The 52500-nt window shown below is 46.4% G+C and overlaps 1 protein-coding gene across 1 annotated transcript; it reads left to right on the forward strand.

The window, feature by feature from the left end:
• The first annotated feature begins 25032 nt into the window (after window positions 1-25032).
• Tfap2c (transcription factor AP-2 gamma) lies at window positions 25033-32979 on the forward strand. Its single transcript, XM_059258983.1, has 8 exons — window positions 25033-25106; window positions 25156-25336; window positions 25471-25950; window positions 26064-26115; window positions 27561-27777; window positions 28186-28304; window positions 30450-30594; window positions 31433-32979. Exons 1-8 carry the CDS (start codon window positions 25033-25035, stop codon window positions 31716-31718), a joined length of 1554 nt encoding a protein of 517 aa, XP_059114966.1. The 3' UTR covers window positions 31719-32979.
• The last annotated feature ends 19521 nt before the right edge of the window (window positions 32980-52500 follow it).

Here is a 52500-nt window from a genome sequence, read left to right on the forward strand (position 1 = left end):
CGTCTTTAATCTTAGCACTTGGGATGCAGAGGCAGGGGGATCTCTGTGAGTTCGAGGACAGCCTGGTTTATATATCCAGTTTCAGGCCAACCAGGGATGCATAGTGATATCTTGTCTCAAAAACAAAGAAACAAACAACTACAAAAAAAAAAAAAACCCTTTTACACACACACACACACACACACACACACACACACACACACACTAGCGGAATGTCTAAGAACACTCAGTAAATAATAATAATGTAAATCAGTGGGTTTACATTAAATGGCAAACAAAATCTTCCATATACAGTAACTCCAAGCAGAGGTGGTGTAAACACATAGGCTAAGGGACCCAGCGAGCTGGGCGTGTGACACGGGAGTACAGCGCTTCCTAGCAGGCCCGTGGCTCCGAGTTCCCTTCCCAGCACTGCAAAACAAACCAAAAAACTCTGAGACCATTTACCAAAACTCCCCCTCATTCATTTATTTAGGGAAAGGGTCTCGGTGTGCAGTCCAGGCTGACCTTAAGCTCGTGATCTTCCTGCCTCAGCCTCCTGAGTTTGGGGAATACAGTGGTCACCATACCCAATCAGTCCTCAGAACAACAGTTGTTCTTCTTGTTACTGGAAGGCCAGAGGAAAAAGAGGCCTGTCCCCTCCTGAAATGCCTCACAATCCGACTTCATGCTGGAAGAAAGCTGGAGAGAGGCAGGATTCTGTGTTCCTCCACTTGACATTTATACAGATTTGCACAGTATTTTCTAACTCAAATGCATGTGTGTGTTACTAGGTTATTAAAAAGAATAACACAGGGCATTAAGTCCCAAGGGTAACTGGCAGTTTTAAAGAGAAAAATGCAAGGCCCGTCCCCACCCATTGACCTACCCTCCGCTTTCCAGGTAGCCACCCATAAACTGCAGGCCCTTAGATGTGATTGCTCCCTGGCAAGTAAATATTTTTGTTTTTAGAAAATGTTAATAGCCCATGGTTTTTGCAGTAAAATTGGGTGTTTGTGCATTGGGTGTGGTCACAGGAAAGAGGAATTACCATCCACCCCTTCTGCCAAAAACAAAACAAAACAAAAACCCCAAAAGAACAAAACAGGGAAAACGAAGGGAAAAAGCGGTGGGACTTGCATCTAGACACACTCACAACTGACGGCTGGCTTCTTACACTAATGCTGTGAGAGGAGGCGGTTGCTGGTGTGCTCCTGGCACGCTTCCACTCTGCTTCAGCCCCTTTCTTGAAAACAGATGCACAGAGCTGGGGCTGTAGCTTGCCTGGTGGGGTGCAGGCGTGCAAGAAGGCCTGGGTTCCATCGCCAGCACCGAATAAAAACAGGCATGGTGACGCACACCTGTAATCCTAACACCGAGGAAGTGGCGCGAGAGGATCAGAACTTCAAGGTCATTCTTGGTTACATAGTGAACTTGAGGCCAGAGACCTAGGCTAAAGACCCTGTCTCAAAACAAAATTTTAAAAAAAGGAAGGAAGGAAGGAAGGAAGGAAGGGAAGGAGGGAGGGAGGAAAAGAGGAGAAAGAAAGAAAAAGAAAGAAAGAAAAAGAGAGAGAGGGAGAGAGGGAGGGAAGGAGGGAGGAAGAGAGGAAGAAAAGAAAAGAAAAGAAAAGAAAAGAAAAGAAAAGAAAAGAAAAGAAAAGAAAAGAAAAGAAAAGAAAGAAAAGGAAGCTGGGGTTGGAGAGACGGCTTGAGTGAATTCGGATCCCAGCACCTACATTGGGCTGCTCACAAAGTCTGTAACTCCAGCTCCAAGGCATCCGTACCCTCTTCCAGTTTTCATGAGCATCTGAGCATGCACATGTGGACACACACACACGTTAAAATAAATCTTAAAAAGAGAGAAAACCAGTGCACATCCTGGTCCCACTCTTCTTCCTACTGTCATCTGAAACTTCCGATTACGTCTAAAGTCGAGGGAATTACAAGCAGAAACAGTGCTCACTAGGGCTCCATTCCTGGACCTACCATGTCTGCCTTTTGTGCTACATCTCACATCTCAGCCTTTCAGCAGAGACACACAAATGTCAGTGGAACTCTTAACAGATAAATTCATGTGTTTGTTATTCTAAGCACCTAGCCCTGACATGATTATCACTCCCAGCAGAGGCTCAGATAGTCATAATTATTTATTTATCTCATCCATCCATCCATCCATCTATCCACCATCTATGTATCTTGTATCGACATATGTATGTATCATGTATCTGTCTACTACCTATCATCTATCTATCTATCTATCTATCTATCTATCTATCTATCTATCTATCTATCTGTCTGTCTATCTATCTATCTACCTGTCTGTGTGTGTGTGTGTGTCTTTAAGACAGAGTCTCATGTAGCCTAAGTTGGCCTTGAACTTACTATGTAGAGGAGAATGGCCTTCACTTGAGGTCCTGTGCCTTCCTGTTTTGAGTGCTGGTACCACAGACACCACAACACCTGATGACCTCTCCTCTCCTTTTCTTTTCTTTTTTTTTCTCTCCCTCCTTCTTGTTTTCCTTCTTCCCAGTGCTGGGGAGAGCATGCCTCTGTCGATTTTCCATTGTTAAATCAGGCCACAAGAAGAACCAAAAAGCCTGAAAACTAAGCAAATGTCATAAGGCATTTAAGCAACTCCCTTCTAGAGCTGTGTTAGAAGCAAGAACCATATGACTCCAAGCCACCCGTGACATTCCCAACCCAGGCCCAGCTCCAGGTCTTCTGAATTCAAAACCCCTGTCTATAGAGGTTTGGGGAAAGCAACAGCGGCCATGAAAGTGTGAGAATGAGTGCTGTCCCAACTGCTGCTGCCACAGAGGCCGGGACTCTGCCATCTCTGAAGGAGTCCTTTTCCTCTGACATTTTTTCCAGGAGTGTCACCTGGACAGCTGAGGACAGCTGGGGCCCTGCCTTTCCCTGGTTTTTATTCTAGTGGAAAGAGACAAAGGACAGTTGTGATGGCCGAATGGCAACCAGGTGAGGACTTCTGAAGCCTACTTAAGCCTCCTCAGCTCTCAGCAGCGTCCTCCGGCTCTCCTTTGCTGTCTTCTCTTCTCCAGGGGTCCATCACACATCTCCCTGCCAGGATGTGAGACCCATGACCTCCTCACACACCACACTTAGGGCATGCCCTGTCATGTAGACATGTTGGGTAGAAGCCACCCTTGTTGACCAATCCATCAAAACACCGAGCAGCAATCAGCTTGCGAATCAGCTCCTTTGTATTGTTTCAAGCTGTAGAAAAGTTTCCTATTAGGAAAGATCCTGCTGCAAACTATTCTGAAACTGGAAAAAAAACAACCTGCACTCTACCCCAGGTGCCCCTTAACCTCACCTGGGGCAGACAGCCTGGAGTTGTCACGCCCCCACCAGAAGCAGCCCTAGGGTGAGTCACTAAGGGGCCCTGTGCCCTTGTGGCCATCCTCCAGGTCATCTCTTTGGAGCTGTATCATTTTTTTAAGCCGAGGGCTCTAGGTCAAGGAGCTATTTGGCTATTTGGGGTTTTGTTTGTTTGTTTTTTAAACTGTCCTTTCTGGAACAACAGTGGCCAAATTTCCCTACCATTAGTACAAAGATCTTAGACCTCTCAGACTACACAGAATCAGCCACTGTAATTCCACTCGGAGTTAGAGAAACAGCCGAGGGAAGGATGGTGCCGGCCAAATAGATTCTAGAACTGTTGCGAAGGTGAACCCAGGGAGATGAAGCCAGCAGAGATGTCAATGGTTCCTTCCGGTACCCATGCGCAGAGCAAGGTCACATCTGGCACACACACTCAGGTGAAGGTTCCTTCCACCATAGAGCTCAATCCAGATCACAAATAAGGGAATCCAGAAAAACAGAGATGAAATGGGTGAGACTTTAAATAAATGCTACCTGACGCCATCGGCTACTGTCCATCTGTTTGAAAGTACTAACCTGGGGCTTCTTCCCCAGGCTCTAGCACATTCTACAACTCCGTGTACATTTAAGACCCAAAGCTAATAAAAAGCAAATTCCGTGAAAGTGCTTTGAAACAAGGCAGACAGAAAGATGGCCCATTGGAAGTGGGGGTAGTTATTGTGAACAAGTTCACTAAAGAAGAAATCGAGTGTCTAGGAAGACAGGAAGAGAGGGCCTCACTGTAGTATTCCCACCATCAGAACCTGCAGGTCCACAGCATGACGAACTTTGGCTACAGTTAAGTGGATGAAGGGAAAGAATGGTGCTTGATAGCAAAGTCACACACACAAAATAATAAAATCTGCAAAACTGTGAACAAAACCACAGGTGGTGGGGCACACCTTTAACTCCAGCCCTCAAAGGCAGAGGCAGGATCTCTGAGTTCGAGGCCAGCCTGGTCTACAGAGCAAATTCCAGGACAATTCAGGCTACACAGAGAAACCCTGTCTCGGAAACAAACAAACCAACCAACCAACAAAACAGACAACAAAAAGAAGAATTGGAATTGTGTCCAAAGACAAGACCAGAGCACACAAACATGTCAGCCGTGTCAAGATTCCTTCAGAGATGCTGAGGATTCCTGTTGGCCATGAGTGTACAGTGAACTTGGAGGTGGTGGGGTGTCCCAGTAAGTAGGTTAGAGTCATAAACTCTCTTCCCCTACAGAATGGGCCTGCCTGATTCTGCACGTTCTGTGCATTCTGGACGGTTAGATCTCTCACTTCGACATATTGTTTCCCAAGTCTTCAAGGCACCTGGGTCCTGAACAGCCTGCAGGTGGCTTCTGCTTAGGCCACAGGTGCTGTGTAGAGATGTCTCAGGCAGGCAGTACTAGTCACTCCTAGAGCAAGCGCTTTAGCACCTGGTGAGAGATTATCTCCAGCTGCCTGCCTAGCCGGGAGGGGCAAGGCTGCAAAGTTGTTTGCCTGGGGGACCCTCTTGTGTGTGGGGGAGTTGTTATCTTGATCTGCTAAAAGAGACCTTCCTGCCACTTAAGACACCAACCCCTTCCCTCTCCAGCCTTCCTTGGCCTTCAGAGAGGTAACTGGTGCAGGACATTGTGGCCTCTGGTCCTCCTCCCCAACCCCAGTGACTTGAAGGTTTTGTGGCTTTTGTCCCTCTGCTCCCGAACCAGACCTAGCACCCACCTGTGCTCATAGTATCTATTGTACAAAGAACTGCCTTAGCTGCTGCCATGCAGTTTAAGAAAGTTGCTTGTCCCTGGGTTTGAGCTCCAACACTTCATAAAATTGGGCATGGTGACCCAGGTATATAATCCTAGCATTTGAGAGGTGGAGGCTGGGGGATCAGAGTTTCAGGATCATCCTTGCTTACACAGCAAGCCTGAGGCTAGCCTGGGCAACTTGAGGCTGTGTCTTAGAAACAAACAAACAAACAAATAAACAAGCTGCCTGTTCACCAGCCTTCATTTTAGACTTCCTGGATAAACGACACCTGTGACATCTGTGATGTAGCGTATGCCCCACGGCCTTGGACTCTGCCCCCTTCCTCAGCCTCATCTGAGGAGCTAGCCTGGTCCTCAAGACCCTAGGGATTTCAGGACAGCCTTTTCTGTGAGGATGCCTTCCTCAGTCTCATGAGGTCGAGCTGTTTGATTCCGACTTGTAGCAGCCACCTCCCCTGTCGCTGTGGGGTTCCCTATGCCATCTCTGCCAAGGTTTGTCTCCTGCTGTCCAGAGTGAGGCCCCAGAAGTCAAGGATTTGGGTCTCTTTACTTGACAGCACAAGGCCTGAATGTTTTTAAAATGTGTATATAACAGACAAGGGCAGGGAGAAGGACCTTGATAGGCATGAGTGGCCGGATGAACAGATGACACATGTAACCTGGTGCCCAGTCCAGAGGGGACCAGCAGCCAGCTGTCATCAGATGCCCATGCTTCTAAACCACACAGGTGCAGGACCACTGTTCCTTTGTTAAGGACCAGTCCTTCCTCACAAAACAAGAGCGCCACATGTATTTCTTCTTTGTCCCCCACAACCGAACAGCTGACAGGAATTTTGATTCTTTATTCTATTTTAACTTTTATTTTTAGACAGGGTCTCATGTAGCCTAGGCTGGTCTCAAACACTCTAAGAAGCTGAGGGTGACCTTGAACTTTTGATCCTCCTGCCAACACCTCCTCCATCCTAGGATTTCAGGTGTGCACCACCGTACCTGAGCTTCTGCTGGGCTGGGGATCCAGCCTAGGACTTCCTGCATGCTAGGTAAACACTCTACCAACTGACCTACATCTCCAGTCCCAATTTTGGTTTTGAGGGGTGGAAACTGAGGCATGGATAGGTGGGAGAAGGTCTAGTGAGATGTGTAGGCAGAAGGAACCTTGAATCTGGTGCCCCAGAGCCCACCCCAGGTCTTTGTGGAGTCAGGTAGCATGGATGTGACTGCCTCCGTCTAGGGCATGCTTGGTATCTTGATGGATCTGATGTCAGTTAAGCCCAAGTTTCCACATCTGCAATGGAAGCATTCTCAGGACACCTCTCATAGGGCTGATGGGAAAAAATCCAGATGAGTTGATGTCCAGTATCTGGCAGGGGTATGCCCTGCATGGCTGAGTACCAACAGCGTTACCCTCCGTGAGTGTATTCTGTGCCAAGTGGGTACCAGAAGAGCAAGCCTTTTTTTACCCATGCTTATCTTTGATGAAAGCCCATGCTCAGCATCCTAGAAGTTTTCTTCTTTCTGTGGGAGGCAGGAGAGCAACAGTTATCTCCAAATTCCAGGTCCATGCTGTGAGACTGTGCTCTGAGGGCTGGGTGGACACTGTGTGCACGGACTCCTCTGTGAGTGACCCGGGAGAGGCCTGCGAGGCCACCTCCTAAGGGTGTTAGGAGGACTCAGAAGTCCTGGCCCCGAGAAGGTTTTTTCCTTATCACTGTCACTCCCCTACCTTGTCCTCTGCAGTCGGCTGCTTTTACCACTCAAGCTGCAAGTTCACCTGCGCCATCAGCTCCAGTTTTTAGAGAGGAGAGAACAGATCCTCCCTCCCTGGATGGTGCAGCTTTACAGTCACAAAGCTAAAGAGCACCTCATCAGGGCAGTGCTGGCTACACCCTTAATCCCGGCCCTCGGGAGGCAGGGGCAGGCAGACTCACTAAGTTCGAGGCCAGCCTGGTCTACAGAGTGAGTTCCAGGACAGCCAGGACTACACAGAAACCTTGTCTTGAAAAACAAACAAAAAAGTTACTGAGCACCTCAAAAAGTTTTTGTTCGTATGAGCATCAAAGACTGACTGCCTCAGAAGCTGGGCACAGGGCTGGGAGCACAACTCAGTGAGGCTGGGAGCACGGGTGAGGCCCTGAGCCCAAAACAACATTCATTTATTATGCTAGTCCAGTAATACCAGCCCTCGGGAGGTAAAGGCAGAAGGATCAGGAATTCAAGACCAGTCTCTTAGCTGCATAGCAAGTTCAAGACCAGGCTGGGTTATACACACTAAACCCTTGTCTATATAGCTAAACTCTTTCTCCAAAAATGAATGAGAAGGGGCTGGAGTGATGGCTCAGCAGTTAGGAGCACTGACTGCTCTTCCAGGGGACCCAGGCTCAATTCCCAGCACCCACATGGCAGCTCACAACTGTCTATAACTCCAGGATCCAACACCCTCATACAGACATACATACAGGCCAAACACAAATAAATTAAAAAAAATGAGAAACAAAAAAAAATGTCCTTTCCCTTTTTTCTATATTCGAGGTCACTGAGACATTTAATAAATAGTGTGCCACCTGTAGTCCCAGCTACTCAGAACACTGAGGCAGGAGGATTGCTTGAGTCCAGGAGTTAATAATCTTATGCAGACTCTGCCTCAAACAAGCAAAAATTTCAGAAAAGTTTCATTTATTGACTGATTTAGTTTGAGACAGGGTCTCACTGTGTAACCTTGGTTGGCCTGGAATTCTCTATGTAGACCAGGCTGGCCTCAAATCCACAGAGATCCATCTACTTCTGCCTTCCAAATGCTGGCTAGGGTTAACGGCGTGGGTAACCATGCTCAGCTTATTTATTCATTTTGAAACCACTCCATCTTTATTTATTTTGCGAATGTGTTGGGAGTGGGGTCGTATGGAGGTGAGAGGATTCCTTTTAAGGGTCAGTTCTCTCCTTCCACCATGTGGGTCCCAGGGATCAAACGCAGGTCATCCAGCTTGGAGACAGGTGCCATCTCATACGCTCCGAAAAAATTTCATGAAAGTAATTTCCATGAATCCTTTTCTGGGTTATCAGAGACAACTGGGCCAGGTGTAGTGGCACGTACCTGTGACCCCAGCACTTGGGAAACTGAGGCAGTAGGTCTATTGCAAGTTCAAGGTCAGCCTGGGCTACAGAGTAGGAGCAACTGCCTCTGCCTTCAATGTGCTGTGATGTCACCGCTCAGGCAGGCTCTAGAAAATTCCATTGTTCAGAGTCAAAGGGGAGGCGGATGGCATCTGAGATCATGAAACACTCATGAGCCTAGGCACCTCTGCAGGATTCCTGGCCCCGGATGCTGAGTATCAAGCTAGCCAAGGCTACACAGAGCTTCCAGTGTGGTGATGATGGCTGCCTGGGGTGGCCACCAACTTGGCATAGCTCTTGTGACCCTGCAGTCCCTCCCTCTACAGCTCTTTCTAGCTCTTCTCTTTCATTCTCCCTGTAGAGCTGAATGTTTCCCTGGAGACTTAGTGTCGCAGCTGGCTCAGGTGTGTAGGAGTTTGAAGTGTGTAGCTCTGGCTAGGACCCGTGATGTGTGGCCTTGGGCAAGCTATGTGGCTTCTCAGAGATGCATTAACCCTCTCATAGGTGAGGAGAGAACAGAAAGCATCAAAGGAAATTTTACAGCTAACCAATTCTTAGGACTGTTCTCGCTGGGAAGTTTCTTTTCTATTGCAGGGAACAACAAGTTGGGTAGATTCTCTGCAAGGGTTTGATGTTTTAAAGAAAACGTAGGTTTTCATCCATAAATCAAGTATTTCCTGGTGTCCTCCCACCTACTTGATACTAGGTGACATGCTGAGGTGGCCAGGGCTCACATCATGCAGTTCTGTGTAAAAATGAGTCCTAGAGCTAAAGATGGAACTCGGCTGGTGGCATGCTTGCCTAGTGTGCACAAAGCCCTAGGTTCGACTCCCATACTGCATGAACTGGGCCTGGTGGGGCATGCTGTAGTGCTAGACTCTAGAGACAGAGGAGGGGAGATCACGAGTTTAAGCGCATCCTTGACTCCACATATCTAGCTTGAGACCTGTGTAGAAGAGACCCTGTCTAGAGGAAAAAGGAATCTAGTGGTCTAGTAATTTTGAGCATATTTTTATGTATACCTGTTAACTTTGTATGTCTTCTTTTTCAAGATTTAAAAAATTATTTTAATTTGGGTGTGTCTGTGTGAATATTTACCATGTGCATTTATGTCTTAGGAGGCCAGAAGAGGATGTCAGAACCCCTGGAGCTGGAGTTCCAGGTGATGTGAACCACCTACACTGTGAGTGCTGGGAACTGAACTCACGCCCTGTGGAAGAGCAGAAGTGTTCTTCAGTGCTGAGTCGTCTCCCCCACCTGTGTGCTTTCTTTTTTAAAGAAAATTAAGTAGGGGAAGAGGGTTGGAGAGTTGGCTGGGCGCTTAAGAGCGCTTGTTGCTCTTGCAGAGGACCCAGGTTCGATTCTCAACACCTACATGGTGACTCACAACTGTCTGTTATTCCGGTCCCAGATCTGATGCCCTCTTCCAGCCTCCCTGGGTACCAGGCATGCATGCAGTGCACAGATATAAATGAAAGCAAACCATTCATAAAATAATAAAATAAATAAAATCTTTTTTTAAAAGCTGGAAATTTTTAATTAGGGGACTTTAGAGATGACTTAGTGGTTAAGAGCATGGCTGTTCTAGCAGAGGATCCAGATTTGGTTCCCATCATCCACAAGGCTGCTCACAATCATCTATAACTCCAGCTCCAGAGGATCTGATGCCCTCTTCTGATCTCCTTGGTTATCAGGCTCGTACATGGTACACATGCATGCATGCAAATAATAACTCATACACATAAAGTAAAAGTAAATTTTTAAAAAATTATTATTAGCCTGACATGATGCCATACCTTTAATCCCAACACTCAGGAGGAGACCGAGGCAGGCAGATCTGTATGAGTTTTGAGGTCTGACTGGTCTCCATAGTGAGCTCCAGGCCAGCCAATGCTATCTCAAAAACAAAACAAAACTAACATTATTATTAGTGTGTGTGTCGAGGTCACAGGAAAGTTTTGTGGAGTTGTTTCTCTCTTTCCTCAGTGGATTCTGAGATTTTGCTTGGTTCTCAGACCACACAGCAAGCATTTTACCCATTAATCCATCCTTTTTTGTTTATTTCGAGACAGGGTCTCCTGTGTAGCCCTGGCTGGCCTGGAACTGGTTCTGTAGACCAGGCTGGCCCTGAACTCACAGAGATCCACCTACCTCTGCCTCCTGAGTGTTGGGATTAAAAGCCTGTGCCACTCTGCCTGGCTCCAAGAGCCATTTTGACCGCCCATGTATGCCTTCCTTTGAAAACTGTCTACACAGATCTTGTTTTGCCTGTTTTGAGATCTTATACCCATTGTGGTCCTGTTTATCAAGTTGACATACATACATGTGTGGATTGTGAGTGTTGTCTTCTGTTGGGCATGTTTGGTCAGAAAAGAAACTAGACTCAATAGTTGATATTTATGATTAATTTGACTGGCTTTGGAATCACCCAGGAGTTACACATCTCTGGGTCTGTTTTGGGAGAGTAGGCTGGGGTCTGGGACTGAATAAAAGGTGAGGAAGCAGGAAGAGAGCTGAGTGAGCATCAGGATTCATCTCTCTACTTCCTGACTGTGGATGTAACGTGACCAACTGCCTTACACTCCTAGTACCACGTGGGGCAATGGATTGGAAAGAGCAGGAGGGGGCTTTCATGAGCAATGGGATGTTCTAAATTTCATGTTAGGTATTGTTTCAAGAAGTTATTGACCATACAAGTGCTGACTGAACTCCATGGTAAGATATAGGCACTTTAGCTTACGTTCCTTGTATTCATTATTTTTAATTTTATTTATATATTTTATGTGTTTGTGCCTGCGACATGCCTAGTGCCCACAGAGACTAGGACAGAACATTGAATCCCTTGTAACTAGAGTTACAGACACTTGTGAACCACCACGTGGATGCTGGGAATCAAATCTGGGTCCTCTGGAAGAGCAGCCACAGCACTTGACATCCGAGCCATCTTTCCGGTCCCAATGCCCAGCTTTTAAAAATAATACATTTTACTGGGAGTGGTGACACATGCCTGTAATCCCAGAACTCAGGAGTAGAGGCAGGGCATTCAAGAGCTCAAAGACAACCCTGTCCACACAGCAATTAGAGGCTAGCCTGGGTTACACGAGACCCCAACACAAAACACATAACACATAACAGTATTTGAACAACTGGATTTCCATATACAGAAAATGAAGTCAGACTTTTATCTTACACAGTCATAAAAATCAACTCAAAATAGATTAAAGTCTTAAATGAAGGTTCTGAATCTATAAAAGCCCCTTGATAAAAACACAGGGAAAAGCCCCATGGTATTCATCCAGACAGTGAGTTTTTGCATAAGAACCCCAAAACTCAGGCAGTAGATGAGAACAGACAAGTGTGGTCATATCAAGGCAGCAAATGTCAACACGGCCAAGCAACCAACAGAGTAAAGAGGCAACATGACCAACAGAAGACAACATTCACAATCCACACATGTGTCAACACGGCCAAGCAACCAACAGAGTAAAGAGGCAACATGACCAACAGAAGACAACATTCACAATCCACACGTGTCAACACGGCCAAGCAACCAACAGAGTAAAGAGGCAACATGACCAGCAGAAGACAACATTCACAATCCACACATGTGTCAACACGGCCAAGCAACCAACAGAGTAAAGAGGCAACATGACCAGCAGAAGACAACATTCACAATCCACACATGTGTCAACACGGCCAAGCAACCAACAGAGTAAAGAGGCAACATGACCAACAGAAGACAACATTCACAATCCACACACGTGTCAACACGGCCAAGCAACCAACAGAGTAAAGAGCTGGAAAACAAAAGTTGTATTTTATCTTGCACTTCCAGGTCACAGCCTATCATTGAGGGAAGTCAGGGTAAAACTTGTGGCAGGATCCTGGAGGCAGGAACTGAAGCAGAGACCATAGAGAAGCAATGCTTGCTCTCAGGCTCACATTCAGTTTCCTTTCTTATATAGCCCAGGCCCACCTGCCTAAGGGTGGCACCACCCACAGTGGGCTAGGCCTCCTCCATCAATTAGCAATCAAGCAAATGCCCTACAGATATGCCCACAGGCCAATCTGATGGAGGCAGCTCTTCAGCTGAGGTTTCCTCTCCCCAGGCATGTCAAGTTGACAACCAAGATTAGCCATCACAACTTTACAGCCACTACTTGGACTTCTGTCACCAGTGACATATGCCCTCTACTAGTGAGCTTTCTCTGATGTATCCACTTCCATATCTGGCAACATTCTGTCTGTGAGTTTCATAAATACCCATTCTGTCTAAATGTGTAGACACCATTGTAAACAGATACCACATTAAAAAAAGTCTTATGTGTGTATACATGTTTGTGCACGTGCATGAATGTTCGTGAGAGCAGCAGCAGCATACATGTGCCATGGCACACCTGTGAAGCTCAGGGGGACAGCCTCCAGTGTGGATGCTCATCTTCCACCTTGTTTAAAATAGAGACTCTTGGCTCTTGAGCTGGCTCAAGAGGTCAAGGTGCTTGCTGTCAAGCCTGACAACCTGAGTTGGAGAGAAAGAACTGACCCCTGCAAGCTGTTCTCTGACCTCCATATATGCCATGCCATGCCACCTCCCACCCCGTCACAACCACACACACACACACACACACACACACACACACACACACACACAAATAAATAAATATACAAAAAATAAAAGAGTGGGGCTGCAGAGATGGCTCAGTGATCAAGAGCACTGACTGCTCTTCCATAGGTTCAATTCCCAACCCACCCGGCATTATCACAACTATCTGTAACTCCAGCTCTACATCTTCCTCTAGCCCCTGAGGGCACCAGGCACACGCGTGGTGCACAGACATACATGTGAGTAAAATATACACATAAGATAACAATAGTAATAAAGTAATGAATTAAATTTTGTAGAAGATAAGAGTCTGGTGCTGCTTGCAGCTGCAGATGCCAGGCTAGCTTCATGGGATTCCCTTGCCTCTGTTTCCCATCCTGACAACAGAGTGCTACCATGTCCAGCTTTACACGGGCCCTGGGGATCTGAACGCAGGTCCTCATGCTTGTGCTCCAAGTACTTCACCCACTAAGCCATCTCCTCGGCCCACATTTTTAAAAAATGGTACTAGAGGTAGAACCCAGGGCTTGGAGCAAGTTGTACAAGCATTGTACTCCTGAGCTACATGCTCACCCCTCTTTTTATCTTGTATTTAAGACAAGGTCTCACTAAGTTGCCGGGCTATCCTTGAATTCACACTGCTGTCTTAGTCACTTTTCTGTTGCTGTGATGAAATACCATGACCAAGAAAAGATACAGAATGAAGGGTTGGTTTAGGCTTAGGGTTCTAGAGCAATAAACACCCATGATGACGGAGCTGAGTGACAGGTGACAGGTGACAGGTGACAGACGCGGAGGCTAGAGCTGGAGCTGAGGGCTCACATCTCACAGCACAAGCTGAAAGCAGAGAGAGCGACTTGAACTATTGATTCCCTTGCCTCTGCTTCCGGAAGAGCTGCGATTGTAGACCTCAGTAGCACTGGGTACAGCCCTAAGCCACAGATGGTCTGTTCTTCCAACTGTGATAGATCTGGTTTCTTTCCAGTCCAGGACTGTTTCCTCTCTGCTGGGTGCCAACCTCACCTTCCCTCCTCTGACTGCAGAAGGCATCTCCAGATATTGCAAAATGTTCTGCAGGTGTCAAATTACCTCCTTTGGCAGTTACTGGTTTAATCTACAAGGCCTGCCTCTGGTGCAGGCTGTGCCTCACACCACTTCTCGCCCTCTGCTTCATGCTTGTGTTTGTGAGCTCTCTGCTTCCTGATAGTCTGCCCTGTCTTCCTGTTGCATGCATTCTTATCCCTCTGGAAACATAAGCCCAAATAAAACCCTCCTTCCATAAGCTTGGGCACAACGTTTTAACATCATGGGAATAGAAAAGTAACTAATACAGACGTTGATGTCAGGAATAAAGTATTGCTGTTGAAAAGACTGGCCATGTTGTTTTTGTTTTTGTTTTAGAAGAATGTGAAGACTTTACGACTTTGAACTAGAAAAGTGGTTGGACATTGTAAATAGAGATTAAAGGGTCATTCTAGTAGAATCCTGAAGGCAGTAGTGCTGAGAGCCATGTGGACTAGGGAGGCACAGCTCAAGAGGTTTCAGAGGGGAATGATGTCAGCAAATGGGCTAGAGGCAATTCATAGGCTACTTTGGCAAAGAATCTGGTTGTCTTCTGCCCATGACCTGAGAACCTGCCTGTAGCTAAATTAAAAACTGTTACAAACTTATCATCGTATACCAGGTATGTGTGGGACCAGAGGCTGTAATTGTTAAGATTAGTGACTTTAATGATCTGACCGGAACAAACGGAAGAATTCTCCCAGGCCAAGGCCCCACACAGCACTTCTAATTTGTGAAAGGGAAAGGCCTAAAGCATTTTCTGCTCCTAGAAAGCAACTACAAACGAAAGTGGCTGCCAGTGTGGTTCAGGGGGTTGAGGGTCCAACCCACGCTGGCTGCAGAACTTGGCAGTGCCATCTACTTGGTGCTGGCTTCAACATGAAGGACCAAGAGTGCAGGGGTCATAGATTCTTCCCCTGTGGTTTCAGAGGCCGGGCAGCACGTGGCAGGGGAGTCCCCACACGAAAACCTTGAGATGTCAGGACGTCCTGAGAGACCACTGTGTGAAGTGGGAATGAAGTCTGAGTTGTGCTGGAGACCCCAAAATATTGGAGGTGTCAGAGCTATGGGATATCTGCCAAAGAGAGCTTCCCACGGGAGTGGAAACAGCCTGAGAAAGAGATCCATGTTGCAGGAAGCAATACTGGAATATCAGAGCCGTCTAAACCCTTGACACTGACATGGAATTATAGGATTCAGAATTTCCCTTCCTGGGTGTCAGTCCAGTATTTCCTCACCATGTCCCATTCCCTCTTTTGAGATGATAATGCATATTCTGCACCATTGTATGTTGGAAGTATGTCATTTGCTTTTTTATTTTCAGGGAGTTACAGTTAAGAGGTTGCCTTGAGTCTTAGGAGATCCTTTGGACTTTTCAAAGTATTGGGACTGTGGAAGACTATGGGGACTTTTGAAGTTGGACTAGATGTATTTTGCTTTATGATATGGCCATGAGCCTATGGGTGCCATGTGGTGGTTTGAATGAGAATGGCCCCCATAGGGTCGTGTGTTTGAACACCTGCTCCCCAGTTGGTGGCGGTGTTTGGGGAGGTTTAGGTGGTGCAGCTTTGCTGGAAGAAATGTGTTTCTGGGGACAGGCTTGAGTCTATCACCTCACTCTACTTCCAGTTCTCTCTCTCTCTCTCTCCCTCTCTGTCTGTCTGTCTGTCTCTCCTTTATGCTGGTGTTGGAAGGCGTGAGCTCTCAGCCTCCTGTTCCGGCCACCGTGCTTGCCCTGCTGCCATGCCTCCCTGCCATCATGGACTGTACCTCTCTGAAACTGTAAGCTCAAATGCCTTCTCTAAGTTGTCTTGGTCGTGGTATTTTATCACTGCCACAGAAAAGTAACTAATACACTGTGTTACATCTGCTGTCCTTCCTAAAGCAGAGTTCCTAACCCCAGTCAGTCTCCAGTTCCTTGAGGGAAGAGGGGGTTGTGACGACAGGCCCTTTCTATGCAGCTCAGGCTAACCTTGAACTCCAAATCTCCCTGCCTCTGCCTCCAGAGTATCGGGATTAGAGACCTCTCCCACCAGGTATAAGATCTTTGTAGCTATCCTTATATTAGCTCAGTTCCAGCCTCTGCTAGGGGCTCAGGTGTGAAGTAGAAAGAACTATTTACTTCTGTTCACCTCTTTTGAGGCCTTTGTGATTTCCAGGGTCAAAGTTAAGCTTGGGTTTCTAATCCAGTCCTCTGGGTGGGAGAGAGGAGATGTTGGAGTGAGGGGTGATGGGGGAGGGATTGGGCATGGATGCCGTCCAAGCCCAGGCTGCTAGATTGTACATCACAGCTTCTGACTCAGGGAGGGAGTCCTACCCATTTCCACATGGTACCCCTGGTCTTTGAGAACTCTGCTTTAGACTAAGTCCAACATTCTGTGGTTAACAGCATTACACCTGGAAAACATTCAAGACTGGATGTGATCCTAACAGCCTGCTTCCAAAGCAGCAGGCATCTGCCACCAAGATGAAGATGTGTTATCTCCTCACGGGGTAAAATAGTGTAGGCAGAGTTAGGAAGCTTCTCCAACCTCCTTATGAAAAGGAAATGTTGGCTTAAGACATCTCTCATTCTTGGTTTTGAGGGCTAAAGATTTTGAGATTTTGTTCAGTACTTGTAAGAAATGTGTGTGTGTGTGTGTGTGTGTGTGTGTGTGTGTGTGCATACATATACTTACACACACGTGTACGTGTGTTTTCTAGCTTGGCAGGGGGTTAGTGGGCCTGGTAGCAAAGGTGGTTTGGGGGCTAAAGAGATGGCTTTTAAGAGTGCTTGCTGCTCTTGCAGAGGACTCAGGTTCAAATCCCAGCACCAGCAAGGTGATCAGAACCATAACCTGTAATTCCAAATTCAGGGGACCCAAAGCCCTCTTCTGGCCTCCATGAGTACTACGTGAATGGAGTGCACATGTATATATGCAAGCATACTCTCTTTTAAAGGTGTGTGTGTGTGTGTGTGTGTGTGTGTGTGTGTGTGTGTGTGTGTGATACCTGTAATCCCAAGCACTCAAGAGGCAGAGGCAGGGGGATTGCCAGTTTCAGGCCATCCAGGTCTATGTAGTGGCAGGGTGTGTGTGTGTGGGGGGCTGCTGGAGATGGTGTTTGTTTCATGTTTTATACTACAGAGTCAATCTCAAGCCTGGCATAGTTTTCTTTCAGTTTCTGGTTTTAATTAGGTGTTGATATTTGCTGGATGGAGTTTCCCTCTGGATCCTTGGGTTGCCATGGTGACATTTTTGGCCTTTTGGTGTTGTTTGGGGCTGGCCCCCGGCTGAAACGAGTTCTGACGTGAAAGACTCTGAGCTTGGCACAGGGGTCAGGAAGACGTTCATGTGCCTCCTGAGGAGGATGCTGAAAAAAAACCTGAAGACATTGCTTCAGTGTGGCTTCGGGACTTCAGGAAATGGCCAGAGGAGAAAAAGCAGCCCTTGCCTGGCAAGTGCCACCATCTCAGGAGGGTAGGACCTTAGAGGAGCAGGGACCTGGGTCCTTGGCTGTGTGCTGATTGTTAGGTTCTTGTCTGTCTCTTTGTTTGTCCAGCTCTGGGAATGGAACGCTAGAGAGCTTTCCCCAGGCCAGGAAAGTGCTCCACTCCAACCCCCTCATCCCAGATTTGTTTATTTATTTATTTAGAGACAAGATCTTGCTCTGTACTAACAGATCAGAGTGGCCTTCAGCTCCCGGTGATTCTCAGGTCTCTGTCTCCTGAGTGGTGGGTGGGGTTAAAGGTGTGAGGCACTTGTCCTGCCCAGATGCTTTCTTCTCTCTCGTTACACAGGGGCTCCTGTAGTGCGGAGTCAAAGAGGGCACTGGATTGGTCTGCATTGTGCTCATCCCCCAAAGGTGGATCAGAAGCATGAGCCACCATGACAGACCCAAGTGCCAAATTTTCACCATCTACTTTGATAAGACAGCACACTCCTGTTTCTGAAGGAAACGTTTCTAAACTGCTTTTTTCTTCTTCCACAGGGCCTAGTTAAGGAGCACGTGCTGGAATTTACGATTCTCCTGCCTCAGTTTTCTGAGTGTTGGTGTTACATCTAGTTTCTTGTATCTTTTGAATTTATTTGATTTCTTTTTAATTATGAAAGTAATATGAATCAGAAGGGCAGGAACATCAGACAATAGCAACAAAACCCCGGAAACATTTAACAACAACAGCCCCCCCCAGAAACACGGAACAACAACAACAACAACAAAAAGTAAACAAAACTTCTTTTCTGGAATGAAATTTGAAATAAAGCAAGAATGTTCAAGAGTGAATACAGTGTTTCTTTTGGAAGACCATTGAGACATTAATTGCAAACCCCTCCCCAAGGAAAACAAACAACCCAGCAGAAAGGAAGCCTCTTACAGTAAGGAAATGCGTCAGCTTTATCACCACGCCTCCCCTCCCCCAACCTGGTCCTATTGCTTCAGGGTAAAGTCGGGCCTGAGTCCTCTGGCTGGAGTCTACTCTGTGGCCTGTGCTGCTGTTAGGATGAATTATATTAATAACCAAAGTCCTGGTGCCCGACTTGGTAGTAGATGTGGTGCTGAGCATACAGCAGGCCCTGGCACCCGCACTCTGAACAAAAGCAGTGCCAGCAGGGCAGGTGTGTTGCCGCACATTCAGGAGGCTGAGGCGAGAAGCGCCACGGTGAGTCTGTGTTTTTTTTAAAGGACCTCCTCCCTGCCCCACACTCCACAAACTCCTTATACTACCAAGTGTGATAAGTTTCCCTTGACCTTTTGTGTTCTATTCTTTGCCCCCAAAGAAGTGACCAGAAGAGAATGTTAAAAACAAAAAGCAAACAGAAAAGCCCTTTGTGGTGGCATTGTCTGAGCTCCAGTCACTGTTTGTTTTGCACAAGGTAAAAATTTACATTTCTTTCTCTTGAGTGGCTCTATCGTAAAACCTCTCCGCGCGCATTCGAACCCCGAGCCTGGAGCCTCTGGAGGCTCCTGTGACCCTGAAGGCATCCAAAGCGAAGCTGGGTATGTTACTCGGCCCCATTTTTCTTTCATAAGGCATTGCATTAGACAGTCCTTCCGCTAGGACAGAAGCCACGTAAGTTGCCAGGACAGTGTTGCATATGAAAGCCATCAGAGCCCCAGAGAGTGAGAAATGGTCTCTGTGAGTGTTTGGTTTCCCTCTGGGCAATTCGCGGCCACCACAGTAGGAGGTGGTGGGCATGTATTCAGTTCTATTCTTTTGCAGCAGGGTCTTACACTGTAGCGCTGGCTGGCCAGGAACTCACTATCCTAGGCTAGGTTGACCTTAAACCGTCCATCCTCCTGCCTCAGCTACCCCAGTGTTAGGGTTACACCTGTAAGCTACGACATCTGGTTCAGTTTTGTGTTTAGTCTTACTTAACTGTTCGCATTTTACTGTACACTTCGTTTATTCTTTTTTTTTTTTTTTGAACCCTCTAAACCTGAGTACTTGGATTGCTTCCTTAGTGCCCAGAGCAGAGGAGTTTCTCTGGCATTTGAAGACCATCCCCCAGCCTCACCCCCTTCCATGTCACCCAGATAATTCATTACTCCCTCCCCAATTTAATTCTAGCTAGATCTGGAAAAGTGGGAGATATCTGAGGTCAGATCCACACTAGAAAAGAGGCTGAAAATTCATGGAAATGTCAGGGGCTTGGGCCTTGGAAATTAAATTTTCTTAGATTCTTTTTACACCCACAAGTAAACATTAAAAACCTCAGAGGAGACCCTTTGCAAAGGTGGAGTTTCCAAGGGGGTGGGAGGGAGGCCAGGGAGGAGGGAGGAGACCCGTTCAGGTGTGCCTTCCAATAGCGACAGCTGGCCTCCATGGGAATCTCTCCACCCACCCCTTTTTGCCTTTAAGAAATAAACGCTCCGAGCGAGTTTACAGCTCACGCCTCGGCCCTCGGGGAGCTCTTTTCCGGCCACACTTCTATCTAAACCCCAGCTCACCACGGCTTCGCGAGCTAACGCCATGAGTTTCCAGTTGCTAAGGGTAAGGAGTTTGCAGGGCATCTGAGACTCCGGCTAGGTAGATGACCGCGGGCTGGAGAGGGCGTCTGCCCGCGCAGGGTCGCTCTCGCGCTGTCGGCCGCCACCCTTGCCAGCCCTTGGCCACTGTGGGCCTCCTTTTCGCCTGGCGGCGGCTAAGATAAGTGACTTAAGGCCGCGGGGCTCAGCTGGCCTAGAGGTGTGTGGAAGCATAGGACCCTAGAAGGCCTCTAGGTATATGGGTCTCCCGCCCGCGCTCGGAGCGGCTAGGTAGCTCGGGGGACCGGCCCCAGAATGCCTTGGGAAGGTGACAAACCAGGGTCTACCTTCTAGGTGTTGGAGGGTACTCCGGGACAGGGCAGGGCAGTCTCATGCTTGTCTCCTTCGGGGTTCTGAAGTCTCTAGGAGAGAGGCCTTTGATACCAGGTAACTTTGCTGATTGAGGAAGTTAAAACCAAATTCACCTTAGCTGCTCCGGAAGGGAGCAGAGCCAAGGAGTGCGAGCCCCAGACCTGGGACAGAACGGGGTCCCTGGAAGCCTGGTAGATGCAAGGATCCTTACTTAATTCCGCTTCGTTTTGCCTGTTGATGAAGAGTTGCCTGGTAGGAAGACCCGAAGGCCCAGAAACTGCTTCAGGCCCCTGTGTTCTTGAGCTAGACTTGAGCAGTTCACGGACCTGAGTGGGGCTGAGGCCTCTCAGTGTGCTGTTTATTCTGCTTAGAATTTAAAAATCAGTTGCAATTATTTTGGAGCTCCCAAGGATTGGTGTCAGCAGCACCCCTGGGGTTAGTTCTGGAAGCTTTTTGTATTTTTTAAAGGTATGTATTCATTTACGTGTGTATTTAGTGTGTGTATACGCGCACGTTCCATGGTGTGCTGTGTGTATGTTAGTGGACAGCTTGCAGGAGTCAGTTCTCTCCTCCCACCGTGTGGATCCCGGGGATCCAACTTGCGTATTTAAAGTTGGCGGCAAGCGCCTTTACCCATAGAGCCATCTCGCCGGCCTATTTGGGAGCTCTTTTAAACCCTGAATCCAGCGCGTGCCCTAGGTCCAGCGCGTGCACAAACTAGGACAAGAGAGTGGGGCGTGGCTGGGCACCCTCCTCCAGAGATTTGCGGCAGAAACTGATTTCTAGGGCCCTGCTCAACCCAGGCAAGCAGGTAGTTGACAGAGGTCCTGCACTGTCCCGAGGGGCGGAACAGAGCTCCGGCACGTGGCGCCGCGCTTGTGAAAGACCTTGGGGTCCACCTGCTCTCGGGAGCTCCTTCCCTAAGACGAAAAGAGGAGTCTTTTGGGGAGGCAGTCCAGTTTATAGATAACTCCAAGCTGCCTTCTCTGGCCTGGGGTGGGGGTAGGGGCGGGGACAGGGGAATGGAGCCCCTAAGCCTCGTTGACAGAGTCACTGTCGGCTGGCGTGCTTCTTTGGAGGTAGTTCACATTCGTGACGCCCGTGGAGGTGGACTTGCACACACCTGGTCGCCTCCTGTCTGGTTTCCTGGGCCATCTGCTGGCTCTGAGGTGGGTCCTGGGTTGCCAGAGTGTGAGTGACTGCAGGCTCCCTAGGGGGCGGCAGAGCAGAGCCCCTGACCGCCTTCCACTCCCACACCTCTGCTTTGGCTGCGCGGGGACCTCATACCAAGTTCTCAGCTGGGCGGGTAGGGCGGGATGCTGAGTGGGCACCTTCCCCGTCTTGGCTGCCAAGGGGCGCAGCCGCACGCGTCTGCGTCTTTCCGTGGGCGAGGGTAGGAGATTTGTTTAGAATGCGGGAGCCAAGGGATGAAAAGCTGAGCTCAGGGAAGGCGGAAGCTTCCCGCACCTGAACTGTGTGTCTAGGTTCCGACCCCCCCAAGCCCGGTGTGGGTGGGGCAGGGTCCCCCAGAGTCGCGGAGACCATGTGTGCAAACCTCCCTCTCCATTAAGCGCTGCGCTGTCGCTCTGGAGAGAACGAAAAGCCTTGTCTAGCGGTTCCCATGTCCCCAGATTCCTGAGAGGCGAGTGCAGACCCTCGCCAGCGCCAAAAGCTCGGGAGCAGAAAAGACCTGGGCTGCTTGGGCTAGCGCAGCTGCGGGAAGAACAGCGAGGGCCTGGGATGCGGTGAGCCGCACCCCAGGCCAGGAGAGGAGCCTCATCCCACCAGACACTGCATCTAGGGCGCCTCAGTCGCCTTCTAGCGAGAGCCTGGGACCTGACCTTCCCAGTCTTGGGCACTAGCATGCCGGCGACACCGAATCCAGTGCTTCCTGGAGCAGGTGCCCTCTCCTCCCGGTGATGCCAAGGCCTCTGTGTTTTAGAAGCTTGGTGTCAGGACTGAGAGCCTTTTAAGCTTTGCCGGAAAACCCCCTTGGTTCCTACTTCCTGGGTTTGTTAGCGCAACTGGTCGAAAAATCACCTTGCTGTAGCGACGGGGAACGGTTGGCTTGAAAGACATCTATTTTAATTTTAGTTACTTTATTTTAGGCCTATCTGGGTCTAAATAAAAGCTTATACAACCCAGAGGAGCAGCAGGAAGATGGTAAACAACTTTATTCTATGGATAGGGGACGCACGTCCACAACAGGTCCTGGCCACCGGGCTGATGGGTATCAAGGATCGCATAATTGGCTTCGGAATCAAACCGAAGTAGTCCCTGCCTCCAATTCCCTCCGAACGTTTGAAGCCAATCTCCACATACTGTTAGGATAGACCAACAAAATTAGCTCTCGAGAATTATCGACCTTGTGTTTGGAATGAAAAAAATCACTTATAATAATTGAGCCAATTTATTTCGTTTCTTTGAATTTAAAAACATTAACATTGAACGTTGCTTTAGGGCTCGGCAGCATTCTGTGGAAGGAAGGTTTGCTTTCTGCCTTCCGTGGGATGAGGTGTGCACATCTCTCCAAGGGTGACCTCTGTAGCCCCCTCCCACTTCCCGGCCCCTCCTCACCCCACCCGGCCCGTGGCGCTGGAGGTTTATTCGGCCCGGAACATCTTTACCCGGGCGAGTTGAGGCTTCTGAATGGCTTGCCCGTGCCAGCTGAGGAACCGGCACTCGGCAGGGCTGGGCATCGCAGCAGGGATGGGCCTGGGCGGGGGAGCTCGGGTCTTCTCCAGCCGCGGCCAGCAGCCAGAGATACACCTTCGGGCGACAGCGGTGACACGCCGCCGTTGTCCGATTTATTCTGAGCAAATATTACGGTGAATTGCCTCTTCAGAACTAGGGGGTGGGGGCGGAGCCTGGGAGTGGGGGGCAGACTCTTCACAAGCCCTCCTCGCCTATTGGGGGAGGGGGGCAGGACAATAAAGTACCCAGGGAGAAGGGAAGCGGGAGACACTAGGGCGTTGTGGGGCTTCAGCTGCTTCCCAGCCTGGAGTCTCTGTTGGAGTGGCTGGGACGGGATGTCAGGGAACCCCCAGGAGTTGAGCCACCTCGGAAATGAGTCTCCAAGTGACTTCCATCTTTTTGGAGGATGGAGAAAGTTTCTTGAGGTGGTGAAAATCTCGGTTGTCGACTCTGGCAATCTCAGGTGTGCAAGGGGGCTGGCATAGGAAGCCGCGTTCGGGTACCCAAGCCTGACAGGTCTGCGGTTGTCAAGAGACTGCCCACTGATGCCCCGGCAAGCCCCTCGCGACGCCGGTCCCTGCAAGACGCCAGGCAGGGTGCGGGGCGGAGCTAGGCAGGGACTGGCTGGGGGCTGCCCCGCCCGGCGCCTGGGCCTCCGTGCCGGCCCCCGGGGAGGAGTTATGATAATTTCCTTCTCATTAAGGCGTTCGGGTCCCCCGGCTATCGCCGGGACGCGCTGTGAGGGTGAGGCTTCTCCGGTCCACGGCTGCGGCCTCTACACACCCACGGCGGCCACATCTACGCGCACAGCCACCGATGCGCGTCCAGTGACCAGGACAGCGAGGCCCGCGCGTGGCGGGGGTGGCGGCAGACGCCTGGCCACCGTGACCCCGATTGTGGATTTACCGCTCGGGGGGTGGGGGGAGCCTGGATTTAACTGGCGACTGTTTTGGGGGACGCCGGACGCCATGTTGTGGAAAATAACAGATAATGTCAAGTATGAAGAGGATTGCGAGGTGAGCGGGGGCTAGGGAACGCAGCCCCGCCGGTCTGAGCAGCGTCCCGGGGCCGCAGGCCGAGGCTGGGGACGTTCGCGCGGAGCCCTCGCCTCTGATCGGGACGGGGGGGCCAGTTCCCCGGACACCCCTTGGCCATCTCCTGAGTCCCTTGTTGAATCGGGTCTTGCCCCTCGGGAACAAGGCCTGGCAAGAGCGTGGCAGATCCACCCGCAGAGCTCAACAGTGGGTTTCTACGAAGCGCACGCCCCCCCTTCCCGTTTTCCCCGAAGAGCGCCCTGTCTCCGACTCTCAGACGTGGCTTTTTCCCACGAAGTCTGTTCAAAGTGCCCACGGAGGCCTCCCTGCCGACGACACCTTTACGGAGTCTCTTCTCCAAGACAGGCTTGTCACCTGCCCCGCTACCTCCTCGGGAAAGAAAAAAAAAAAATCCAAACAACTGCAGCTTGGTTTTCAAGAGAAGTGGGGGCTGGGGACTACGGGGTGGGGGTGAGGCCAGATGGGGCCTTGAGCGCTCGCGAGTACTCCATCCTGTCGGACAGGTTGAGCTAGAGTTTCGGAGAGTAGGAGGGAGGGAGGCGACGAGCGGGAAGAGGAAGAAGACTCAGGCGGCGCGAGGCGAGCGCTGGGGAGCGAGGAGAGCGGAGCCAAGGCAGCCAAGCTGCTGGAGCGCACCGCTCCCCGCACGACCTCGAGGGGCTGCCCCTGTTTGCAGGCACGGGCGCTTCCGCTAGGGGGCGACAGTGCCCCACTCCTGTGTCCCCGCTACCCTTGTGACCCCCGGGACTGATGAAGACACATCTTTTAGGAATTAAGTCTGATCGCCTTGGGGCGAGGGGACGTGCGCAGGCAAAGGTTGCCCAATTTGGCAGAGTCTTTTCATTCCTTCTCTGCGCCGGGATGTGTGAGAACCTTGACTGTAGCCGGGCTGGAAGACCTCACCTCCTAAGGCGCAGAAGACTCCGGCCTGGCTAGCAAGGAGCACTGCTCCAGTCCCGCGTGTTGGCACCCGAGTCTTTCCGGACGACCTTCCCTATCTAACCTTATCTGGGAGTGTCACTTGCCTGGCGATCTCGCCTTGAAGGGAGTGAGAGGGGGGTGGTTCTTAGGGCGGGGGAGATGCGCTCTTCGCCTGCATTGCGTATTATCCGCGCCGGCCGCTTTCGGCGCGCCGCTGCGACATGGGACGGCCGGTGAGCGAGTGCACTTTGCGCCGAGTTTGCTGCTCGCCGACCTCCTAAGGCGCGGGTTACCGCCACAGCCACGGCCTCTGCCTGAGGGTGGCCTAGAGCTCGCACTTGGCACCTCCGAGCGCCGCCTGCAGCGCAGCGCTCCAGCCTTCCTCAGCATGCCCGAAGGACTCGTTCCCACAGTTCTTAGACTGGTGGTTTACAACGAAGTCCCTGGGGCGCACTGTCCTCGGGTGCCCTCGGGCTCAGGGCCGGGTCGAGACGGATGGGGCGAACCTGGTGGAGCGCCCAGGTGCTCCTCCCTTGGCTTGCTTGTTCGCTGTAGCAGGGTTTCGTCTTAACCGGGTTTCTGCTGTTTCTCTCCCAGGATCGCCACGATGCGAGCAGCAATGGGAACCCGCGGATCCCCCACCTGTCTTCTGCCGGACAACACCTCTACAGCCCCGCGCCTCCTCTCTCGCACACCGGGGTTGCAGAGTACCAGCCGCCCCCCTACTTCCCGCCGCCGTACCAGCAGCTGGCATACTCGCAGTCCGCGGACCCCTACTCGCACCTGGGAGAGGCTTACGCTGCAGCCATCAACCCCCTGCACCAGCCTGCGCCCACCGGCAGCCAGCAGCAGGCCTGGCCGGGTCGACAGAGCCAGGAGGGCGCTAGCCTGGCCTCACACCACGGCCGCCCTGCTGGCCTGATACCCCACATTTCAGGGCTGGAAGGGGGTGCGGTGAGTGCCCGGCGGGAAGCCTACCGCCGATCTGACCTGCTGCTGCCTCATGCGCACGCCCTGGAAGCCGCCGGCCTGGCAGAGAACCTGGGGCTGCATGACATGGCTCACCCCATTGAAGAGGTGCAAGGGAGCGGCAGGGGTCGGGGTGGAGGGAGGCTACCTTACCGCTCCCACTTACCCTCCAGCCACTCCACTTTGCCCAAAACTTAACAGAAATTGTCATTTTCCCCCAGAATGTGGACGACCCGCACCTGCTTCTACACGATCAGACTGTCATTCGCAAAGGTAAACACTGACTGTTGGTGCGACCCCAACCTGTGAAGTTGCCCCTTTTCTGGCAAAGTGGGGGTATTAAGTGGCCAACATGGGTCGTCTAATGGAGGAGGGGCCTGGCGATGACTCTCCAAAAGACTTACCTTTGTAGTAGAAAGGCATTATTTTCCGACCCGAACGAAAAGAACTCTGAGGAGCTGTAAATTTTAAAAGATGTTTGGTGGTGGTGGTATTTTTGAAACAATGCTTCACTCTGTACCTCCTTAGTGCTGATATGATATAACAGGCGGGAGGCTGTAATTTAACTTGGGGGAAATAAGAGACACAAACAACATCTTAGTTTTCTGAGTCTATGACAGTTTTTAACTGTTGAAAAAATTGATTCAATTTTACTTTTTAGAAGTAAAGTGTATTACGTGAGGGAGGGGGATATGTATGAAGGTCAAAATCCGACCTGCAGCTGGGCGTTGGTGGCACACGCCTTTAATCCCAGTACTCAAGAGGCAGAGGCAGGTGGATCTCTGAGTTCCCGGCCAGCCTGTTCTACAGAGTGAGTTCCAGGACAGTCAGGGCTACACAGAGAAACCCTGTCTTAGAAATATATATATATATATATGTATATATTTATATATTTCTATCTCCAACCTGCAGAAGTGGGTTTTCTCTTTCCACTCTATGGGTTCCGGAGATTGCACTCCCATCGTCAGGCTTGGGAGCGAGCACTTCACTGCTGAGCCCTCTCGCTGCTGTATAGCTACTGGAGAGGCCCTTAATTTTGACACTATTTATCGGCTTCTCCTAATATACTGCCTTAATAAGGACAGCCTTTGGGGATTTTATAGGAGGGAGGGGACTGGGGAAATCGGATTACAGTGAGTGGGTGGCTCCTGATTAAGTTAGACACGGTACCCAGTCTATTTGAGGGGAAATGGAATCATTCTAAATTATAGGTAATTGTGGTCTTGATACATTAGTAAATTGGGAGAAGATGGGGTTGGGAGAAAGACAGACGTGGAAAACAAACTAACATCTCAGAGTAAACTTAAACAGAACCCGTGTCAGCTGCACTGAAGGGGTTGGTGGCTGATCTAAATGAGTCCCGTGGTTTCGGTTCACTGATGGAGGGGGAGGGGGAAGATGCCATTTAGTTCGCATGGAAGCAGTCTTCTGAAAGCAAATGTTTTAATTAAACAGATTACCGTGATGGCCAGGAACTGGGAGGAAAAAACCCAACTCCTCCACACACGGAATCTCAGCTAATTAAGGTTCCGGAGGTGTTAACTCATGATTTCAGACTCCATTCTTTGAAGAATGAATACGGCTTTTAAAAGCCTTCTTGCAATATGTAGTTCTGTGTGTGGACTTTTCTGAAGGCCAACTTCAGCTTCGGTTTGCCGTTTTGAAAGGTCTCTGCCCCTCCTGTTCTAGTGACAGACCCTTTTTACTGTCCCCTACAGGACCCATTTCAATGACCAAGAACCCTTTGGGCCTCCCGTGCCAGAAGGACCTGGTGGGAGCAGTCATGAACCCCAGTGAGGTCTTCTGCTCGGTGCCTGGAAGACTGTCCCTGCTCAGCTCCACATCTAAATACAAAGTGACGGTGGCTGAGGTACAGAGGCGACTGTCACCACCAGAATGCCTAAATGCCTCGCTCCTGGGAGGTGTGCTCAGAAGGTGACACATGTTCAGGGCCCCCTGGGGGGTTGGGTAGTTGGAGGTGCATATGTACAGGGCCTCGAGGTATTTTTAGCATTTATGTAACTTTTATATCTTAACACTGAATTCTAATCTGCATAAAGAGAGCTTTTTAGTGCATGTCGTCTTTTCGAGAAAGTGCCAAATGCAGAAGGTGCTAAAATCAGTAACAGGTTATCATTTGGTTGGGATTCAGAGACAGCGACTGCATGGAGTGGGGGGACTTCTAATGTTTTGTCTCCCCAGGGAGTTTCTTGGGGACTGCTAACTGTGAAAGTTTTTCTGCACTCTACTGGTGGCAGCACTCTGAGATTGTTTTTTTTTAAGGAGGGCTAGTCTAGTTTGTTTTTTATTCTTTGAGAGCAACCAACATTCTTTTTCACACAGAGCAAAATCCAAAAACGGAGGCCGGTCCCTGCGGGAAAAGTTGGACAAAATTGGGTTGAACCTTCCAGCTGGGAGACGGAAAGCTGCCCATGTCACTCTGCTCACGTCTCTCGTGGAAGGTCAGTGAGGCTGTGTTTTCATTTCTACTGACTTCAAGACTGTCTGAGAGAAAAAAAAAAAATGACTGTTAAGAGTGGGTCACACACAGAGAGAAATGAAAGCAGTTTGGATTGTGTCCATTGCAGTGACTCCTAACACTTTACGTGCTGTTTACACCTCGGACTGCTTTTATATGTTGTTTGGGTGGCTTCACTCAGAAAGTCAATGTTACCAAAATTTTGATTTTTCTCAACCTGTAACTGTGAGATCATAGGGAAGGGCGAAACTTTACTGGTAAAGTGAACTGGCCTTTGAGAGCTGAAAGGTGCAGGCGGTCAATGGCAGGCCCTTTAGGAGTCAGAATTGCTGTTTCTGGTATATTTTTCTAGCTCCGGGGTATCAGGATACTGCTCAGTGTATACAGTGGGCGCTGGCTCAATTCACCGTTTCTTCTCTTCCATCAAAAGGGTTTTTTTGTTTGTTTGTTTGTTTTAAGGAATGGAACCCATCGTCCACAAATGAACCCCCTAAGCCATTCCTGAGGGTCATAGCTCATGTCAGTCCAGTTTTGAATGTAGACCCTTCCCCCCAGCCTGGAAGGTAGCCAAGAATGCCATGCGGCTCATAAAAGAAAAGTAAATAGTTAAAGTGAGGAGCACATTGTTACCGAACACTCCAGTGCCTCCGCCTGGGTCCCTGGGCCCCTGCGCTGTCAGCCGGGCCTAGTGCTGGCTGGCTTAAGGCTGAGGATGGCCACAAGAAGGAGGCTCCAGAACATTTCCCTTGCCATGGTGTGTCTGCGGTGCCGAAAGGGGCTTGGCAGAGTCGTGTCCCCCCGCCCCCCCCCCCGCCCCGTTTCCCACCCCCCCCCCCCATGCCTTTCCACTGCGCCTTTGGGGGTCAGGGCGAGCGAGAGAGCGAGGGAAAGCCTGACTGAGAACAGCTGTCTTGCATGGAGAATGGGGTTGGGGGGAGGGGTTTCTAATGAGGCTCTTGCTAGGCTTCCTGCCTAGCCACACTGAGAAATTTAAATGAGATCTGTGTTCCAACAGTGGCTCCTTCAGGCCTGCCTCTCCACAGTCTGGCTCTCAGAGCTGTCTGGGTTTGAGCCCTGAATCCAGGTCACCTTTACTGGGAGAGGAAAAGATGGTTTTTCTCCCCCTTACTCTACTCCCCCTTCCCCACCACTGGGATGAGGCCTTCTACTTGTTTTCAGTTAGGAAGCCCCACCCTCCACCCTGGACCGCAGAGTCTCATTTCAGCCCAGGGTGGCCTTGAACCTTAGGTTCCCGAGAGCAGTGGTTGCAGGCTTATCACATTGCTATGCTGGCTTCTTCCCCTTTTTTTGGATTATCTTGGAGACTGGGTCTCCCTTATCCCAGGCTAACTGTGCAGCCTAGAATGAACCTGAATTCTTCCTGCCTTCACCTTCCTAGAATTTTTTTTTTTCTTTTTAAGGAGTGGTGGTATACACCGTTAATCCTAACACTGGGGACACATCTCTTGACTTCAAGGCTAGCCTGGTCTACATAGCAAGTTATAGGCTAACCAGGGCTACAGAGACCCAGTCTTGAAAGAAAGACTCTAGATTACCACAGTATGAAGCACGGTGGACATTAGAAGACCTTGCCTCAAAACAAGAAGAGAAGCAACTCCCAAAAGAAGTTCTCTGGCCTCCACACCCATGCAGTAACATACACAGACAATTAAGAGTAACTAAGAGTAGGCCAGGCGGTGGTGGCGCACGCCTTTAATCCCAGCACTCGGGAGGCAGAGCCAGGTGGATCTCTGTGAGTTCGAGGCCAGCCTGGGCTACCAAGTGAGTTCCAGGAAAGGTGCAAAGCTACACAGAGAAACCCTGTCTCAAAAAACCAAAAAAAAAAAAAAGAGTAACGAAGAGGCTGGGCAGTGGTGGCCCACACCTTTAATCACAGCACTTGGGAGGCAGAGGCAGGTGGATCTCTGAGTTCCAGGATAGCCAGGGTGGTTACACAGAGAAATCCTGTCTTATTCTGCCCACTTCCCAAAAAAGAATAACGCAGAGAAAAGTGAGCACCCAATGACAGCTCAGAGTGCCCTGTACCTGGTGTCACTTTAGAAGACAAAGTGACTATACTGACCACAACCATTCTCAACCCTAACCCTCTCGGACATTGTTATTACAGGTGAAGCCGTCCACTTGGCCCGGGACTTCGCCTACGTGTGTGAGGCTGAGTTCCCCAGTAAACCAGTGGCTGACTATTTAACCAGACCTCATCTCGGGGGACGAAATGAGATGGCCACGAGGAAGAGTATGCTGCTGGCAGCACAGTGAGTATTTGGCTCGCACAGACCCCCAGTCCCAACCAGAATTCCACTGCCAAAGGGAATGCCAACCTCTAGGAGAGTGTAGAAGAGGGAACCATGGTGAATTGCTCCATCCTAGGTGGCATGGAGGCTGCTGACTCGACCCACAGCACTCACAACACCCTGTTTATTGCATTTGCATATATTCAAAAATTTGTGTAGCTCAGTAGGGTTTGCCTAATATGCATGAAGCTCGGCCATCCTCGGCACCACGTAAAAACGGAGCTAGCTGATGTGAGCCTGTAATGCCAGCATTTGGGGAGTGGAAGCAAGAGAAGCAAAAAGTTCAAGGTCATCCTCAGCTACAAAGTGAGTTCCAAGGCTAGCTTGGGCTACTTGAGCCTGGTCCTCTTGACCTTGGCCAGGTGGGTGGACTAATCCACTTATCTCTTGTTGGGGCAGCTGAGATTAAATGGAATTCAGGCCCTGGCACGTGATCGGTGCTAAGTGTGGGGATGTGGCAATCAAAGGTTAATATGAGCCAGGGTGTCTCACTCACAGAGCGCTTGCCTAGCATGCAGGCAAGGCCCCCATTTGATCCCCAGCACTGCGTAAACCAAGAATAGAGGTGAATGCCTGTGATCTCGGTGCTGGAGATAGACGCAGGAAGAATATAAATTCAAGATTATTCTTGGCTCCCTAGTGGGTTCGAGGCCAGCCTCCACTTTTTGAGATGTCTCAAACACTAAATAAATAGAAAGTTAGTAAGTACATTCTCCTTTTCAAGTTTATTGTAATAGGAATGGGGGGCTTATTCTGTCAAGAGCCCCAGATATAGCTCAACAACTGACTGTCTTCACAGGCAAGTGTGCAAAGAATTCACAGACCTTCTCGGTCAAGACCGAACACCCAACGGGAACAACAGGCCAGCCCCGATCTTGGAGACCAACATACAAAACTGCTTGTCTCATTTCAGTCTGATAACTCACGGCTTTGGCAGCCAGGCCATCTGCGCTGCGGTATCCGCAGTGCAGAATTACATCAAGGAGGCTTTGATCACCATTGACAAGTCCTATATGAACCCTGGAGACCAGAGTCCTGCGGATTCCAACAAGGCGATGGAGAAAATAGAAAAGCACCGGAAATAAAGTGGGGTGCACGGAGGCCAGAGCGGAAAGGGAGAGGACTGAAGCCCCCTTGACTGGGGCAACCTGGGAAGCACCAGCCTGGGGCAAGCAGTTACTATCCACCTCACCCTGGACCTGCCTTGGAGTTTTTGTGACTTTTCTGATTTTTTTTGAAACAGGGTTTCTCTGTGTAGCTTTGCGCCTTTCCTGGAACTCGCTTTGTAGACCAGGCTGGCCTGGAACTCACAGAGATCCAGCAGCCTCTGCCTCCCGAGTGCTGGGATTAGAGGCGTGTGCCACCACCACCTGGCGTGACTTTTCTATTTAACCCTGGACATACTATCCCGAAGCAATTTGGTTTGGTTCTTTTACTCATTAAACATTTATTTTTTTGAAATCCATTCCCTCTCTGAAAGGTGCTATAAGTTTTGGAATCCCTTTGTGAAATCCTCCTGGGCTAATGAGAAACCCCACACTGGGCTGCTGATGGGGCAGATGGATGGGAGATAAAGGGATCAATCATAACTTATTTTTTTCTGTGTTAAGATAATGTCTGGCTTTTATGTCACTAAAATATTTATCTAAAAAATTAGTATTTATCTAGCTTTCCCTGCCCCTCAGTGATCACACCTTCTGGTAGGAGGCAAAAGTCGGATGTTCTTAGCAGATCCTCACCATGGTACGTGACAGGCTTCCAACCCCATGTTCAAAAGGGGGGGGTCTCCTGGTTCTAAGGAATTTAGAAAGCAAAGCCTGCTGATTGTTTCACGCTTCCTTCCTCTTTAAAAAAAAATGTTGAAAGTTTAAAGTCCTTTAGATAGTGGAATTTTTTAAATGACCTGTTCCTTTAAGGTATAGAAGCTTTATTTGCATATTTATTTTATATCTTGATTATTTTTTTCCACGTAAACTTGAAGAGGGTAGGCACACAGCAGCGCCTGTCATCCCCAAGTCCCCAAGGAGGCTCTGTTGAGAAACTGTTGCGTGTACAGATTTTATTTATGCATAATTTAATGGGATCTGTAAATACTTCTTATGACTTTTTGAGAAATGGGATTCGATTTTAATATTGACTTTTATGGTGATGGATGACATAGCACCTCTAGATTTTATACATAGGCACACAGGGTATTGAGACTGAACCTGATCGGGGCTGATCAAGCACTGTGTCTCGTTTTTTCTTCGGGCTGAACCAGAAGAGTAGAGTAGAGTTTGTGTGGGTGAAGTGTGGATTGGAATTGAACTCCTATGCCTGTAAGTGCTCCCTAAATAATTGTGTGTATGGTACCTGTATAATAAAAATATTCTCGATAGAATCTGTGAAAGTCTGGTTCTGACCCATTTTTTGCCCCCTGGCTCCTAGATGAGTAGGCTCAGTCAGAGCTAACTTGAGGCTTGATTGTGGCTTAGTTAATTCTGTAGATGGAGTAAGGAAGTCTTGGGTGCGGTGAAAGGACCTTGGAGCTTTTTTCCTCTCCCTAATGAGGCTGCTCAGCTGTCCCATATCTCTCATCTTGCCCCTCATTACCTGAGTATCAGCACCTGGGGGTGCAGGGTGGGGCATTTTGCCTTTGAGAAAGGATTAAGTTTTTTTTTTTGTTTTTTTTTTTGTGATGGGCCCCTGCTGCTCTGTGGTACCCCAAGCCTCGGGTCACAGTTTTGAGAAGCAAGCATTAGGTATCACCGAATACGACATTCACTGTTGCTGGTTGAATGGGCATGAGGTCTTCACTGGCGTTCCTTGGGCAGGTCTTCAGGGGAGGAAATGACCTCAAACCCAAGAGTGGTGACCTGGGGCATCAGTGTGTTTAGTGGAAGGGGAATCCTCCATCATTGGAGACAATGAAGGCTATCCACTCAGGGTTCCCTCGTTTTGTCCGACTGGTGAGTTAGAGGTAGCACAGGAGCCTGGGGGCCTGTGTGTTTGTTTGGAACTTGGATGCACACTGCCTGTGCTTGGTTTCTGGTACAAGTGGCCTGGCATAGCCTCCAGGAAGTGAGAGGTTAATAGTTCGGCATGCATGGCTGAGCTTCAAAGGGAAGTGGGGGCAGGAGGATTTTCCACTTTGGATAAAGTCATGGCTTCAGCTCCGTTCTTGTAATCCTTAATTCCTAATCCCCTCCCCAGCGCACAGCCACTCCTGACTTCACATTGGCATGGGATGTTCTTAAGTAATTTAAGCACTGCCAACCCCATATTTGCTCTTGGCAGCTCGTCCTTGGTCCCGGTACATCCCCATTAAGTTGAATTTATCTGGTTGATATGTCAAGATCGCAATTGGCTTTGCTTTCAAGCAGAGAAAAGAGGTCTTAGGTTGGCAGTTATTTCTCAATCAAGACTTAAGATACCGGGTGTAGAAAGGAAGTCACGGGGGTAAAGGGCTGAAAGAATAAGGATGATTTTCTTATCGGCAATCCTGCTTTGGGACCAGAGGGCGGAACTTAGAGGCTGTGTTCAAGACCGCCGCAAGCAGCCTGCAGCGAGCTCCCTAAAAGTCGAACAACCGAAGAGAGCCACAGACAGGCTTTCACGCTTGGCTCGGTGCTTACATCTTACAGATACCCTTATGTAGGGGACAAGTTCCCCATATCTGGTGTTGGATGCCTCTGGGCTGGTGCCGTGAAGCAGAACCAGATACTTCTTCACAGGGGACCCACTTTGCTGACTGTTCCCACGGAGCTTTAGCCCACTAGTGAAATAAGGGACTGTGCCTTTTGGCATCAGATTCAAGACCATTTGAACCCGAGCGAGATTGATTGATTTTGTAAGATTCACCTAAGTGAGCATCCCTGCTTTGCGCCCTGTGCTCTGGCCTGATGCTGGCTGTCTCACATACTGCTGCCTTTATTTCTTTGTGTCTGCATGTGTGCATGTGTGTGCATGCTTGTGGAGATTACGTCAGGTGTCTTCCTCTGTGGCTCTCCACCTTAATTTTTGGGATGGCATCACTTACAGAACCAACAGCCCCACTGGTTCAGCTAGGCTGCTGGCCAGAGAGCTTCAGGGAGCTTCCTGCCTACCTCACGGGTACTGGCATTCTAGGTGTGTGCCACTGAGCCTAGCTTTTAAAAAGAAATGTATTTATAATTTTTACTTTGTGTCTGTGTGAGTGGTTGCATATGTATGTACTATATGTGTGTATGTGCCTATGTGTAACTGGGGTTACAGGTGGTTGTGAGCCACCGGATATGGGTGGAGGGAACAGAGCCCAAGTCCCCCACAAGTGCAGCAAGTGCTCTTAACCACTGAAGCATTTCTCCAGAGCAGCTCCATGTCTGGCTTTTTGATGGGTGCTAGGGATCCAAACTGAGGTCCATGCTCACAGCAAACACGGACTGAGCCATCTCCCTGGCAGCTCTTTAGAAACAAGGTTTTGCTATGTAGCTATGACTGCCCTGAAATACACTATGTAGCTTAGGCTAGCCTTATAGTCACAATCCTGTCTCCCACTCTGGGGCAGTGGAGTTGGGATTATAGGCATGCACCACCATGCCCAACTATGAACTTCCCCTTTTTAAGGCACATGTTGTCGCTGCCCTCTGGGAAAAGTACTTTCAACAGGCTCCTTTGTCCCGGCTTGCTGAAGGAAAGCCAGTGTGTCTGAAGGTGCATACTGCTCAGAATTCCATGCCCATAAGGGAAGTCTCGGGAGAACCGTGCAGCTCTTGGCTGTCATCTGGGTACCTGGCACCTACAAGGTGCCCCTCACCCTGCACACAGCACACCTGTAGGTTCTCTGAGAGGCTGGGGAGACTGTTTCCGTAGCTGTTCACGCTTGCCTTATCTTCCATGTGCATGTGATTCAAGACGCGGGTTAGGCAAGAGACAAGGCAGCTGTTTCTCATTTGAGATGATTCCATAACAATGGTGGGCATTCTTTCCTTTTGGGGGGTCTGATGTGAGGCTGAGCTCTGAGACCTCAACTTCCTGGATTTGAACGTTAAAAACCAAAGCGAAACAAGGTAGGGTCACGGACGGGTGAGAAACAAAAGAAATTTCTCTGAGGGCTGGGCTCAGCCTGGGGCTCTGGAGCCCACTGCCTGCTTCCCAGGGAAAATGCTGGCTAATGTATGTTCCTGAAGAGGCTGCAGTGCCTTCTGATGACCTCAGACTTTCTCCAGCCTTGATTTTCTACAGGTGGGTAGAACAGTGTTCCAAAGCGGCAGTTAAATCTGCCTGCCTTTGTGTGCATGGGAATAACTTTGAAGTGGCTGTTGTCGGTCATATAGGGGGTGAGTGTGTGGTTCCTTGAAATGTATTTGGAAGATGACAACCTTGTATTGGGACAGATAATGGGGCTCTCTGTGGGTCCTGTATTGGCAGTGGCCCTTTGCAAGGTCACCTTCAGCCAGCTGAGTCCAGTGGGCTGTGAAGGGTTCCCCAGGGTTAGAGATGGAGGAAGGTCTTTCTGTCTTCCACACTGCAGGCCTTCTACTCACAAGCATGTTTTCTGGACTAGATGTTTCTCTTGAATGATATATTGACTTTCCTGTCAGCGCTTCTGTGCCTTGGGCTTCCCTTCCTGTGCACAGCCTCATTTGCCTCCTGAGGCCTATGGGTCACTCTCTTCCAGAAAGGATGGAGGCACTGGGTGCCATCAAAACCTGACCCTGACTCTGCACATCCAGGTTGGCATCTTGCCTAATGTCCATTCTGATGCTAAGAAGCAAATCACACCTTGAACGTCTTTGCTGGTAACGGGGAACATGATCTTCTGCAGAGATGAACTTGACCTCCTGGTTTTTAAAATAACTTACATTACAGTCCGTATTTCATGGATCACTCATTGTTTCTGGCACAAAGATACAAGTCATTTTTCTTGCTTCTTTTGGATAACATCTCCATGGATGCAATGATAGGAAAAGGGTGGAAATTGAAGTTGAAAGGCCTGATTCCAGAGACCTAGCCGAGGGATAGCTTTGTTAAGGTTTTCAAGGTCAAAGCTGTTTTTAGGGTGGTGTGTGTGTGTGTGTGTGTGTGTGTGTGTGTGTGTGTGTGTGTATAAGATGTGTATTATTTGGGGATTGTCAACATTTTTTAAAGAGAGTTTTTACAAATGACCCTCACAAGTGACAAAAGTTGGAAAGATGTCACAGCATCTAGCCCTCATTGGTTCTAAGGCCATTGAGATTTCTTGGGTCAATTATGTCCCCTAAAAACTGTGTTACAGTTGAGTCTAGGGAGGTAGCTCTGTCAGTACAGTGCTTGCCTAGCAAGCCAGAGAACCTGAACCCCAGAACCCACATTTAAAAAGCCAGGCATTGAGGCTGGTCTGTATGAGCCCTGGGGAAGTGGTGGCGGGAAGAGCCCGGGTCTCAGTGAGACCTAAGTGACGAGCCTCTAAGTCAATGAGACTGTCTCGAATGAAGTGGGCAGCATTACTGACAATGACAGCGGAGGTTCTCTGCCCTCTGCTGTAAGTTCCAACACATGGCACAGCCACATAAAAAGGGAAGGTGTGTTGGCTCGGGGATGGCTCAGAGGGTAAGGGCACTTGCTCTCCAGCGTGGGGACCTAGTTTGAATCCCCAGCAACCACACAAAAGGTTTGGGGGTTGGAGAGATAGCTCAGTAGTTAAAAACACCTGTGTTCTCACAGAGGCCACAGGTTTGGTCCCAGCACCCACATAGTGGCTCACAACCATTGTCACTCCTGTTCCAGGAGATTTGACCCCCTCTTTTGACCTCCAAGGGCACAAGACATGCATGCGTTACACAGACATACAGGCAGGCAAAACAGTCCTACATGTTTGTGTCCCTGACTCTGAGGAGGGGTTTTGTGTGTGTGTGTGTGTGTGTGTGTGTGTGTGTGTGTGTGTGTGACAGGATGGGTAGATCCCAGGGGCTCTCAAGCCAACCTACCTAGCTGAAATGGGAGCTTCAGAGTCAGTGAGGGAACAGATCTCAAGGCAGTAAGGGAAGTAAGTGTCTTAGTTAGGGTTTCTATTGCTGTGAAGAGTCACCATGACCACAGCAACTCTTATAAGGAAAACATGTCATTGGGGAAGCTCATTTACAGTTTCAGAGGTTCGGTCCATCATCATCATGGCAGGGAGCATGGCAGCATGCAGGCAGACATAGTGCTGGCTACATCTTGATTAGAAGGCAACAGGAAGTGGACTGTCACATTGGGCAGTATCTTGAGCATAGAAGACCTCAAAACCCGCCCCCACGGTGACACACTCCCTCCAACAAGGCCACACCTACTTCAACAAGGCCACACCTCCTAACATGCCACTCCTGATTAGATTATGGAGGCCAATTACATTCAAACTACCACAGTAGGGATAAAGAAAGACACATGCTTATGTCAGACTCATGCACTGGCACACCCATGCACATGAAACACACACACACACACACACACACACACACACAAAATATGCTAAAGTCCTAACCCCCAATACCTCAAAATATGACCCTACTTGGACATAGGGTTGTTTCAGACCTTAAAATGGGTCATAGTGGAGTGGGCCTTCATCTAATATGACTGGTTACAAAGCAATGAAAACAGCTCAAGGCAGTGGTCATGTCTGTACTCCAGTACTCAGAGACTCTCCGTGAGTTTGAGACCAGGCTGGTCTACGTAGCAAGCTCTAGTCCAGCTGGGACTACATAATGAGACCTTTTTTTTTTTTTTTTAATGTTTTTATTTTGTATGCCTGAGGATAAGGGGTGGCAGGTCACAACATGCACATGGAGGATAGAGGACAATTTGAGATTACAGCACGTATCACCACCAGGTTCCCCGTGGTCAATTACCAGCTTATGGTCACTTCGGATTCACCGCACTTTCTAGAATGCTCTGTAAGTACATGCAGTGGGATTCTTTTTAAGGCCAAGTTATTTCCCTCAGCACAAGGCACTTGTGATCTGTCCGGGCTGCTGCCTGTTCCAACGAATAGTCTGAAGCTCCCGTCTACTGTACTGTGTGCATCCTCCATTACTGTTCGTCTGATGTCAGAGGTGATGGACACTTGGGTTGTTTCCTTTGTTATCTTTCCAAAGAAACCTGCTAAGAGCAGGTACGTACACATCTCCATGCCTCCCTGTCTCTGGGGAAATACCCTGGGTGACTGAGTCATCCCATCATTAGAGACATCCCTCCTGTACTGTGTCCATGGTGGGAGCTTGGCCTAGAGTGAGAAGAGAGAGGCATAACCCAGCTTTGAGCCATCCTCCGTTTCCCAGGGCCTAGATTCATCTTGTTATCTCTAAGTTTCTGACATCATTCTGGGTACTGGGACTCAGCCTTTTCCTTATTTTCTTTTCTTTTAGATTTTTATTACATTTATTTATTTATTGTGTGTGTGTGGTGTGTGTGTGTGTGCATGTGTGTGTATGTGTGTGTGCACATGCACATGTACCAGCCATTGCTTTGGGGAGGTGGAGTGTAGGACTCAGTGCCCCTATTCCACCATGTGAGTCCTAGACACAGCAGGTAGCAAGTGCCTTTAACCACTGAGCCATCTGGCCAGCCGGGTCTCTTTTCTATGTTTTTTTTTTTTTTTCTGTTTCTATGTTTTTCCTGTTCACCACACCCAGACAGGTGGTGGTCTATCAAAACCAGATCTCACTGTGAACCCTAATACCCTGTCCTGGGTTCAAGTCTGTCACTTGTTGACTCTAACTGAGAGCAAGGCCCAGTCTCTGTTTCGGTTTTGACTATTTCATAGCTGTAGATGAATTTCTAAACGGTCTTATTAAAAAAAAAAACATGCACTCGGGAGGCAGAGCCAGGTGGATCTCTGTGAGTTCGAGGCCAGCCTGGACTACCAAGTGAGTCCCAGGAAAGGCGCAAAGCTACACAGAGAAACCCTGTCTCGAAAGAAAAAAAAAACACCAAACAAACAAACAAAAAAACATGGAGCCAAATACAGGGGTAAAAGCCTTAGAGAGATCAGGGAAATAAGGAAAGCCACCAGCCAACCTTACCTCACCAGCTCTGCAGCTCCCAAAAGAAAGTGAGCTACTTCCTGTCTACCTGCACATTTATTGCCTTGCTGTTCTGCCCTCTCATTGGCTCTTAGTCCAGCTACCTCACTTCCTTGTCACTGCCTGTCTGTACAGACCTCCAGGTCTCTATGGTTGGTACTGGGGTTAAAGGTGTATGTCATAAAGATGTATGACACCACTGCCAGACTTTTGTGTTAATGGCTTGCTATTTCCTCTGATCTCCAGGCAAACTTTATTTATTAACGTACAAGTAAAATATCACCACATTTCAGCACAAATAAAATATCACCACATTCCCCTTTTTTGTCTAATAAAAATAAAAAAGAATAAAAAAGTTATAACTAATATAAGAAAAATTACATACAATAAGTACAATAACTATATACAATATATACAAGCAATAAATACATTAACAATGTCTAGTGCATTTGCATTTGATAAATTCAGAGAAAATATTGCATTATCTATCCTATTTTGGTGAGTCCAAAACGTACCTAATTCACTTTCTATCCTAACTTGTATTACCAACAGAAAACTATCCTATGATGTCTTTCAAACTTTTATATTTTCTACCTCCTTAGTGAGTTTCTTTTTTGAAATTTCTTAGCAAGGAAAACTGTAACTACAACTATCTAATCTTCAACTCCCTCAGAGACTCAAGAAGGAAATAATATTACCTAGTGCAGGAAGTGCAAACAAGCAACTTCCAAAAAAAATGTGGGTTGACAAAAACAGTCAGCTGGCCAGGTGGTGGTGGCGCACGCCTTTAATCCCAGCACTCGGGAGGCAGAGACAGGCGGATCTCTGTGAGTTCGAGGCCAGCCTGGACTACCAAGTGAGTCTCAGGAAAGGCGCAAAGCTACACAGAGAAACCCTGTCTCGAAAAACCAAAAAAAAAAAAAAAAAAAAAAAAAAAAACCAAAAAAAAAAAAACCAGTCAGCTGCCTGGATAGTCACTCGAGGTTTCTCCGCAATGTTGGGGCATCATCTTTAGCCTATAGGCTTAACATATCAAACAGACTCATTTGTGAAGTAGGATGTACACAAGACCTAAAGCTCAATCTCACATTTGGTGAGAGTATTCCAGGGACCAAATAAACCTGAATTCCACCAGTGTCCTGTCATGATTCAGGATTTTAATTTCTGGAAATTGCTGGTGTTTTTGGAATTTGACTGCCTATTCTTCTTGGCTTGTGGATGGCTTCACCTTGGCATCCCATTCTTCTCCACATTCCATTCTTCTCGGCTTGTGGGTGGCTTTATCTCCTTTATTAAATGCCAGTCTACCATTGAGAAGTTAGACTCCATCAGCCTAGTTGCTTCCTCAAGAATAACTGCTTCAGCTACTGTTCCACTGCACACCAGAAGCCATCTGTCTACTGCCTGTTCAGCTGCCTTCGAAGAAAGGGGCACTGTACCTTTTCTGGATTACAAAGCCACTTCAGCAATGGTGCCATATTGTCCTGGACTCAGAAGATGCCTGTTGCTAAAGCCGCAACCACACTTGTTTTGGCAAGGATTGGTAGTCCTTTGTTTGGTGTCCTGTCTGTCCATTTTGGATAGAACATTGTCAGCAGTCAATGAGAGGGCACTTTGTTGCCCAGTGGCTAACTTTTGCCCCAGTGAAAGTTAACTCCATATGCCGTTTCTTCAGTGTTCATATCTTCTCTGAAGTAGATTGGTGCTACCAGGAGCTGACATGTCTCATAGTCATAAAAAAAGAAAAAATTCTAAGTTATTAAAACATTTTAAATGCCATATTCTGTAGATCTCTGAAGGGTTTGAAGATGACCTGTCTATCTAATATATATCTCTGCTTAACCTTGAAAACACCTAATGTGACTACAAGTTCAATTGTAATGTCTAATTACTAACTTTCATTTCTTTATATCCTAATAGTTGGTAATAATAACATTCAAAGATTAGCAAATTGCATTACATTGTTAAATGAACTGTATAGGTACAATATCCTGAACAAGATTAAAAATATACGTACAGCATTTTCTAACAATATCAATCTCAATATATATAATTTGTATACAATATATAAAAATCCAATTCAATGTAAAGTATTTAAAACTAGTAATTGTCTTTTAAAAGATTTAGGGTTTGGGGATTTAGCTCAGTGGTACAGCACTTGCACAAGGCCCTGGGTTCGGTCCTCAGCTCTGGAAATAAATAAATAAATAAATAAATAAATAAATAAATAAATAAATAAATAAATAAAAGTAGATTTAATAATCTACCTTTTTATCTATATCCTTTCTTTTTTCTTTTCTGAGTAGATTCAATAATCTACCTCTTATCTATATTCTGTGTTTTTTTTCAAACAAAAACCTTAAATCTAATCTCCTTTGTTTAGCCCTATTCCTGACCATTAACAACAACTTGTAACCAACCCTCCTAAACAATAAAGATTATCCCAAACCTGAAACCCATTGAAAGACCAGAAACCACCCACCCCACCCCACCTCTTGGGAATATGGGAGTCATGTTCTTAAAATTGCTTCCTGCTGCCGGGCGGTGGTGGCGCACGCCTTTAATCCCAGCACTCAGGAGGCAGAGCCAGACGGATCTCTGTGAGTTCGAGGCCAGCCTGGGCTACCAAGTGAGTTCCAGGAAAGGCGCAAAGCTACACAGAGAAACCCTGTCTCAAAAAACAAAAAAAACAAAAAACAAAAAACAACAACAAAAAAAATTGCTTCCTGCTGTTTCTGGGTAAAGGCATCTTTAGGAGATCCTGAAAAGAAACTTTTTGGGTTAATTGTCAAGTTCTGGGAGAGGTAGCTATATCATTTGTTGTCCAGTCTCTGCATAATGCCAAAGTGCAGGACTTATCTAAAGTCCTTGTTCGAGGAGTCTGTGAGGCTGGATCATCTCAACTAGCCATCTCAAAATTGTTCTGAGCAGTTTTGTAGTCCAAAGCTGATCTTTGGGTGATATTTGTCAGCTTAGTGGTATTATTATTGTCCACATGGAATTGTTGTTGGGGGCCCCATCATTTTTCTGGAGACTTCAAATTCACTGTTAGGCCTGGTCATGATTCTCTGCAGAAAACTGATAGAGACTTGAACACAAAAATATGTATAAGCAGCTCAATTAAGCCTTTTTTCTAGAATTAGTTAGTACTCTATATGACCATTAACATCATAACAAAAGTTTTAAAAAATATATTAACTTTATAAATTTTGATATAAAATTCACACCTTAAGAAAAGTTTAAAGAATCAAAATAGAATCCAAGAATTAAGATTAGTGGCAATAGAATAGTCCCTTAATTTTTTCGTTTTCTTCTGTCGGATCAGAAGAAGGCTCTTTCTTCTGACATGATACAGAGATTTTGCATTTTCCTTTTAACAACATGAGAAGGAGAGAGGTTTAAAGAAGGAGAGAGCCATTCTCCAACTCCAAAGCCAGCTTTAACTTTTAATTGAACTGGGACTACAAAAGACCATTTGTGTTAAGTTTCTGTAGAGAAATATGGTGGTATTTTATTTGTACTGAAATGTGATTTTAATTGTATGTTGATAAATAAAGTTGCCCGGGGGTCAGAGCTATTAGAGCCATAGCAAAAGCCGAGTGGTGGTGGCACATGCCTTTAATCCCAGCACTTGGTAGGCAGAGCTAGGTAGATCTCTGTGTGTTCAAGGATACAGCCAACAGACAGTGACGAGGCAGTCATGTGGTTGGTTTTACAACCAATGAGAAGGCAGAACAGAAAGTCTATATAAAGACAAACAGGCAGGAAGTAGGTCTCTTTCAGAGAGGTCTCTTGGCTGAAGAGGCTAGCTGCAGCAGGCAGGTAAGGCTCTTAGCTCTAATCTCTTGGCTTTCTTCTTTGCATTGGCTCTGTGTTTCTTATTTAATAAGACGGTTGGTTACATTTACAGAGAATAAGAGAAACAAACATTTAGGAAGACTTATGAAATTTTAAATGTGATATACCAATAGGCCAATTTACTCTTTTTCTTGGGACATTTTTTTCTAGATGATTTGTCCTTTTTCTTCAGATGTCTCATTTGTCCAGTGTTCTTCAGATTCCTTAGCCTTCATTCTCCTGAAGGACAAAAACAAAAACCCTTCCCCAAGACTAACTTTGGGGAGGTTCCCATTTGGCAAGTTATAATTGATTTGTTAGTGGTATAAGTTAGTTTAAATTGGATGGTCATGCTGGATGATGAACTATCACCTCTTCTAGTTAAGAGGTCTCTCTTGTTCCAATAGAACCTTTGTCAATTTTGATGTTATCCACAGCTTATCTTCTCCTGTAGAAACAAAAGCAAAATGTCATCCCCAACATAGCACATCTCCTGATTTCCATTCTAAGGTCAGCACATCTTTAGAGTATATAGGTTGATTTAATTCTGTAGTTTTTTTTTTTCTGTTATCCAATGTCTCTCCACAGCTATTGTTCCTTTCTCATTAGCACTGAGAAAACTCAAAGTTAATAGAGCATTATGTAATCTATTTCTGGAGGTTTTTTTTGTTACCCTTTTCTGTTTATTTAGCATATCCTTTAGAGTTTGATTTGATCTTTCTATGACTGCTTGGCCTCTAGGATTATGTGATATACCTGTAATATGTTTTATATTGTAATAAGCAAAAAAAAAAATGTTTCATTTTGCCAGAGACATATTCTGGAGCATTGTCAGTTTTAATTTGTGCAGGTATACCCATTATGGCCATAACTTCTGGCAAATTTGTGATTACAGAATCAGCTTTTTCAGAACTCAGAGCAGTTGCCCATTGAAATCCTGAATAAGTATCAATGGTGTGATGTACATTTTTCAATTTTCCAAATTCTGCACAGAGAAACACATCCATCTGCCAGATTTCATTCTTCTGAGTACCCTTTGGGTTTCATCCTGCTGGTAATGGAGTCTGATTGTAAAAGATACAAGTAGGACATTTTCTTAAAATTTCCTTGGCTTGTTGCCAGGTTATAGAAAAATCCTTTTTTAAACCTTTACTATTGACATGATGGGTTTTTTTTATGAAATTCTGAGGCCTCCAGAACATTTCCTATCAATAATTTATCAGTCTCATTATTACCTTGTGTGAGAGGTCCTGACAGACCCATATGGGATCAGATGTGAGTTATATATAAGGGATGATTCCTATTCCTGATTATATCTTGTAACTGAATAAATAATGAAGTTAATTCTGACTCATCAGGGATAAATTCTACAGTCTCAATATGTAATATCACTCTTTTAGCATACTGATAATCAGTAACTGTTGAGAGGTGCCAAAAAACCCATTAAAACCAACAGAATAGCATACAATTCCAATTTTTGAACTGAATTATAAGGACTTTGAACCACTTTACTTAAATGTTCTGATTTGTAACCTGCCTTTCCTTATTTGTTGGCATCTATATAAAATGTACGAGCTCCAGATTTGGGTGTTTCCTGTATAATGCGGAGGCAGGATCCAATCAGCTCTCTTTATAAGTTCAATTCTATTGCTTTTGGGATATTTGCTGTTAATCTCTCCCCAAAAAAATTACTGCAAGCTCTTTGCCAAGGTTCACTTTCTGCCCATAATTTTTCAATGTCCTCTTTAGTTAAAGGTACTACAATTTCTGCTTGGTCTATTCTTGGTAATTGATGAAGTCTCAATTTTCCTTTTAAAATCAAGTCAGAGATCTTTTCCATATAAATTTTTAATTTTTTACTCTGTGTATTTGGTAGAAATATCCAGTCCAATATAATATCTTCCCTCTCCATTAAAATTCCTGCAGGAGAATGCCTAGAGGGTAAAATAACCAAAATACAGTCAGGCTTTGGATCCACAAGACCCACATGTCCTTCCTGTACTTTCTTTTCTACCAAGGCCAATTTTTTCTCAGCTTCAGGTGATAATTCTCTTGGACTATTTAAGTCCTTGTCACCTTCTAAGGTTTTGAACAAATTACTCAGTTCATCATTTTTTACCCCAACAACAGTTCATAGCTAAGAAATGTCTCCAAATAATCTTTGAAAGTCATTAAGAATCTATGGTGATATTTTATTTGTATTAAAATGTTATTTGTATGTTAATAAATAAAGTTGCCCGGGGGTCAGAGCTCTTAGCAAGCCATAGGAAAGCAGGGCAGTGGTGGCATACGCTTGTAATCCCAGCACTTGGTAGGCAGACCTGGGTAAGTCTCTGTGTGTTCAGGGATACAGCCATTATTGGATACACATGCCTTTAATCTCAATACCAATCATGGAAAACCTGGAGGCCTATACAGACAGGCCGTGACGAGGCAGTCATGTGGTTGGGTTTACAATCAATGAGAAGGCAGAACAGGAACTCTATATAAAGACTTTAACACAGGGGTAGCTCTGGTTTGGAGAGGTAGGACCACTGCAGGAGGAAGGGTAAGGTTTTAGCTCTTAGCTCTGACATCTTGGCTTTCTTCTTTGCATTGGTTCTGTGTTTCTTATTTAATAAGAAGGTTGGTTACATCTACATTTGGTGCCGAACGTGACAAGAATCCATTGAAAACGGCTTGGCTTGGCTTGGCAGCAGGTCCAGTTTCTAGCCTGGGCGGCCCGGCTCCCTAGCTTGGGCCCAGGCCTGACTGACCCACAGCTGGAGCTACTTGCAACTGCTACAAACAACTCAGGCCTGCCCTGCCGAATAGGGCCCCTGCCTGTAAAGCCAAGGCTTGACTCCGCTCAAGGGGCTTCACTTTCTTTCTTTCTCTCTCTCTCTCTCTCTCTCTCTCTCTCTCTCTCTCTCTCTCTCTCTCTCTGGATTCACACCTTGAACACCAGGTGGCTGTTTTGAAATTCCCTCGGATTCTACTGTTCTACCCAGACTTGGTAAGTCAATTAACATATCTATTTAAAAGAGAATTTTTTCTACATTAAAAAAAAATGGGCTTTATGTGTACATTGGAAGAAAATTGGGCTTTGTTTGAAATTTTAGGCACTCTGACAATGGAACAACTATATGAGAAGATTAATATTGATCAAATTATTCAGTTTATTACTTTTCTTATCCTCATTTTACTATTTAAAAAGATAGTCAATTTAAGTGCCAGGATAACAGTCTTAGAAAAACTTGTTAAACCGGTAAAAATGAATTATAGAGAAATACAAATTCAGACAGAAGAAATAAACAGTGAAGTTGTTTCAAAATTGGATCATAAGGTTACAGAAAGAAAGCCAGTTTTCACACAATCACCCTTAATTTATCCGGTAGCCGTACAGCAGCTACCTGATGAAGAGAATGAACAAAATACTTGGATTCCAGTTAAAATGTTAGACTTATGAAGATTTAAGGAGGCAATAGCATCTTATGGCATGCACTCCCCATATGTAAAGCAAATGTTAAACACCTGGTCAACTTGTAATAGGATTCTACCAAAGGACTGGCGGGATTTGGCACAGGCTGTTCTTGAACCCGGACAAAATCTCCAGTGGAAAATATGGTTCAATAATGAGGCTAAAAATATAGAAAAACAATGGAGGGATAACAGAATACAAGTCTGCCAGGATCAGCTTATTGGAGAAGGCCAATATGCTTCAGTACAAACACAATGTTCATCCTTTATATATAACTCACATCCAATCCCATACTGGTCTGCCAGGCCCTCTAGCACAAGGCAATGATAAGATTGATAAGTTATTGATAGGAAATGTGCTGGAGGCCTCAGAATTTCATAAAAAATATCATGTCAATAGTAAAGGTTTAAAAAAGGATTTTTCCATAACCTGGCAACAAGCTAAAGAAATAGTAAAGAAATGTCCTACTTGTTCCTTCTACAATCAAACGCCATTACCAGCAGGATGTAATCCAAATCCAAAGGGTACTCAGAGGAATGAAATCTGGCAGATGGATGTATTTCACTTTGCAGAATTTGGAAAATTGAAATATGTACACCACACTATCGATACTTATTCAGGATTTCAATGAGCAACTGCTTTGAGTTCTGAAAAAGCTAATTCTGTAATCACTCATTTGCTAGAAGTTATGGCCATTATGAGTATACCTGCACAAATCAAAACTGATAATGCTCCATCATATGTCTCTGTTAAAATGAAACAGTTTTTTGCTTATTATAATATAAACCATATTACAGGTATACCACATAATCCTACAGGTCAAGCAGTTATAGAAAGATCAAACAGAACTCTAAAGGACATGCTAAATAAACAAAAAGGAGTAACAAAAACCCCCAGAAATAGACTACATAATGCTCTATTAACTTTGAATTTTCTCAATGCCAATGAGAAAGGAACAACAGCTGCAGAGAGACATTGGATAATAGAAAAAACTGCAGAATTAAATCAACCTATATACTTTAAGGATGTGCTGACCTCAGAATGTAAACCAGGATATGTGTTACATTGGGGACGAGGTTTTGCTTTTATTTCTACAGGAGAAGATAAGCTGTGGGTACCATCAAAATTGATAAAGGTTTGATTTGAACAAGAGAGACCTCTTAATTAATGTTATTACCAACTATTAGGATATAAAGAAATAAAAGTTAGTAGTTAGACATTATAATAGAACTTGTAGTTATATTAGGTATGTTTTCAAGATTGAGTAGATATATTTTAGATAGACAGGTTATCTTCAAACCCTTCAGAGATCTACAGAATATGGCATTTAAAATGTTTTAATAACTTAGAAAATTTTTCTTTTTTGTTATGACTATGAGACATGTCGGCTCTTGGCAGTACCAATCTACTTCAGAGAAAATATGGGCATTGAAAAAACTGCAATTGGAGTTAACTTTCATTGTGGCAAAAGTTAGCCACTGGACAACAAAGTATCCTCAAATCAACTGCTGACAAACAGGACAGACAGGACATGAAACAAAGGACTACTGATTCTTGTCAAAACAAGTGTGGTTATGGCTTTATCAAAAGGCATCTTCTGAGGCCAGGACAATATGGCACCGTCCCTGAAGTGGCCTTCGCAATCCGGGAAAGGTACAGTGCCCTTTTCTTCGAAGGCAGCTGAACAGGCAGTGGGCCGATGGCTTCTGATGTGCAATGGGAAGGTAGCTGAAACAGTTATTCTTGAAGAGTAATTAAGCTCACACCTCTCAACAGTAGAATGGCATTTAATAGAGGGATGTGGAGAAGAACGGGATGCTGAAATGAAGCCATATACACACATAGCCAAGAAGAATGGACAGCTGAATTAAAAAAACATCAACAATTTCCAGAATTTAAAATCCTGAATCATGACATGACACTAGTGGAATTCAGGTGTTTCTGGTATATAGACTGCTTTCACCCAATGTGAGGTTGAACTGTTGACCTTGTGTACATCCTACTTCACAAATGAATCTGTCAGATACGCTAAGCCTATAGGCTGAAGATGATGCCCCAACACTGCGGAGAAACCTCAGATGATTGTCCAGGCAGCTGGCTGTTTCTGTCAACTTACAATTTTTTGTAAGTTGCTTGCATATACTTCCTGTTTTTATTTTTTTGTTAGCTAATATTATTTCCTTCTTGGGTCTCTGAGGGAGTTGAAGATTAGTTAGTTATAGTTGAAGATTAATTAGGATAGAAAGTGAATTAGATACAATAGAATAGATAATGGAATTATTTTCTCTGAATTTGTCAAATACAAATGAACTAGACATTGTTTAGGTATTTATTACTAGTATATATTGTATATAGTTATTGTACTTTTGTATATAGTTTTTCTTAGTTATAAGCTTTTTCTTTTTTTCCTTTTTATTAAAATAGAAAAGGGTAAATATGGTGATATTTTATTTGTATTAAAATGTTATTTGTCTGTTAATAAATAAAGTTGCCCGGGGCTCAGAGCTCTTAGCAAGCCATAGGAAAGCAGGGCAGTGGTGGCATACGCTTGTAATCCCAGCACTTGGTAGGCAGACCTGGGTAAGTCTCTGTGTGTTCAGGGATACAGCCATTATTGGATACACATGCCTTTAATCTCAATACCAATCATGGAAAACCTGGAGGCCTATACAGACAGGCCGTGACGAGGCGGTCATGTGGTTGGGTTTACAACCAATGAGAAGGGCAGAACAGGAACTCTATATAAAGACTTTAACACAGGGGTAGCTCTGGTTCGGAGAGGTAGGACCACTGCAGGAGGAAGGGTAAGGTTTTAGCTCTTAGCTCTGACCTCTTGGCTTTCTTCTTTGCATTGGTTCTGTGTTTCTTATTTAATAAGAAGGTTGGGTACATCTACAAGAGTCCATAACTAATCTCTCCTAATTTGCACCTTTTGGGGTCTAATTTTTTTTAGACCTATTTTATATCCTAAATGATTAATAGAATCTCCTCTTTGTATCTTTTCAGGAGCAATTTGTAATCCCCACAAGGCAAAATTTTCTTTACTTCTTCAAATATTCTTTCTAAAGTATCTGCATTTGATTCAACTAGTAAAATATCGTAATGATATCATTACATTACCATGTAATGATAAATTATAGATTTAGGAAACTTTTTACGTATTACTTCCAATGGCTGTTGTACAAAATATTGGCACAGGGTTGGGTTATTCAACATTCCCTGTGGGAGAATCATCCATTGATATCTTTTTTTTTTCATTGATATCTCTTAACCAGTTGAGAATTATTATAAGTAGGCACCATGAAGGCAAATCTTTCTCTGTCTTTTTCTTGTAAGGGTATTAAAAAGAAACAGTCTTTTAAATTGATAACTATAAGAGGCCATCACTTAGGTAACGGAATAGGCAAAGGAATTCCAGATTGTAGAGAGCCCATTGGCTGAATTACTTTGTTAGTTGCTCTAAGGTGTGTTACCATTCTCCACTTACCAGATTTCTTTTTAATATCAAATACAGGAGAATTCCAAGGGCCGGTTGATTCTTCAATATGCTGAGAATTTAACTGCTCTTCTACCAGCTCTTCTAAAGCCTGGAGTTTCTCTGCTGTTAAATGTAGCATGATTCTTAAAATGTCTTATTAATAAAAACAAACCCAGAGCCAGGTATTGGGGTAAACGCTGAAAGATCAGAGAGACAGAACAGGCCACAGCTAACCTCACCTCACCAACTTCTCAGCCAATCCTGTTTCCTCAAACTGGAAGCCTCTCAATCCTCATCTGGAATGAATCTCAGCTTAACTGCTGCTAAAAGCCTAAAAGCTTAACTGACCTTTAGTTCCTGGTCCTCATGCCTTATATACCTTTCTGCTTCCTGCCAATGCTGTGCCCAGATCGCAAGACCCCCAAGCAAGACCACCACAGAGCCATTATCCGATGCAAGCACACAGAGGTTTTTATTAATAAAACAAGCAAGCTTGGTCCGCTATCCAACATCCAACACACTGGGTGGAGAAGAACGGCCCCAAGCACTTACTTTAAGGGGTTTATATAGGAAAAGTTTATATGCAGCTTGGGATTGGACAAAGGGGCTAGGGGTGAGGCAGTTCTTTGAAGTTATTGGCTGAACTATAAGCATGAGGTTACTGATGGCTAACAGGATTAAGGGTAACTACAGAGTCGTAAATTTTTTACTCCTTATGTCCTGCTTTTGTTGAACTCAGGAGATATATATATATATATATATATATATATATATATACACACACACACATTCAGATTTATTGCTTCAGTTCTACTTTCTTTTAAAGTCAACTTCTGGTCAGTTGAGTCCATTACTCCCCATATCTTGTTTTGCCAAGTCCAGGATACCTAGATTTATTGTCCCAGCCTTAAGTTTAATTCTGATCACTTCTAAAACTTCTGGTCAGCAAATACCTTTGGAGGAGGGGAGGGGGAAGCATCTCTCAAGATGGCTACTGATTTTTCCCTTTCACCATCACTTCCTGGAATTAAAGGTATGAGTCACCATGCCTGGCTGTTTCCAGTGTGTGTTTGAACTCACAGAGATCTGGATGGATCTCTGCCTCCAGAATGCTAGGATTAAAGGTGCCACCATTTTCTGGCCTCTATGTCTATCTAGTGGCTGTTCTGTTTTCTAACCCTAGATAAGTTTATTAAGGTGCACAATATATTGGGGGACACAATATCACCACATAAAGGCAATTACTGAACCCATACAGGCTTGTCTGTTAACCATTTTAAAGGTAGAGCTGTTGGTGTCTTTGGAAGATCAGCAGTTGTTATGTCCTGTTCTTGTACAATCTGGATGGCAAGTGACCACTCTTTAGAACAATACCTTCTAATATTTCTCTCAGAAATGCATTAGTTTATGATTTGTTTCTGAGGTTGGAGGGATGTTAATCTGAGTATTCCATTGTTGTAATAGATCACGGTCCCATAAGATCATAGCTATATTAGCCACATATGGCTTTAATTTTCCTCTCTGTCCTTCTGGCCCTATAAATTCCAGCCATCTTGCACTCTGTTTCACTTGAGGTAATGTTCCAATCCCTAACAGCTGAACATTTACCTCTTGAAGAAGCCAATTTGGATGCCAAATTCTGGTGCAATTATTGTCATGTCTGCACCTGTGTCTACTAAACCATCCAAGAAAACATCATTTATTCATATTTTTAATTTTGGTCTTTGTTCACTTATAGAAGTTTGCCAAAAAATTTGCTTTATGGTTTCTCCTGAATTTTCTGTTCTCTCTGCTACAGCTGTTCTATCACTCTGAGCAGCCTGGTTTATTCCAATAGGCATATGGTTATTTAATTGCTCTAAGTAGGAGTTTCTTCTATGATGGTAGGAAATGTCTGAATTGAATTTGCTGTAGGGGCCTGCATGAGGCCCCTCTGGGAGTTTCCCAAGGATAGAGGCAAAGGATTATCTTGTCTGTCCCTTGTTGATCTACATTCTTGGTTCAATGTTTACCCTTACCACAACTTCTGCATAATCCAGAAGGGAGGGGCATTCTGTTGCCCTTTTCTTTGAATAAACATTCTTTCTAGGAAA

Source organism: Peromyscus eremicus, chromosome 4, assembly GCF_949786415.1.
Source record: "Peromyscus eremicus chromosome 4, PerEre_H2_v1, whole genome shotgun sequence".
NCBI lineage: Eukaryota > Metazoa > Chordata > Mammalia > Rodentia > Cricetidae > Peromyscus > Peromyscus eremicus.

Excerpts from the sequence above, each read along its gene's own strand:
- Tfap2c (XM_059258983.1), top strand. The coding sequence starts at position 25,033 with ATGCGCTCTTCGCCTGCATTGCGTATTATCCGCGCCGGCCGCTTTCGG. Across the intron at positions 25,107-25,155 it reads GCTGCGACATGGGACGGCCG|GCGCGGGTTACCGCCACAGC; the intron begins GTGAGCGAGTGC and ends CGACCTCCTAAG. Across the intron at positions 30,595-31,432 it reads AGTATGCTGCTGGCAGCACA|GCAAGTGTGCAAAGAATTCA; the intron begins GTGAGTATTTGG and ends CTGTCTTCACAG.